General features: G+C 40.5%; 1 protein-coding gene across 6 annotated transcripts; it reads left to right on the top strand.

Moving 5' to 3' along the window:
- Positions 1–6,055: 6,055 nt before the first annotated feature.
- BCAS1 (brain enriched myelin associated protein 1) lies at positions 6,056–55,535 on the top strand. Of its 6 annotated transcripts, none has more exons than XM_066978279.1 (13): positions 6,070–6,161; positions 10,752–10,825; positions 10,940–11,021; positions 19,971–20,551; positions 26,081–26,239; positions 26,817–26,861; positions 30,972–31,112; positions 34,212–34,247; positions 34,569–34,772; positions 42,261–42,425; positions 45,283–45,348; positions 48,969–49,238; positions 54,587–55,535. In XM_066978279.1, the coding sequence occupies exons 2-13, from the start codon at positions 10,757–10,759 to the stop codon at positions 54,659–54,661; spliced, it is 1,893 nt and encodes a 630-aa protein (XP_066834380.1). In that variant the 5' UTR covers positions 6,070–6,161; positions 10,752–10,756; the 3' UTR covers positions 54,662–55,535. The 6 variants fall into 6 exon arrangements, with proteins under 6 accessions (XP_066834382.1, XP_066834384.1, XP_066834380.1 ...); XM_066978282.1 differs by having other exon boundaries at positions 6,074–6,161; positions 20,139–20,551; XM_066978281.1 differs by lacking the exon at positions 30,972–31,112 and having other exon boundaries at positions 6,056–6,161.
- Positions 55,536–72,089: the final 16,554 nt, after the last annotated feature.

The following is a 72,089-nucleotide window of genomic DNA, read 5'->3' on the forward strand; positions in this document are numbered from 1 at the left end:
TAGAACAAATTACAATGAATGCAGTTTCATTTCTGCCCCAGGAAATACTGCTACTCACTACAAAATTAATAACAGAGAGCTTTCACTGCAGCGGTGATCTCTTGGGGGAGGAATTGCAGTGGGAAGTTAGAGCTAAACTGCAATATCAGAGCTACAGATGAGAGAAATTTGCTTAGCTGCTATCTTTCTTATGCATAACTCTCACTTTGCTATTCAGAATTTACAGTTTTAAATATTAAATTAAGTTGTGAAGTTATTATCTGGTAATATTATCTCCTACAGAAAATGTAAAATATTACTGGATTTATAGAGTTGCAGTAATACTGTAGAGCTCTTGAACAGCAGTATGAATTCTGAAAATCTGATAACTCCTATTTTTTTTCTCACATCAACAACTTTTTTTTTTCAAGTTGAATTATTAAAAAATAAATAAAATAACCTACCAAATGTACCTAAATGCAGTCAAATACAAGTTTTCTTGAGAGAAGTCCAAAGCAAAGCAAAAAAAAAAAAACCTGGACAATTTCCTCAGCGGTATCCCAGCCGAAAATTCATGAGGGCTGGTAGTGAACTACAATTTAAATACAAGCCATGGCAGAAAGGCAGAACTGCTGGAAGCATGTCACCTGCATGGCTGCTGGCACCAGGAATTTGCCAAGCCTAAACCTAACTTGGGGACTTACACTTCCCCTAAAAGCCAAGGCAGATCCCCATCCCATCCCATCCCATCCCATCCCATCCCATCCCATCCCATCCCATCCCATCCCATCCCATCCCATCCCATCCCATCATCTGCTGGGGCAATCTTAACCCCACTCTTGGCTCTCCTCAGGACAGCAAAGCATCATAGGCATGATCCACATGGGTCAAGCACACTTTGAGATAACTGCTTATCTTATTACTAGAGCTGCTGCAGGTTCATGCTGTTTGTGGCATTGCTAGTCTCTGTCAAATAAGAAAAGAAATGCACGGTCTGCAATGAACCTCTTTTTTTTTTTTTCCTTTTTTTTTTTTTCCTTTTTTTTTTTTTTTTTAATTCTTCTTCTTTCTTATTTTCAGTAATCCAAGCTCCTCACATTTTATATTTCGGGCTTGGGAGGAGGAAGGGTGATAGACTGCTGGGGGAAAACACCGCCAACAGGCTCCAAAGCTGTGACAGCTGGCAAAAGCAGTGACCCAGCCTTTGCAGAAGCTGTATTAATGAAGTGAAATATTTAACATAGTATTGTTATCATCAGTGCATATTTGATGAAAACATAAAATGCTCATACAGGAGAGTAATTGTGGTTCAAATGCCTGTCCCACCCACTAAGGAACTATGTATACAATAACTCTCTGTTTCAATCCTGACACAGTAACTTTTTATCTGTTCTAGAAGCTCCCACATGAAGAAATAGCTGGTGTATATTTTGTAATTCTCCCTCAAAAAAAAAAAAAAATTGCAGCAGGAGCCTGATTTTGTGATGGGGGAAGCAGAGGCAATAACAGATCACCAGTTCTCTTCTTACATCAGCACTCTGAACCACGATCAAAGTCTGGAGCAACCAGAGGCTGTGATACATAGCTTGGAAAACCACATTCAGGCTCTTTCTGGTAAGCAGCCTGAGCAAATGTTTCTCATTCAGCTGAAGCGTCTGAGCCAAATTCTGCATTGGGATCGCACGGAACCCGCGGGATTCCGCCCAGCCCGGTGGCACTGGCGCAGCGTGAGGCCACAGCAACTGCGGCTGCAGCCGCACTCGCCATCCCCCTGAGATACCGGGAGTACTCGGCTCTAACTCTCTAACTGCTGCTCCTCCTGCTTCCGCGGGGCCCCCTGCACTGAAGCAATCACTCACTCCTTTTCATTACCCGTTCAGACCGCGTTGGCTTAAATACAAGACAGATTCAGCAATTAATATGGGCTCTGTCAGAGACAGTGGGGGAAACCTACTTGCTGAAAACATAATTCTTTGAGAATAGGAAGCACTAACTGTGAAGGAGCCAGATCCAATAAAGTTTAAAACTTAGGCATAATTTAAGCAGAAACAGCTTGCCCTGTAGCTCTGAGTCGGGCATGCAAGTTTTGGAGGGACAGGAGTTCAGATGTGCTCTTCTGGGCCTAGCTCGGGAGAGCACCTGCTCTCCAGGAGGGGATATTCACATCACTGGTGTGAAGTCTGACACAACCTGTGCCCATCTTTCCAGCCCATGTCTGCCCCAAGGATTACGGATTTCCTCCCAGGGATCAGGTGCAGGAATGCCAACATCCCAGTTTGCGAATGCCCAGGTCTGTAAAAACCTCAGCCACGCATTGCACTGCCTGCAAGCTTCTGAAGTCCTGCTCTGCCATTACTGAAGTCACTTCACTGATCTGACAGAGCTGAACCTCACAGCTCTCACTCAAAGTTTCCTAGAAATGCAGGGGTCCATCCGAAGGCTCAGACTCTTGCTGTGCCATTTGACATTTGCTCACTGAAGTGTTAGCAAGGATAGGGTCTCTCCCACCCTCCTGAGAGGACTATGCCAGGATGGCTTTCCCTGACACAGGGTATCAAATTATGCATTTGGCAAACAATTTCTTTGGGGAAAATTCCCACTGAAACAGTCAGATGATGTTAAATGTAGTTTGGATATTTAGATTAAGCTGAAACCACAGAAATGGAGGTGGTTATGTAGTTTCTGATGGATTTATAGAGAAACAGTTCCACATCACCAGCTTGATTTCAGTGCCCACTTCCCTCTGGTGCTGGCCTGGAGGCCCTATGTCACCTAATGCAGACCTGTAACCCTAGCTGAATCCTCCCCCCTTAGCCTATTTCTTTGGCTAAAGAAGACAAAAATGCACCCCATTTGCCCTTTCCACTCCACTGTCCTCTTGGACAGAAATGAAATTGAACTCAATGAACTTGGAATTTTTCACTGTAAGTGAAGTATCTTCTATTTCACAACCCATCGGTGTTTACAGCTGTTACTCAGCCACGAGCACTGGGCAGGCCCTGCAGACCCTGGGAGCTGTGTGAAACCCCTCAGGACATCCATCCAAACCTCTGCTCCTCCTCGCCGCCCTCCGGGACTGGCACGGGGCTTGAGGCAGCTGCCGTGCCTTGGAAATGGGGCAAATTGAGCAATGTAAGTGTTGGGCTGGTCCTCCCTCATGGGAAAGAAGAAGGAAGCCTGTGACTCACTTCATCCATCCTACTGGGACTGAAATGGGAAAGGCTGAGTCAAAGCGTCATTTGTGTTTTGTCTGAAGCTGTCAAAATTTGACTGGAGTCGTGCCGAATTGTTTCTTCCCTCTGCTGGTCTGCAGGTTCCCTCTTTCAGCTCTCCCTGGTGTTGCTGAGGTTGTATTGCTGCCCATCCCTCCTGCTCTGTGACATAAACCACAGCAGCCAGATGGACGTCACCTTAAATTGGCATCACCCACTTCTAGACCTCAAACAGCAAAAACAGGTGGAAATACAAACCGATATTAATCTGCTCTTCAGTTGTCAATATTTGAATGCTGTTGGCTATCATGCTGGACTGTAATAAAAGAAACTGGCTAATCAGATATAATTGTCAGGAGCTCTGTGCCATTAATTAACAGGAAATTTTATGCAGCTGTCAGATGCACACGCTGAGCATTCCCTGCAGGGGAGAAAGATTTATTTGGTGACAGTTTCATTATAGATTTTGGACATAAAAAAAAAAAAAAAATCACTGAAAAATCATGAAAAAGCACAGTTTCCTCTGCTTTGGAGGGGAAATTCTGTGCCCAAGTCTTCTTCCCTCTGCTGGCATCCTGCAAACACATTCCCAAGCACAACGCAGAAAACAACTCCCCTCCAGGACAGCAAAGTAGGCAGTGCTTTGCCATAGGCACCTCTGGTCTGCCTTTGATGAACACATGGGAAAGCAAAATATACTCCAAGAATTAATTAATCTTAATGACATTTTTTAGGGAATGAAGTATTCCTGGAATGAAATATTTATATCTTGCATCTCAAAATTATTTCATAACAATAATAATTAAACACAACAAGAAAGACAAAAAAAAAATAATAATAATAATTTTTAAAAACGAGTGGAAGCTAGTCCAGAGACACTGAACAGATGACTTGTTTTGCAATCAGGTTTGTGTTTTGTGCCTTAGCCTGCAGATGAATTTTCTGGCTACCACCACGTTTATCATCCAGAGACAGGATGGACAGGATTATAAGACTGAACATGGGCATCTTCTGAGCTTGTAGACAAAGATTTGAAACATCTAAGTGATAAAATAAGGAAAAAAAATGACAAAAAAAATGACAAAGATGCTTGACATAATGCTTGAAAACATAAGAGAATCAGAATATTCACCCAACTTCCCATGCACTGCTGAGCTGGTAGTAATCAGAAGCTCTGGTTTCGTGCGTATTGTTTCTTCATCATCTTCTGAAACAGCTGACACCATTCACAGCCATCACATCCCCCTTGTTACAGATCTGCTTCTGATTCTTTATCATGCTTAATAACAGAATTATATTCAAAAACAAAGCACCACAGAGAAATAAAAATGCCATCTAGATGATATGAGCAAGTCAACAGGGGAAAAGATTGAGGGGATTGCACTGGTGCTCTAATGTAGCTGAATCCTGAGACACACACAGTGCAGACAATGCACAACCTGAAACAAGCTGATTAATACGTTTGAACGCTTGAAGCTGACAGTCAAGTGATCTACGTACAGCAGGCTGCGATGAAAGGAAGCCTAAAGAGAAGTTCTGGGAACCCCTGGCCTCGGGATATTTCATTAATAATTAAGGAGAATTTGCCATTATGCTTTTAGTATCTTCACATCCTGCCAGCGTTACCAGCACGGCCACGGCCACCCGCTGCACTGGGGAGGTGCGAGCTCCCTCAAGCCCTGCTGCAGACTGTTTGCTGTTGCTTTCTCAAGCTATCAAATAAAGGATCTTTTTGTTGGTTGTGTTATGAGAGTCTCTGGGAACCCCGGTTCATGAAACCAAGTTTTATTTTGTGTGAGGTGGTATGAAAGCAGAGAACACAATCCTGTTCCTGCTGCAGACACCCCGGTCTGAGCGTGGGCTTCGTGACTCACATGAGGGAGCAGTAAATCCTGACAACAGGTTTCAGATACAAACACTTGGTCCGTTTGCATGTTATGGAGGGATATTAAGATCCACTTTGAGTAGAGCAAACAGCCATGTCAATAAATGCACTTTTTTTTTTCTGCCGCTGTGGGAAACACCCGTGTTTGGAAGGAGTTTTCAGGTGCTCAGCACAAAGCCACCACGTCCAACACAGTGACCGCACTGGGCTGCCCCCAGAGCCATAATCGTAAATACGCATTTGAACTGAGGTTTGGGTGGCCAGAAAGCTCAAGAGCAGAACATATTTTGTGAAGGGCCGGGAAGGTGGACAACTCCACCCTCCGTGTGTTTGCACCCAGTGTGTGAGCAGTGCCGGCGCAGAGGCAGAGCCGCCAGCAGCGCCGGGCCCTGAGCAGCTCCGGCTCCTGGGGGACTGGTTCCCGGCCACCCACCCCGAGGTAACTGCTGCTGCTGCTGCTGCTCTTCTCTGGGCCTTTCTTGGCTTTGCTTCTCTTCCTTCTTCACTTCTGTCCCATGCTTCAGCCCTGCATATGCTCTCACGCTAAATGGTTCTAGGTGCTCCTACAAGTGCTCGGCTCATTTTGTTTGGGCTTTAATGTATGTGGGGTAAGTTTTCCCTTTCTGTGTACTGGCATTTCCTACAAAAGGACAGAAGACGAAAAAGATCTGCTTTCTGACAGCATTTCTACCAGCCAGGTCAGGACTGTTCCCACCCTGAAAGCCTGGGGTGTGAATGTTTGAACAATTTTGCTTTTCCCATTTGACTACAATGCAGAGTGGCTGAAATAATTGTGTTAAAAACCGCCTGTAAAGCCTCAAGGACTGTAATTTTGCATGTCCTGAATGCACGGCCAGCTGCCTGTTTGCTGCTCAGATTGTTCTTGGGAGTTTCTTGTTTGCTTTGGGTGAGTCATCTCAGTCCTTCCTTCTCCTGTCACTTCTTTGTTGTCTATTGTCTGTCCATTTCTTTGCCTTAGCCACCGACAATCCTCAGATGCCTTTGTCCACTGGTGTCATCATACACAATACGTGTCCAAGTTTCTTAGCCTGCAACAAAGCAACTGAGAGCTGCACGGAAGGAAGGTAAGGAGACTTTCTAAAACCCTGTCCTGTTATTAGTCCTTCCTTGGCTCCTCATGAATCAGAGCAGGATCTGCTCCTCTAGCTGGCCACTGGCTGACACGTCCCCATGTGCACCTGTTCTCCAAGAGGCAGGATTTAGGAGAGGGATGTACTGGGGAGCTGAGGATCCAGTCCTTGCCCTGGGACACCTTTTTGCACGAACTGATGCCTCTAGGTCCTTCCACTGCCTCTAGAACATAAACAAATTTATTTAGGTCTTTCTCCAATGCTTACAGAGCGGGTGTATCTATAATGAAATTATATACACAGCAAACTAGGCACAGTTGATCTTTTTATTTTCTGACATTTAAGTATAACATATGGCAAGTTCTGGTGTGAAATTAATTGAATCTGTATGTACTTTTTATATTAATAAACACTGTGACACAGGCAATTGTAATATTGTAGGTTGGTCAATACATTAAAAAGGTCAGGCTTATCTGGCTTTAGACAGAGTACACAGTAGAATTTGTTGTAATTTTCTCTCTTAGTTTTCAAAAGTTTTACCACATTGCAAAGACCAAAATAATGCTTCCGAGAGTGAGAGAAAAAGACAAATTTTGCCGAGTCCTGAGCTCATGCTCGGGGCATACTACAGTTCATGTAACGCAAAAATAATGATAAAAACCCTATTTCTCTTTTGGATTCCCTTCTTCATTACAATCAAAGCAGTGAAGCATAATTTGGGACAGGAACTGTTTCTGAGCTGTGTCTGACCCGGAGGCTGGTAGCAAATGTTCCTTTTTAAACCAGTCAGGCTGCATTCCAGTGGGTCTGAGTGAGCCCCCCACGAGGATAAAATCCTTGAAACCTAAACAGAAAATCTGTATCTAGAAAGGAAGCCCAAGGATGAGAATGTGCTTACTCTGGTTCCTCTTCATTTCTGAGGGTTTCTTTTCATTTTGGAAAATATGTGTATATATATGTTCTTGCATCAGGGTCCTCTCTTTTCCCCTCTCAATCCCTGAGAATTGCCTTGTCCTGTGTGAATAAAATAGACATCTTGCCAGCAACACCTCTCAGGTCTGGTGAGAGTTTGCTCCATTCTCACGGCTTACTACAGAGACCAGCTTTGTGTTTATCACATGTAGGACAAAAAGCACAGACAGGGCTGCCTGGTGGTTGCACCACTCATAAATAACTATGATTAATATCTGAGACATACCAAGAACACCCAGCGGACAGACCGAGTCAGCACCCAAGCGACAGTGCAGGACTCTGTCCTGGGTTTGGCTGGGACCGAGCTAGTTTACCAGGACAGACTCACAGCAGGACACAGGTTTCCAGCAGTTGACAATGTCTAGTTCTGCCCACTAGAAACAGGTACGTGGCCAGATCTTGAGAGCTCCTGAAGACAGATGTTGTGTATATAACTTTTGTTGGCACTGGGAGCCCCTTATTTTTTCCTAAATCCTCGTGGCTCCGCATTTAATAATTTTAGCTTCAAGCAGACCTGAGAAGATGTTTCAAATGAGAGAAAAATGATTTATTTGTATAAACTAGAGGCATGAGCACTTTGGGAAAAATGTAACCATTTATTTTTTTTGAGCAGAACTCTTTTTTTTTTTTGCAAATCTGGAGCCACATATGCATGCAGTCAGAAGCAGTAGTCTCTGCAGCAGCAATTCCTAGATGCTATGGCAGAAATGAATAGCTGTGACATTGCTTGCTTGGCATCTTGAATCTCTGCCAGTTTGATACCATTTTGTATTTGTTATCATTTCTGCCAATACTCAGTTTTGTCTATAGGTGGCAGTGACCTTTCATTTTTTTCTTTAAAATAAGGCAGGAGCATGCATGCATATACATTTTACTAATTTTACTGGAGGATCTGGGCCAGGACGGTGAGTTCTGTATGCATAGAAATGGCCACAGACTTGTCACTTTTTTTTCTGTATCTTTTTGCCTCAGAGCATGATAAAAAGGCAACTACTTACACCATACAAAAACCAATGCAATGCAATAATCGACTACTGCTGCAAGAAGGTAAAAGTCTGAAGAATTATAATACACATGCTTGATGGAGCGCTGCATTCAGTGCTCTGGGGACATATTCTGAGATGGTTGTGTAGGAAGTTAGTCCTGGTCTTTTATCAAAAATAGCCTCCAAGACTTTTCCAGCTTCTGGTAAAGTGAAAATCTTTTAAAATTGCATGAGGCCTTTGTGCATGTTTTATTTCAGTCAGAATTATAAACTTGACTGTAGAAAATGGGTGATTTTTTCTAGGACAAAATATGCCAGAAATCAGAGCCTGTGATCTCTGCTCTGTATCAGTTAAAGATAACTTACTTGACGTGAGTAGAGCTGCATCAACAGGAAACTAGAGTAACTGAGAATCGAGCTACAAATCATTGTAGAAATAAATAAGAAAAAATAGGAATTTGCTTCTCCACTCCCCTCAGATATATGCTTATTTCACAGCACATGTGAAAAAGGAAGCACGTAACCTGCAAATATTCCACTCTCTGCTTAAGTTGTCTCCTGGCATAAACCAGGAGGCCTTGTGAATGGAAAACAAAAGTAAATCCTCCAGATTCAACTAGATACTAAATTTACCATTGAGACTAAGCAGCAGGATTTGAATCTTGTTTTCTTCCCTTCTGATAGGATAATACTTAATGTTGCTAGGAGACAGAACTACATAGCAAGGACAAGAGGCCATTGTACATCCACGGGGAGATGTTGGCTCTTTTCCACAATAAATCAGAAGTTCTGATTTATAGTGGAAATATCAGCTGAGAAGATAAAATCCCTGTAAAACAACTCGGCAGTCTGAAATCAAGGCTCAGAGCTACAGCCACTATTTCTGCAGCGCTTCTCAGCAGCATGTGGCTGCCATTCGTGTTTCAGCATCAGCGGGGCTGTTCAGTGTCCAGCTCAGCACTGGGCACTCAAAGAACAAAAACCATGCTTGGAAGAGAGGCCCAGCTTGGATTTCATGTCAGCTAGGATGCAGCATAAAACAGAAACCAGATCTGAACTGCCTCTGTCAAGCAAAAGTTTGTAGATTGAGGTTACCAAAAAAAGCATAACCAGCTGGAACTCTAGACAGTAACTGGAAGCCAAAATGAGAGGTTCCCCCTCCTTCCGAGATTCAAATTCTAATGAAGGTGATTTAGCAAAACTGGTCTTTTCCTCCTTTTCTCTTATAGTCAAAGGCTGTTTAGTCAAAGCGCTAAGGAAAATGCTCTTCCACACCTCTGCAGCTTCACTGGTCCATACAGGCACGCAGCACCGCAGCAAGGAGCAGAGGAGCACTTGGCACCCGTGGTGCCCGTGCAGGAAATCCAGCAGGATGAGCACTGAGGCTGGAGCGGGCTGCAGCCCTCAGCCTTCCTCTCTCTGGAGACCTTCCTCTTTCAAGGTGTGGCTCAGAAGCATCTCCCCTTATTGTTTGCTTGTGCAGCTTTAAATGCTCCATATGTATATATATCCTGAGCCAAAGTCAACAGGAGCCTTCCTCCACCCTCAGCCTTCAACCATGTTGCAGGGAGTGTGTTTGGTCCCAAAGAATTTACAGTCCACAGGGCACATAAATACACATAAGGGGAAAAAGACAACACAGTTGAATGCATACTTCTATGTAGGAAAGATTGAATTGAAAAAAATCTAAAATTGAATCAAATATACTGCTCCTTAAACACACTTTAAAGAAACAAGAACAGTTTAAATAAACATTGAATTATCTAATGACTTAATGTTAATTAACTAGATAGAATTATGCTTTTGTTGCAGTCAGAGATGTGACTCCAGTGGGTGTGAACATGAGAAAGCTGTTTTAAACTGCCCAGTTTGGGTAGCAGTGATGTTAATGTTGTGGCAACACAAGATGCAGCATGCTTGAAAAATGCATCCAGGACCACAGATGAAGTCAGCGGTGGCTGGTTTGTGTTGGCTCTGTCTCGCTGCAGCTCCAGCTAGCTGAGAAAACATCACTCGGTGCATCTGTGAGCTGCAACTGACCTGTGAAGCTGCCTAGAGCTGCCCCATACTTTCACAGCCATATTCAAAGGGATAGTTTCTCTGTAGGATTTGTTATACAGAATAGCCTGCCACACAGGGCCAGATTTTCAGAACTAACACGTGAACGTGTGTGATTTCTTTGCATGCTGCCTCTTTTCTGTTCGTCTTTTTCTCAAATTAAAAAAGAAAAAATAAAGTGAAACCCCACAAAGCTGCTGTAATTCATTCACATTATTTGGTCTTTGTCATTTTATTCTGCTACTAACTCCACACATCTTTCCTATCTACTGAGTCCTAACAAATGATGCTGGAGTGATGGTATCTAGTTTTCCTCAAGAAAGAAGAACTCATTAATCTGTGCTATTTGCAGTGAGCAGCTGTGACCCCTGTGTGTAATCTGGTTTGAATACTTCTGATGGGCGCAGACTGATGACAAGGGCAGGTGCTTTGGGGAAAGCAGGTGGGGCTTACAAGGAATTTAACAGGCTATCAAAGTCTGTCACCATTGGCTGTCTCTTAATTTTAGTTAGGTAGTAAATCTATTAATGAGAAAGAAGGTACATTTTCTTTTTTCTCCCATCTCACAGGAGCTATGGGCAACACAGTGAGTGTCCCAGAGGAAGTTAAAGACGACAATGCATACCCAGTAATAAGTGATCAGGTAATCAAGAGCTGCCCATTCTCATCTTCCTTGACTACAACTTATTGAGAAGCCAATACCTTTCAAATGCCCTGGTGTATCTAATCCTAAGAACCATTTTATCTGGTATTTCAGGCTCTATCTGAATCTCCTACCAGTGTCAAAAATGGATCTGCTGTATTTGTTCAGACTCATCCTCCTGCAATGAATGGTGGAGGTATGTACTGGGTAGCGTTTATGTCTCTTTTGCCACCAGACAGAGAGAGAGAAGTTTATGCTGGAGCAACAATAAATGATGATATACAGTCTCATATCAAAAGATGAGCTCATATTTTGATTCTTACCTATGAATCAACATATGCAGCTGCTCAGAAGCTTGAGAGTTAAAAATATTTTAAAAAATGAAATAGGAAATTAATTCTAAGTCCTCTGGAATCTGTTTAATTATTCGAGGAGCTTGGTTCTGCTGTTGGTCTCCCAGAGGGTTTATTAGACCATAGAATTCGGTTAGCATGAGGTATGATAGGACAGGCACGGTTTGACACTGGTCTCTTTCAGGGTGTCCTGTGATAAACTGCTGCTGCTGGAGTACCGGAGGAAACTATGCCTCTAAGAAGTCTCTGAGGAGTCTCAGAGCACAAACTGGGGCATAACGTGTCAATGACACTAATGCAAGGATGAGCTGGCTTGTTAGCGAGGCTCTGTGTTTGGGGGGGACGTGATGGGAAGCTGTTCTGCAGGATGGAAGGAGGCAGAAGTGCATGTTTCTGAGGGAGAACGAGTTGTCTTTAAACAATTTCGTGGCATCCCTGATGCTAGCAGGGAGTTACCAAGTGAGGTCATTGTGCTCAGATGCCAGACTGAAATATCTGCTAGTGTGGAAACTGATAGTCTGGAGGGGATGTAGGAGATTATCAAAAAACAAACAAAGAAGTTACTGAATGTGTCTAAGAATGTAGATCTATGCAGGCTAGAAAGTAAATCTGTTAAACTTTAAAACATTTCCCAGCTTCTGTGGAGGAGTAACTTCCAGGAGGCAAACGTCTGTGTTCTTGGTCAGGATGCTTTCCTTTGCCAAGCCCATTCTCAGTCAGAGCAGCATACACAGAAGTCTACTTTGCTCTCATTTTAGAGGTAGTACGCCTTGGAGAGAGAGGGGCATGTCTGTCTAATCTGCAGTGGTATCTTCATAAATAAAACATAACTGTGTCACCCTAAATTTTCTAGAATTGAGCTATGGCACAGTAGTTTAGAGAGCTAGGTAAGTGAAAGCTGAGAATGTAGTGCAACTGAAAATACTGCCAGAGGTTAGTCTTATTTACTAGAGGTTTATTCAAACTGTGTTATAAAAGACTAATGTTGTAACCATGACCACCTCTCTACTGTTATAGGATGTTTTGGATGTTTTTCAGCAAGTACCTGGGTAACTGGAGCATAAGGATGGAGTTTTCTCTTTATCCGTACATTAACAAAATCATGTTGATAGGCCCTTGTGCGTAAACTGGGGGTGTTAGTCTGGAAGAAGAACGGTATCTGGCATGGCTTGGCTCTTCCACAGTGCTTTTTTTATACATTGTAAAGAACAAGAGGACAGAGATATCAGGTACTTCTGCGGGGGTGTGGGTACGTCACTGCTGAGTTAGTGCATCCCACTTCAGACCTATTTCATGGTCCTATTTCATAACAGGACACCAACCAGACTTTCAAGTGATGGCAAAGCTGAACCTTGGGCTCCCCAGGGAGAGGTGCCTGTCAGCAGCTGAGACCTGCTTTAAATGTTCACATCCTTTTTGAAAATCTGGTGTGAAGTATATGGCCTGACCACTAAAAATTGGGCTGCAAACAATCTTAAGAAGTTGTCTCCACATATTCACGGGCAATTGCTCTCAGCCACAGATGTGTGTGTCTCTCTCCTTGTCTTTCAGCACCTCATTAATTTCTCCTACTACCTCTTGTTGGCTTTGGAGCCTTCTTGACCAGCGTTCAGCAGTGCTCATTTGTAGCAGCGTTGCTACATTTTACAACACTGAAGATCCAGCCAAGTTAATTTTGTCAGTGTTTTCCTTGTATTGGATTTATTTCTGTTCTCAGAATATAATGAAAGCCAACTATTCCCTCCAATCTCTGTAAGGAGAGAAAATACTCTATTATTTGTTGCTAAGAGAAACTTATCAGTCTGTTACATCTTAAAAAAAAAAAATAAAATAAGAGAAGTAATCAAGATAGGTATGGGAATATGTAGATAGTACTGATTACAGTTCAGAATCTCAACTCTGTGGCTAATTTCTTAATGTCATCTGGCTATAAGAAATCAGTTTAAATGGTTGTCCACTGAAAAATAAAAGCCTGTAGTTGTGTTTCTGATCATGCAAGCTAGCAGGGTTCTGGGCAGTAAATAAAAGCCAGATGATTTACATTGTCTGAAGTCTTAGGAAGTAAATGTGTGGTGGTTTGTTTTTTTAAATACATAAAATGAAGTTTTACTTAAATGGATTACCTAATTAATGTAATTATTAAACTGTTTTATGTAGCAAGTTGAAAAAATTGGCTGGTCTATGATACTATTACTCATATTTTAATTTTATTAATGTTTAAGCAGCAGTTAAGTCATTAACTATGTAGATAGCACCGAAATTGCACTAGTTCCTATAATTTAATCAAGGTGTTGGTGATAAAGAAGTGTGAGCGTTTCTTGGAAATAGAAGTTATTCTTATAAAAATGTAGTTGATAATTCTATTTAAAAAAAAAAAAAGTAGTGATCTATTTTATAGCCATAAAGTGAGCATTTCTAGAGAAGACAACAGAGCTGCAAAAGGCAAGTGAAGCAAGGATTTCATTAATAGAAGTGTTTCTGGCCTTTGTCTTGTTAGCTTGCATTTTTGTGATTGCTAGTGATCTGACCATGTGCTCTGTGTTAAATAGTATAGTTGATAAATGAGTCTATGAAATCTATATCTGCTAATATAATGGGAAAAAAAAAATAATGCAGAGAACTAACTTAATACGACTAGGGGAAGTAAGGTTATTTGGAAGGGCCCTGTAACCATCTGCTTCACATCTGGGTGAGCAGATTGGTGACTGGTTCTCTGCTGCTTCTGCTCAAACAGGCTGACAGACGTGTGGGCTCAGGGATTCTTTCCATTGCTTGCCTTTCCTGCTTCTGATTACCAGGGCTGCAGACGTTGCACAGTGCTATCATCCACCTTCTCTTCCTGTAAAGCCATTGAAGCAGGAGTGGTGCCCTTACTGCTACTTCTTGACATCTTCCTTTGTGAGCAAACGGTTAGCAAATTTGATCCTGACTTCTTAATGTGTTGTGCTGGCCTTTTTGAATACTAATAAAAGTGCTTGGTGGACAGGCGAAGGGAAGAAGGACAAAACTAGCAGCAGTTTATCTCTGGGACTTGCACTGCACGGAGTAGAAATGTAACAGGAGGACAAAATGGGGCAAAAAGCCTGCATTTGGGTGGTAGTTACATATAGGTCCTTAAATGACCCACTTATGGAGCAGATTATCTTGAGGGTCATCACGCGGCACTTGCAGGGCAAGCAGGCGATCAGGCCCAGTCAGCATGGGTTTATGAAAGGCAGGTCCTGCTTGACGAACCTGATCTCCTTCTATGACCAAGTGACGCGCTTGGTGGATGAGGGAAAGGCTGTGGACGTGGTCTACCTTGACCTCAGTAAGGCTTTTGACACCGTTCCCCACAACATTCTCCTCAAGAAACTGGCTGCTCGGGGCTTGGACTGGCGTACGCTTCGCTGGGTTAGAAACTGGCTGGATGGCCGGGCCCAGAGAGTTGTGGTGAATGGAGTCAAATCTGGTTGGAGGCCGGTCACTAGTGGAGTCCCCCAGGGCTCGGTACTGGGGCCGGTCCTCTTTAATATCTTTATCGATGATCTGGATGAGGGCGTCCAGTGCACCCTCAGTAAGTTTGCAGATGACACCAAGCTAAGTGCGTGTGTCGATCTGCTCGAGGGCAGGAAGGCTCTGCAGGAAGATCTGGATAGGCTGGAGCGATGGGCTGAGGTCAACTGCATGAAGTTCAACAAGGCCAAGTGCCGGGTCCTGCACCTGGGCTGCAACAACCCCAAGCAGAGCTACAGGCTGGGAGATGAGTGGCTGGAAAGCTGCCTGGCCGAGAAGGACCTGGGAGTATTGGTGGATAGTCGGCTGAATATGAGCCAGCAGTGTGCTCAGGTGGCCAAGAAGGCCAACGGCATCCTGGCCTGTATAAGAAGCAGTGTGGCCAGCAGGTCGAGGGAAGTGATTGTGCCCCTGTACTCGGCTCTGGTGAGGCCGCACCTCGAGTACTGTGTTCAGTTTTGGGCCCCTCGCTACAGGAAGGACATGGACGTGCTCGAGCGAGTCCAGAGAAGGGCGACCAAGCTGGTGAGGGGTCTGGAGAACAAGTCTTACGAGGAGCGGCTGAGGGAGCTGGGCTTGTTCAGCCTGGAGAAGAGGAGGCTCAGGGGCGACCTCATCGCTCTCTACAGTTACCTGAAAGGAGGCTGTAGAGAGGTGGGGGTTGGTCTATTCTCCCACGTGCCTAGTGACAGGACGAGGGGGAATGGGCTAAAGTTGCGACAGGGGAGTTTTAGGTTGGATGTTAGGAAGTACTTCTTTACCGAAAGGGTTATTAAGCATTGGAACGGGCTGCCCAGGGAGGTGGTGGAGTCACCATCCCTGGAGGTCTTTAAAAGACGTTTAGATGTAGAGCTTAGGGATATGGTTTAGTGGAGTACTTAGTGTTAGGTCGGAGGTTGGACTCGATGATCTTGAGGTCTCTTCCAACCTAGAGAAATCTGTGAATCTGTGAATAATGCTCGTGAACAGAAAGGTTACACAGGGAAGAAAAGTTCAGTTAGATGCAACTTATGTCCAGAGGATAAATTGGTTTCAGCAATTATTTTTTTTACCAGACTGTATCTAACTCAAGTGAGCTTATTGCAATATCTGTCCACCTATACAGTGTGAAATGCGATACATTTTATTTATTTATTTATTAAAGAATGATCATTGCAATTCTCATTGCTAGTTTCTTTTCCTCCATATCTGTTAACGTCACTAAATCTGTTAGGTAAATGTCAATGTTATTTAACTTTGTGAAATTATTTTTCTTAGGGCATATATGTTGTCAACATTATTTACATGGGACAAGAAAGATTGCAAAAGAATATTAATGTATTTTTCATTTTAAGAAAGGGGAGAAAGTCTTATATTTGGAACTCTAATGCTTCTGAAAATTCATGTAGTCTCATCACAACAGTGTGTGTTTTTTTTTTTTGGGGGGGGGGGGGGGGGGGATGTCTCCCATGCAAACACTAGATGGATTTTTTTCTGTTGTCCAAAGCAACAATAGCAGAAAACATCTTCTCATAGCATTTAGTTTATGGCATGTTCTACACAGCAATAGTAATTCCATAGCAGGAGACATCTATGTGAGGACCGTGGCAATTAAAGCTCTACCTCATTCAGCAGCTAAAAATGAGTTGCTGCACAGCTTTTTAATCAAAAAATTATATGTCAAATCTAGCAAGTTTCAGAAAAATATCCTTACCTCCAGGGTGTTCTTACTCAAGTTGGACTTTGCAGCTCAAGTGCTGCTTTTTTTTTTTTTACACATCCTGCTGAAGTAAAGGGAAAGAAGGATAAACCTGTAGTGTGGTTATCTGTTGATAAACACTTGACAGTGAAATGCCTGTGTAGTAGTGGTATGAAATGTAATCTCACAGCAGTGCTGCAAATTGTGTGTTGATTTTAGTTTCAGAGCTGTTATTAATCTTATTCAGAGTGAACAGCTTTGATCCACTTGCAGAACTGACCTAGAATATTGGAGGCTTTGCTTTTATTCCTAACTCTGCCTCTTGCAGAGTAATTTGGAAAAGAATGGTACTTCTGTGTCTGTTAAAAAAAAAAAAAAACTTTCAAGTCTGGCTTACGGCTGTCTATATATGAATGAATGCAACAAATGGTGTGCTTTTATTATCAAGGCTCTGACAGATAAATGGGATAGTGGGAGCCTCCTGGGGGGGGTACAGAGGTTTAAAGTGCTCTAGAATAGAAACAACTGAGAGGAACAAGCAGTTGGGATTTGAGTTCAAGTGCCAGTGACCTTGCTAAGAGGTGGGTTAAGCTTCAATCAGCTAATTGGGAGAAATCAGTTGGAAAGAGGCATCTGTGAAGATGTTCCCAAATCTTGTGGACATTGTGCATTTACAACCAATAGTAAGAACTTGGTTAAAAATGAAACCCCTTGTGGAAATGAAAAGAGGATGAAATGGAAGTGCTGAGGGGTTGAAAAACGTTGTCAAAACTGCAACATTTTCGTCCAAACAACGTGATTTCAAAAACTTTCTCCTCCACAGTTTGCTGAGAATATGGCATGAGTCAAATCCTTCTGTTCAGCCCACCACATGAATGTCTCCTCTCTGGTGGTAGGATCTGCCTTGCCTGGTGTCTGAGCAGACTTTCCCTGAAACTGTTTGAACTGTTTTGACACAAAAGACATGCTGCAGAGCTCATGCCAGTGATATTTTCCAGGTCTTTCATTCCTTCCATGATAATTAGAGATAAAAGGAGTTTGATAGGTTCATGAGCTACTTTTTGTTTAGTTGGTTTTCTTAATGATGAGCTTATATGTCTATTTTTATACTAAAGACAGTTTTTCTGTACTTCATTTTTAATCTATTACATAAAACAGAAGTTCAGCATTTATTACAATTATTTTCCAGTGGATGTTTTTTTCTACTTTAGCTGGGGAAGGGCTTTCTTCTTTACTTCCTTCCCAAGTTTCCAACTATAATTAGAAGTCAGTGCTTCAGTTATTTTTTCATAGTACTACATGAGGCTTAGGAAACTATAACTGACACCTAGTGGCACTGACCGATACGGTGGTGGTAAAATAGCTAATTATTTGTACCTTTTCTTTGCATGTCATTATGTTGAAATAGGTGTTCACGGAATATTGTAGAAGAATATTAGTGGCAAAGGAGTCTTGCCAGCATGAGTCATTTTCTTACATGAATAGTAACAAAGAATCCAGGGAAAGAAATTTTCTCTATTAGAGTGCACAAAGAAATGAAAATGTATTTACCTGGACAGAACATGATGTACTGAGGTGCTCTGGCCCCTCTGCATGCTTGCATATGCACAAAAAACAATAAGAAAGCAAATGTCAGACTTAAAATGTTGGAAGCAGAGAAGCTGAGAGGCAGCCCTCCTGGTGGCTGGTGAAGTGCTGGCCTCAGTTATGAATCTTGCAGCAGCAGGCCTTGCTTTGTCAGCTGTTGCTCCTGCTGCTGGAGAGTATTTCAGTAAATTCACTTGATGTAAATGCTGGCATGCCAGCACACAGTACATCTTCTTTCTTCTTTTTTTTTTTTTTGGAAGCCCCCCACCTCCTGATAGGTGGGACGAACCCTGGGCTGTGACCAAGGAATCCAGCAGGGACTTCCAGTCCCTGGATGCTTGCTGATGGGAACTGGGCAGTGTTTGTGGATGTGGGCTCTGCTCTTGTTCTGCATAAAGATGTGGCCAGGAGCCCTGAGCACAGCCACAGGAGGAGAGCATGAAATGGATAAGGACATATGTTGTACCGTGCCTGCTGCTGTCTGTTATGCAAAATCCTTGGTGGGGAGGATCAGAATGTTAGTGTAATTCTGCTGTGAAAAGCTAACTAGTAGTTTTAGAAGCTGTAATTAATCTGTTCAGTTTTCCCTATCTTGAAAAGGAATTTTAGAAATGAAACAATGCTGAAAGTGTGTACTGTGGAAGACAAGCATTTTAGTCAAGTTTTATTGGCAACTAGCATTTCATTTCCGTTACACTAAACTGCAAACGGCATAATATTGACTAAAGACAATTACAATTATTTGAAATGATTTTCCATTTTACACTGAAACCAACAATTTTTAAATTGAAATTTAGCAACTCAGTTTGACAGTTTAGCACAGCTATAATTAAGTAGACCTAAATTTATGCGTGAAATGTGTGGTGGTTAATGACAGGGAAAACAGATACATATTCCAGCCAAAGCAGAGAATAGAAGCTCAAAATGTAAGATTTACCTCTGTACAAGATTCTTGTTTTCAGGGGTTTCACACCACATAAGCTGTCTGACTTGGCCTCCCATACACAAAGCCAGATATAAGGGATTTTTTTCTCATTTTTGCCCCCTTTTGTCTTCTATAAAGCGATAGCCTACTGTTCCCATCTGCACATACAATATTAGGAATTTTCACCTTTAACTGTCTTACCAAAGTGCCATTGTAATATAAATCATAAAATATACTTCTAAGATGAAAGACTTTTTAAATCTAAAGTGTAATGGCTATGTGAGGCCACAAGCAGGAATTACTTGTGAGATTTTTTTTGTTTGTTTGGGAGAGAAATGTAATAGAGCCATATTGCTTGTGGGTGAAAAAATTCAAAAACAGAAGGACAAAAGGCCTTGCTCAGATGTGATTTGTAACTATTCAAATCAGGCTTAAACTAACCTACAGAAAATAGAGGAAAAAAGTAGAAATTGCACTATAGAGAGTAGGCAGCAAGGCAACAGCATTGGAAAAATGAATGAAATATGTTGTGACTGCACAGGCCTTGGGGAATTTGGCAATCCAGGAAACAAAATCAGTCCTCTCTGTCTCTAGTCTTTATTTATGTCTAGCTTTGACAAAGGAAAGTGTAATATTAATGTAAAACTGTCTTAAGTTTTATTGATGCTTTCACGTATAATGTCTTTAATTGGAAAGTAACATATTCTCAGATGAAATGAAATCACCCAGTCCACTTGGTTAAAATGCTGAAGGCATCAGGGCTGATTTTTTTTCTTCTAGCACGCCCGCCAGGCTGAGCGCTCCAAAACCCCAGCCACGACCTGACACAGCTGAGCAGGGGCTGCATGGAACACAATTTGTGCCAACATCAATGAGGAATGACAGAGGAAGGAAAATCGGATGGGCAGGTCCAATTGATGAGCTGCAGCTCGTGTTTAGTGCAGGAAAACAACGGGGTCCTGAAACAAGCCACGCTGTGTGTGGTCCTCCCTGGGGCTCCACGTTCTGAACTATTTAGTTTATTAAGGAGCGAAGTGACCGCAATTAATTGTACAACCCGTATAACTTTGCTGTGTGGGATAATTGCTGTTTTATGCTTGTTTGCAGTTGATGCGAAGGCAAGTGTTGCGCGGGATAATGCGGCCGCTTCTTCCCTGAAGACAAAGGAGCAGAGCGCCGGCGCTGCGGGCGGCGAGGCTGCTGGGAGCACTGCCAGCAGGGCCCTGCCACCTGCTAAATCCCGCTCTGTCTTCGCGTTTTCATGGTCTGTACCAGGGCGTACTGAAGACCCAGAGTCAGACTCATCAGTTGGATCGGCGAAGCTTGATCTCAGCTCGGAGGCGCCCGACGTGAACAAAGCACTGAGTGACAGCGTGGCCTTGCCCGCGGCAGCTGCGCCAGGGCCTGGCGCCCATAAAATCCTGGCCCAGGCCCAGTCGGCACCAGTGCCTCACCACAGCGACCTAGCGGCACCTGGGACACCTGAGGGAGAGGCTGCAGCCGCACCAAAGCCAAAACAAGTAAACTTTTTTGACAAGATCTTCAAACTGGAGAAGAGGAAGGAAAGGAGCCAAGAGCAGACTCCCACCCAGAAGGAAACGAGGGCTTCAGACGCTCCTGACGGGTGCAGTGCCGTGCAGGAAGCCGCCGGATCACAGAGAACTTCAAATGGCATCCCACCGGGGAAGGCAAGTGCTGGGATAGGAATTTCCATGTCACGCTTAATGACACCTCCTAGGAATAATAACTGTAGCCCAGGACAAGCTGATGCTGTGGTGGCTCAGTGAGTGAATTGGTGTTGCTCTTAAAATTATTGTAGGTAACCCCTGGAGGGGTGGCTGGGAGAAGAACCCACGGCAGAGCAATAGCAGCTCTGATGCCTGCCCCATGGCTCAGTGCTGGCACCTGGCTGAGGGTTTCAGTTCTTTTGCATTGCTGTGAAAGGTGTAGGCAAGGTAGCTGTGTTCGTGCTCCAATAGTCTTAAGAGTGAACAGCCGCCAGCTACAAATGAAGGCAAAATTACCTGAAAGCAAAATTGTTTCTTGTGCTTGATGAGCTTGGAGTTTGATACTGGATGGTTTAAATAAATTAGTATAAGATGGTCACTTTTCTTGAACAATAGCTGCTTGTTGCATCCCGCACATACCAGCAAAAGGAATAATATACAGTAACAATTTTTGTGCTCGTTGTGACTTTTAGTCAAACAAATGCAGTCTTTAGAACTGATTTTTACAGGAGGAGAATGCAATATAGAATAACCTATCTGAGACAGCTTGCTAGTCAAAGAAAGGAGCTGAAAATAGGCATGAATTCAGTGTGGCTTGTTAAGCATCATGGAAATTTGTTGCTGCTTTTAGTAGTAACCACTTTGTAGCCCTAATGCTAGCATTTTGTCTAAAGCAGAATGGCAGATAGTAATAGAGGAGAGATTTTATTCAACTTCTTCCTTATTTATTCTATCGTCATCAAAACCAACTGGTCAGAACTAATCCAAGTCCGCAGTAGTCCTATGTTACTAGAATAGAGGAGTGTAACATCTCAATTGTCAGATCTGTCACTGGTATAGTTCATTGACTATAGTAAAGTTTCGCTTCAGCCCAGATGCATACCTGAAACAAAAATCTATTTTTTAAGGACAGTAGGATAAGATTTTTATACCTCCTGCAGAGTCTAATATCAGTAAATGCACTGGAGGATTCATTTTCAGCAACCACTGAAAACGTTCATCCCCTGGAGTGTGAATAAGTGGCATAACTCTTACTAGTCTCACCGGAATAGTGTCAGCCAAACTACCTGGTGATCTAGCTCAAGCCCTGTCCGATATCAGGAATAGGAGGAAAGCAATAGTTTCATGGCCTCCCTATCAGAATGTGTGTGTAAGTGCCATTCTAATGAGAATTGTTTTTATTAGCTTAGTTCAGGCTTTTAAACAACTTTTGCTGCATAATCACTAATGCTTTTAATAGTGTTGAACATTTGAGGTGAGCTCACTGCTTGTACTGACAATGCTGCAGGTTATCCCCAAAGGTCTCTTCAATTTCTATTCTTTGTTGTTTCTATTTTGTCTCCTCAAAATTGAAGTTTTCGCTAGTTGTATAAACTTATTGCAGTATTTTTGCAAATTAGTTTGTAAGACTTAAACGTTACGCTTTTGACCCCTGCATTTCAAAGGAGGCACCCATCACCAGTGTCTCTGCTATATACGTGCCTTTAAAGAATCTGTAATCTCAACCTAGCAGAATACCAAGTGTTTCACTACAGAAACGGAACTGGATCAATAATTCAGAATGAGTAACCTATTCAGTGCGTTACTGCCACATCTATTTGCAGCTATAAACTAAAGTTTTTCAGCTTTATAAACTCCCCACAGATATTACTGACTAATAAAAAATAAAAATAAAAAAAAGAATAAATTCTGCCTGTGGCTCACAAGAATAGTTACTTTTATAACCAAATGTAAAATTCATAATTTCCAATTTTGCTGTGATTGTGAACTACAGACTGTGAAATGTCGTGGTTCATGCTCTGGAAGTACTACAGCATGAAACTTTCTCTAATGAAATAACAATCTAAACTAACTTTAATCAGAAGTCTGAGCTAAACATCTGCTGGTAGCAAATAGTGATGTTAGAAAAGTTCAAGCAAGTGTTTGTAATAAGTGTCTATCAAGGGATGGGGCAGAACAAGTAAATCAAAACTCTTTTTGCTAGTCCAGACAAATATTAGAAGCACTGTTCATTCAGACCCAAATTTTTATATCTATAACATCTAAATTTGATTCATTTTGAATTCTGTTCTGTTCTTCATCTTATTCATATGCTGAACTTGTAATGGGGATAATAGGAAATCCCAAGCACTAATCAGCTGTGGGGTGTTTGATATGTGTAAGTATTTGCACGATCTTAGCACATACAGCAGCTTTTTTTATGCCTGGTGCCTGCTTGAGCACAGGTGTCACACTTAACAAAAGTGCCTGTACATCTTTCACATGTATGCTTAAAGCTGGAGCATTGGAAATGTTTGAGAGCTCACAAAATCAGGGTTTAAGTTAGTGTAAATGAGTCACAAAACTATATAACAACATAGGGTTAAATTTTAACCTTATCCTTAAGTTTTCTGTCTGTAAGTTTTGTCTTTCATTCCTCAAATATACAAAGGAATATGTGTTGGGGATGGGGGAGAGTTGATAAGGACCTTTTCTGGGAAAGATAGAGCAGCAAAACACTTCTGACATGTTGCCAGATCTTAACTCTGTTCCTAAAACAAAGGCTGTAGCTCTGCCTTGCAGCACAGTTGCCTTCTGTTTCCTCTAAAGTTGTTCATTCTCATGTAGGATGGAGGAATGACCAAATCTAATTTAATTGCTGTTACTGTAGTAACTTCAAACAGTTACCAAATAATCATACTAAAAATCCAGATATTGCTGCCAACTGTCTTTTTTTTTTTTTTGGTGGATTATGGCTTATAGTATCTGTAAAAGCTAAAGAAAAGTTTCCCTGAATTGAGTGCCAGCACATAACAAATAACATTGCTGGTAAGTAAGAGAGAGACTCCACAGTTGTAGCTCGAGCTGCACAAACATTCTGTGTTTGGTGAACCACTCTTTATTTTTGTGGTCTACAAAACTACATTCAGAAGACAGCATAATTAAAACAAGGACAGAATTCATGAATTCATGAAGCATTTACTATGTAAGCCAAAGAAAAGATAAATTATATGCCTGAAATGTTTCACTGAGCCATGATTCATACAAACAAAAGTGCTGGCAGGAATATATTCTTTTGATATGTTTTTCTAATGACCGAACTAAAGCTACAGTATAAGTATTTAAGGTGTTTATTACCCCCAAATTTGGCTCCCCAAAGCAATGAATTGAGCATTTACACAGGAACTGTTAACTTCTAATGCTGACTTTCTTCTTCTGTTATTTCTGAGTTTTCTTTCATTATTATTTGCCTTTGGGACTTTGCACAGCATATTACACAGTGCAGAGGTTTTTGTGGTTATTTGGCTGTGGCTTAGAAAACATGGTATTGTAGGACTTTGCACTATCTCTGCTTGATTTTTATGCTGAAGGCCTGAGCCTGTATTCCTTCCTACAGCAGTATCCCTATGAAAGCACAGGATGGATCACAGTATCTATCAAAGTCCAGCTCTGTCTGTGTAGCAGCAGTCTTGGCTTGGGAATTCTGGAGTAGGGGCTCCTTGTGCCATGGGTCACTCCATGGCCCGTTTGTGTTCTGCAAGCCTGCAGGGATTTTTGGATGGCGTTGGGCTTGAAGCTCTGCATGGTTTGCAATAGCTGCCCCATCTGGGCAGTGCGGCGGTAGCAGGAGATGCATTTCTAGTGCTGCTAGTCATGGTGACCGTCACCTCTGCAACTGTTCCCAGTGGTATCTGCTGCTAATAATAGCTGTTTGCTATAGTGTCTAGCAAAAACAGCCCTTCCTCCTAAACAGCATGCACCTCAGCAGGGTTTGTACGTGTGTGAAAATAATTTATTTTTCTTTGATAGCATCAAGTACCTTGTTATTGAAATTTTGTTTAGCAATGTATATTCTGCTTTTTGCTTCTTCGATCCCTTGCCTCATGCTTCTGTTGCCCATTTAATATCTGAAATAGAGCCAGCATTTTTCACAGAACCAAAGCTCTTTAGATGGCATCCCCGGAGGAAGGGCTGCTGGAGCTGGTGTGGCCGCGTGTGTTCTGCATGGGACATATTGTTCTTGGAACGGCTCGGGCCTGTAGCTGGCAGCTGGACAAAGTGGTGTGTTAGAACCTTGCGAGCAACTCCTAAATAGCCTGTTGAAACCTTCTGAACTACTGTGCTGTGTTTCTTCATGGGTAAATTTGGAAAATGGTGGGTGGAGAATTAAACAGAATTCTGTTCTTGCAAGTCAAACGTATGTTTAACTCCTTAAATGCTGCATTGAGACTGGTCACTCCACACTCATCTTTCCTGATGCCAAATTAACCCTCTGAAGTTTTAACTCGTTTATATGTGTTTATTCTCCTTCCTTCAGTGACCTATAGAAATGTAGGTTCTTTACAAATCCTCTATGAATACTGCTTTTAAATTCCTTGGTACAGGGAAAGCAGTCATTGGGGCATCTAGTGTCCTAAAATCTGCTCCTCTAGTCACTGCTTCCTAACTGAGCAGATGTGTGCTTCAGTCTAGCTGAAGATAAGTTCTGGAGAAATACAGCACTACTATGATGGTCCATTCAGTAAAGTCTCAATTTTCCTACCAATGTCACCACAGTTCACTGCTATAATAAATGCAGGGCTGGATCTGTCAGTTATAATACAAACAGATAAACAAAAGGGAAGAGTGTTGTTGATAAGACTTGGATATTAATAATTATGTGTAGTGCTCTTTAAAAGGAAATACTGAATTGGACATGAGAATTTGTCTCAAGCTGTTTTCTCCTGCAAAAAGTTTGTGTTGGCTTTACCTGCACAGGCTGAAAGCAAAAGTGTCCAGAATGGCAGAAAAAAATAGTGCAAAGAGGTGCCAAGCTCTCCAAAACTGGTCTAAATGTTGTTTGTTTAAAAAATAAATAAATAAAAATAAAACAGACTCTTGTCTAGGTTTCTAAATAGAAATTAAGTAATCTTTAAGAATATCGCATACATGTGAGTGCTTGAGCACTGGGAAACTATTTTGGGGCTCTGGTGAATGTAATTCCAGGAGCAGAGGAGACAACTCTGTCTCAGAAGAATTACTTTGTGTTGTTGTTGTGTGTTTTTTTTTCTTTTTAACCTATACCATGTTGGTATTTACTAGATAAATTATTTCTGGAGTTGCAGAATAATAGGGTGTCGGAAGCAATCTTTGTATGGTACAATCAGACACTGAGCGAGCCATCAAAGGCTAAAAATCTCAGTGTTTGTTCCTATTCACAAGTTCAGCTTTGAAAAGAGAAAAGCAGTGTTGTTTAGGATGCTGTGTGCAACTTTACTTGTGTTTGTTATACTTGGTAGCTCAGAACAATGTTCCTCCAATCAACAGCAAATGCTGAATATATTAGAAAAGAGGGGAAAGAGATGTATAAATGCTCAATTGTTCTGAATACGTAGGCTGGAGAAATATGGTTGGAATTAGGGTTGTGACTGAGCAACATAATGCAAGTCACAAATGTTACTTTTGCATTCCACTGGAAATCAAGCAAGCTGGGACTGAGGAAACTGCCCCATTTTTTTTTTTTCCTTCTAGGAGATAGATGACTGCAACCGAAGAGACCTACGGCAGGACTTGGCAAGTGTCAACAGTCTCACTGCTGAGCAACCTGCAAAGGCAGAGGTAAACCAAGACAGCCCCCAGGCAGTTGCTGCAGTGGACAACCACTCCGTCATGAGTTTCTTTAAAACGCTGGTAAGCCATTGCTTTCCTCTACGTCTTAAGGCTATGGCTCAAAATGAGTGCTTGTAAAAACCCCTTGTGGATGTGCTTAGCTAAATGTAATGTGCTCTCTGTCATGAACACTGAGGAATAATGAAGCCAAATAGATGTTTTAGAGAATGACAGGAGATGATAGAGAGACGTAGGTACGTTGCAGTTTTGATAAAATGGTGACTGACTCTGAGAACTTCCTCTGCTGCACAAGTACTTGTAAACCTGTAGGTGTTTAGCTGTCTTAAATATTTTTTGCATGTTTAAATATTGATTTGTAAAATCTTGAAGTTCATTTGTATTGATTTTTGGTTGTAGAATCTTCAGTAACACTTTTGCTCCAGGTATTTTTCATCTTTGCCACTGCCTTTAAGTTACTCTTAAGAAATGTTTGTCTTAGAAATTTTCTCATATGTGAGAGGAAAAAAAAGTACTTTCACCTCTGTGCTGGGGGGGAAAAAACCTGCTAGTTTCAAACAGATGAACTTTCAGATCTTTTGAAAGATTGAGTTGGGTATGACTGTTTCTTGTGGTGTTTTTTTCCTCAAATATATTTAAGGTCTCACCAAGCAAAGCTGAAAGCAAAAGTGAACCTGAAGACAAGGTAGGCAAATTCCTTGTTCTGTTACCGGTCACTGTTTTTTAACACAGGTATTTATTCTTCATTGTATTGCCTCTTCCCCTACTGATAATATCATTTGCAGTCACAATTTAAAATATTTTCCCTCTGAATAAATTTGAAAGGAAGATGAGTATGAACAGTGTGATTCCTCAGATCATATGGTGCAGTTAAGATCAGATTTGTAGCATTTCTGTGAAGTTAATGACCTGGTAAGATTTTGGCTGTTACTCTGACTTGCCCTTGATCTGAAGAGTCCAAGTCCTTGCAGTGAAACCCTCCTGAGTCCACAAAAGCTCCATTTTCTCATAGAGCCGAGCAAAGTGTACCGTTCTTTGCATCCTGTAATGCATGTGGTCATCTCCGTTACCTCTTTGTACGTCTGCAGCACTGCAGGAAGGACACGTGAGGCCTCCTGCCTACAGCAGCTCCTGGGTTATATGGGCAGGGGCAGCACAGCTATCCTGTCCCCCATCTCCGGGTGTGGGAAGATGGGGAGGATCATTTTTGTGCTGAAATCAATAAGGAGCAGGGGGAAGCAGAAGGGAGGTCCCAGTGCTTCCTCTCTGGGACTCTTCTGGCTGAAGCACTCTTGTTTGTACCATGCTACAGTTGGAGCTAGTGGGCTGGGGGGAAGGGGTGGGCAGAGGTTGTTTTTTTTCTTTTTTTTTTTAAATGAAGGTGAAAACATAATCTTTTAAAATGGAAAAATGTAGGTGTTTAAAGTATTTTCCTTCTCCCTTCTTTCCCATTGTTAAGCTAGTGCCAAAGCTTGTAATTGCTTCAACAGAAGCAGGAGTTTGCCAGATGATCTGTATTAAGCTGCCTTCTCCTCCTTCAGTGTTTCATTAGCCTACAGGCATGTCACTGACTGTCTCAATGACTGGGAACTCCCAAATTAGATGTTGCTATAACTAGAACTAGAATGGTTTGGTTTTTTTCTCTTGCAACGTTTGTGATAAAATTTTAAATAACACAAAGAATAAATCCCTAAAAACAACAAGTTATTTCCATGCATCTGTTAGGGAACAAAACTCACTGCTTGCATCAACACTTGTTTTCTATCCCATTTTTATCCTTTGTCCTATTCAATCTTCACATAGTGCAGTACTAAAACGGTGAATATTTTTTACAGGACTTTGTAAGTACATTCAATGCTTTTAGCTCAATTCTGGAAGCTGTTAATCAGGGCTGATCTTTAAGATGTCCAGAAATAGTAGTTATCAAATTGCACTGTTTTAGTGAGTTTTGTATCTCTTTCTACACATTCTGAAAAATCCAGCTGTTCAGTACAGTTCGCATAATTTATCGTGTGCTTCTATAACAGGTAACTGGTGCAGGCGTATCGTAATTTGGAAACAAATATGCTGTTTGGGTTTGGTTTGCTATCACACCTGTGAGGGTAAACAAATCCAGATGACTAGCAGGATATGCAAACTTTTTTCATACAAGTTAATGGGAGTAGTTTTTTACAAAGAAATTCTTTACCTTCACTAGTGCTTTCCTGACACAAAGAATTGAGTTTTCACTATATTCAATAAAAATACACTAAAGTAGTTAACATGTCAACAGCCATAGAAAATTTGCAAAATTTATAGCTGATATGTATAATGAAATAATGGTCAATTCTCCCCTGAAAAAATAACTTCTGTCTTTAACAGTTGTGTTCTCAAGTGTGGCTTTCTGCCTCATTCAGGCTGAGCCTTTTCCCAAGAGCCAGCTTTTGGATAGGTTGGTTGGCACTGGGACCACTAGATATTTAAGTCCGGGTCACGCTTTCATTTTGGCTGCCTATGCACCTACTTGTTTTGTGTTCTCCCATGGCTAAGAGGACTGACAAGTGTTCTTGTAATTCTGAGAAACAGCTCAGCAAAGCACGGCAGCACCCTCCCTCCTGGTGAAATGCAGAGGTGTGCAGTATCGCCGAGTTCAGCCTGATGCAGAAAACCTGCTGTCTGTGCAGCAATATGCTGTCATCAATGGTGCCCCTGGCTTTAATCTGCTGGTTAGAGACATGTATGTTTTCAGCAGCATGGGCGCACCCTTAATGACTGTCACTTCATCCGTGTAAACACAGGAGTTTAGCCTACATAATAAATAATACTGAGCTGAGTCAGACATCCTGGGATTAATCGATCTTTTGCAAGTTTATACTAACCAACATGGCATTCGTTTGGATCAGATCTGCTCCAGACCACCTATCTGAGCCTTCTGTAACTGCTTCTGACAGTTATGACACTGTACATGTGGGAACGCTGCACTACAGCAGGGAAGTACAGCCAATTCTGATGCGACTGGCTGCAGCCTCTCCATAGCACATGGCATTCTGCTTCATTCAGTGACATTAGATGCTTCTTACAATCTTGAAACCAAGATCTCAGCTTAACATGCTCAGAAGCGTTATGTTCTGTGTTTTGGACCTTTTCTCATATCCTGTTCATTGTAGTCAGCCACAATGCTTGATGCTTTATATTATAGATACTATAGGCCAATTTGTTTCTTTGGAGTTTGGGTCACTTTTCCCGTAATTCCTGGAATTTTTGTCAACTTCTTTGAAAGCTCTCCTGAGTGTGAACACTTCATCTTTCATTTAAAAATAATTAAAATGATTTAAATACCTGTATATAGATAGGTAGATAGATAGATTGGCCTATAGATGATTCTTAATTAAATCAGGAACTAGATAGCCTAAGGAAAATGTTATGGGAATCAGAATGAAGTCCTGGATACTAGCAAGTAACAATAGAATATTACATCCAAGAATTACATAACAAGAATATTACATCCTACTTTGTCCTAAGTAATCACAAATACATCATCTTTAAAACCTGACACTGAAACACTGCAGAGGGAAGAATGCTACCCTGTATTTGTGATTAGTCATATTGTGGGCATATGTACAAGGCTGTTACCATAGTGCAGACTCCTGTGTTAACTTGTTTGGATGTTGAAGCTCAGTTAAGCAACTTTCGATATGTTCGATTTTTGTCCTCCATTTTTTTGTTATTGAAAATTATGAAAGTGATGGGGAAGGAGGGAGGAAGAAAAAAAGCCATTATTCATAACAGTAAAACTTAATCTTTTTTTCTGCACTAATACACAACCTTGCAGAGGGTTGTGTTGAAGATTTTGGGGAGGGGGGGAAAAGACAACACTGAACAATGACGTTTTGAGGAGGTTCTTGGCTTTTTAAAGATTATTTTCTAATGTTATGAAAAGTTAAATAGAACATTTTTTAAAAAAGTTACTCAATTTCTTTCCCAAGACTTGTAGAAAAGTCATGTAATTGAAAAGACCCACTTCTGCTTGATGCAGGGTAATTTAATCTGCTTTGAGCTGCAGGTTGTCTGCTACCACTATTTTAAAATAACCTGATATTACTTTTTCCATATAGACATCAATGTCAATGTTTTTCTTTGATACTTAGCCCTTTGTAATGTATTTTTCAATGAGGTGCTTAGAGGTCCTGTCTCTAATTTCAATGGGTATTGACTCCCAAAATCAGCGGGGTTTTTTTGTAGGTGCTTGGAATGGAGTAAAAGAGAAATGGTGCTTTCCAATTCAACAGTCTTAATATCAGTAGATCATTAATATTTATGATACACAAAATTAGCTAGAAATAAAAGTATTAATGCAGATTTGTAATATTGTTACGTAGCATATCATGAATATTCATACTGTGTTCTTCATAAATACTTCATTATGCAAAACACTTTAAAGCCCCTATAAAACTGGGGGGAAAAAGTTTAAAAGGAGTTTTCAAAGTGATATTATCTGCCCAGTTTACAAATAACCCCAAATTCAGTTGATTACTTATAAAAATAAAATAATACCGAAGCTTAAATTTAATGAATATTTGGGCAAATTGATTTAACTTTGAGTCAAGTGGATTACCATAGCTTTTATTTTTCATTCACTACTTCACTACTTGTTGCACTGAGTAATTTGGGGGGGGGGGGGGGGAGAAGGGGGATGTGCAGAGCAAAAAGGAAATGTTTATTTTGAAAACAAAGTATGAGTGTTTGAATCTTTTTCATGAACAAACTATACAAGTTCTGTAACAAGTACTGAACTTCAAATGATGTTGTACAAAAGGGATCGAAAGCAGAAAAAGGCCATGGTGGGCAACCTGCTCCGAAGACGGTGCCAGAATCCCAGACTAAAGGAGCCAAGAAAAAGAAGGCAGAGAGTCCCAAGCTAGGACACAGTACTTTTAGCAAACTCTTTAGGCATAAGGTCTGTATGAAACCCTAGAAAGAGCAGAACCCTGAGCAGTAACAGATGGTTCCTGTCACAGAGTGGAATTTAATTGGTAACTGAACTCAGTCTGGCCAGCTGTGCTGTGCAGGGCTCTGAAAACCAACAATGTGAGCGTTTCTGAGCCGTGCGTTGTAGAAACAAGCTTAGTGTGCAATGTGTCACTTGTTGTTGTACCATCTGTGAATTCAGGATTCTGAAACAATTCCTCTAACCTGCCGAGCTTCATGCTGCACAGGTTATGCTTACTAACACCTGCTAAGCTTCGTTGGTCTCTTAAAATAAAAATAAAAGGTACTGACAAACAATGAACTGTGCAGATATGTACACCTCCCTTACATCTCCTGTAGGGAAGGTTTAAGAGCTCAGCCCAACTATAATTGAGGCTTTAAGTTTCATGTTGACTTAATATGCACAGTCATGTGGTTGAAATTAGTAATTTGATGAACGGGGACATAACTGATATGACACAGGGAAGGAATAAGAACTTTCCTTCACAAATAGTTACTTTTCACTTGAAACGTAAAATTTAATATCTAATTTTAGTTTGAATGCAAAAAGCTTTGGTTTCAAGGATAATTTAAAAATGTTGAAAGAGCACACTTTTCACGCAAGTGGTTTTAGTTTTTATTTGTAATAAATTGCTGAAAACATTTCACCAGCTTTTGTCTCAAGGCCCATATATGGGCATTTCTATTTTTTTTCTGAAGAGGATAATATGCCATGGTGTTCTGTGGCAGGGAAGCAGAGAATTGAGGCTGCTTAGCCCAAAGAATGCAGAAGCAGAGCCCCTTTCACCGGGGGAGGAAAGTAATTAATATTTAATGCTTGTTCAAAACACCCACAGGGAGGTTTTGGTGAGTAGGGGGCTTTATAATTGACAGTTATATTTGAGCACAAGGCCAAGGGAATTCTTTAACACTTCCAAAACAACAATGTTCTTTCCACTGTCCTCTCATTTTGGAAATTAAAACTATCATCTGTTTTTCACTGAAGGAATAAACTTCCCAATGCATTAATACTACAATTCTTGCCAACTACTTAAAAAGTTAAAGTATCTACTACATTGATTGTATTTTAAATGTATTAAATGAAAACAAATTTATTTGTTCGTTGTTCATTAGGGCTTGCTTCTAGGTAAAAACATAACCAGTTATCATTTTTTTAAGGTGCTAGCTTCTCTTTAAAACATTTCAATCTTGAGAAATTCTAGGGAGAGATGACTTTTTCCTTTAGAATTCGATAGGTTTTTTTATATATATCTGGGTCTGGAATGAAAGCTGTTACCTTTAAGAAAAGCAACAACGCTAATATTTTGTAGTAATAAAACTTGTCTTATAAAATCTCTCTATTTTATTTACACAACTTTCTTTCCACACACAAAATACAGAAACAACTGGGACATAATTTGTGACATATTAGGAATAAGCACGATGGATTAAAATGGTGTTAAGTTAGCTTGTAAGGCTGATTGAAAGTGAAAATTCAAATCAGAAATCAGAGCACAGATGGGACAGGCAAGCCCTGACATTGTCACCTCTAGTTTAAACACAAGTTCTGCTTATATCTTTGAAATGGCTTATGTGGTAACTAGATGAATAGGGGATTAATTGGTTTGTTTGAAACAATCATTTTATTTAAGTATATGTAGTCTTTCTCATTAATTTTAGGCACTTCACAGGTTCTTCTGGAAGTTCTGTCTCTCAAGTCTTCTGAACTGCACTTACCTTAGTTAAGAAGAGATGGACTCCTAGGTTACCAGAAGCATTGTTTCTCAGTGTCCTGTTTACATAAATGCTTACAGCTTGTAAATATCGTTTGCAAACAATGTATGCATCCTAATATAAATTCATAACAAAGCTGATTGCAATAGGATTTGGCAATTCGGCTTCAGAGTTTTGATGGGATTTCACAGCTGGGGCTGCGTCCATGCTTTTATTCCCATCCATGTATGTCTGCCTTGCATTGCATGCCAGTTTTGTAGTGTAACTATACTGACTTTTGACTGGGAAGAAGAGAGTTAATCACTTATTTTCAGCATTAGCACTGAAGCCAGCTTGTGGCATTTACATTGCTATTTACCAGTTGTTCTGGATCCTGCTCCTTAGAGCTAACCACAAAAAGAAGTTCTTGGCTCCTGCAAAATATTTCTCACCTATTCTTTTAAGAAGGCTGCAAAGAGTGTAGCAGGCTGCCAAAACCCAGTGGGCTGGGCTGACATTTACCTGTGTCTGGGGCTTGCTGCTGCCCTTTCATACAAAACTTATTTTTTACTGTACAGATACTTCAGTATAAGTGAAGATGGATGTCAGGGTTAATAGGTACTTGTATGTGTTACTGGCCAGAAATGACTTCAACAAACTGGGTTCCTCCTGGCTTCATGCATTTTGATGAAAGGGACCTGTGAGCATGAATTAATTTTTACAGAAAAATAAATTACACCTAATTGAGAAAAGTATAAATGGATGGACTAAACAACCCTACTGCACCTGCAGAGCTCTTCTTTGCAGTGCTGCAACTCCTGCTTCTAAGTTACAAAGCTGCTGCTGTTCTGTGCCCGTCGTTCCCAGGCAGTCGTCTGTCTGTGCAGCCAGGAGAGCAGAGCTGACTGCTCCAAAGGCTGACATTAGCACATCCGTGGCAGGCATGCAGCTCCCTTGGTGGAAAAGACCTGGCTCTGGCTTGTATGTGTGCACTGAAAGACACAGAGAGCTTAGAAAAATCTCTGCTAATGTCTTAAAACCCTGCGTCATGTCTTACCTGAAGAGAGTGGAAACGCATATGTAAACATAGCTTTCTTTTTAGAGAAGAAGCTGAGGACTGCAAGCACAGTAGAATGATAGAATGAGCATGAAACAATTCGGTGCAAGGCTGCAGCGTTGCTGCAGGTAGGACAGGGGCTGGCAGTCCCTACAGGCAGCCTTGCCTCTGTCAGGGATCAGTTTCCATGGCTGCAGGAGCCAAGACTTCCACTAACATTCACTAAAAATTAAAAAAAAAAAAAAAAAAAAAGACAATTCCTGAACTGTGTAACTGAGTGCTGACATTGTCAGACTTGTCTGTTTTGTTTCCCTCCAGGCTGCAAAGGAGACCCAACAGACAACTAACACCAAAGTGAGTAGGGTGATTCAAGTTACCTGAATGAATAATGCCATCAAAGGATGATTATTCTCATTGTCATTTTCAGTTTCAAAGACTGTTTTGATTTCTTTATCAATTAATCATCTCTATTATGGAGGATGGGTTGGTCTGTAATTTGTTTCCTTTGTTCAAGACAGGGCAAAGCCAGCTCATAAGCTGCACCTTACTGCTTTTTGTGTCCAGTGCACTGGCAGCCTGTTGTGCACTTACCACTTAAATCAGGTGATGCTTAAACATGCTGTGATTATCTTGTCATTCACATTTCCAACAGCCTGTGTGTTTGTTTATTTCTAGAGCACTGAACAGCAGCCTGTTAGCTCTGTGAAATCAGACAAAAATGTCCCTTCCTCTCAAGAGCTGCAGACAGCGAAGCAGAATACAAAAGCCCCCGAGCCTGCAGCCCAGCAGCAGGCAGCAGCCACTGAAGCCCCCAAAGAGGTGACAAAGGAGAAAGCATCATCCACTCCTATGCCACTCAGCAAACTCTTTTGGAAAAAGGTATGTCTGAATTTCAAAGCTGGTCCATCCCACAGCTCCCTCTTCACACAGCGTCTAGAGTTGCTGTGAAGTACACAGCAACAGTAAAGCAGTCACATCTGTGCAGCTGAGCACATCCTGCGTGCTGAGTGCATAGGGACATAAATACTCCATATAGCTGCAAGTCCTTGTATGAGCTTCGAGCAGTCACGTGTACACATGGCTAATAACGGCAATTACTCCTCTGGAAAAATCTTGTAAAATCATAGTCTTTAAAACCTGTCTGTAGTATTTTTGAAAAATATTGCTGACGAAATACTAGTTGGTTTGGTTTTGGTTTTGAGAAATGGTTTATTTCTGAATATCTGAAAACCTGGAATCTGGTGGGTCTATTCTTACTCAATACACCAAAAAAAAAGAAGTCATACAAGAGTGGATCAGTCTTTAAGTTTGGAGATTGAGTTCAATTGTTTAGAAAGATGTTCTCCCTCAGTTTAAAAACAACTTTAACTACAATAAAGACCAACTTCGAAAACACGGTTCCTGTTTCCATGATCCTTAGTGCTTTTTATGAGCTGAAGGATGCTTTCTTCATTTCATTTAAGAGAAGAGCTGTATTAAACTTTGCTGAATTGTTGTATGTTGAATAATTGTTTTTCTGGGCTTCTGTTTAAGTTCAAAACCCAGAAATGAAATGCTTCCAAATACACAGAGGCTGAAGGAGTGGCTAGCCCTCCACTGTTTCTTTAGCAATATTTTCCCTACTGGGCAGAGATGGTTTGAGTTCATTACTTGCATATTTAAAAAAAAAAAAAAAAAAGGTTTGGATATTTACAGAGTAAACAATCTTGAAAATGATCTAAGCTGTAAATGCTTGTTATTTGGGACTTCATTTCCTGTGGAATTGGGTAAATCAAGTATCTAGAATGACAGGAAACCTGTAAAGGAGGAGGAGGGAGAGATTTTTTTCTATGTAGTTACTATTGCTACGGAAACCTTCTCCTCCATCTGAATAGTCTGGCTTATTTGAAAATGAATGGGAAGTAGGATGTATGCTGAGCATCATAAGAAAGAGTCCCTCTGGCAAATGTTTGCATGAAGTTTCAATGTAAAACTGAGTAATCCGGTCTGAAGTTCATATTTAATATTATAGCTAATATTTCATATTACAGCTAAGTTAAACTAGGTCTAGGTCTTTACAACAACTTTCATGGAAGTTCTGGAATCTCAAGCACCTCAGGACTTTTTACTGAAATTCCATCTTTCACTTTTCTGTTCATAATTCTGCATTTAATTTTACCTACATCATCACTGAAATAAAACTTTTTACCTCAGTGAATGGAAAGCATTGTGGAGAAAAATGTACAACACAGTGCTGAGTTTGGTTGCTACCAAAAATACTAAGGGTTACTTATATCACTGTACCAAATACACAGAGGTATATTAGAATATGAATCTGACATTCTACTTTGTAGAACAAGCTTATTTATTCTTAGTACAAACTTTTTTTTTTCTGGAATCACCCTGAGACCCAGAGTTTTTGTAAGTTTTCTGAAGTAAATTTCTGCAATAGATTTTTTTTTAATTAAAAAAAAAAACAACCTTTAGCATTGAATCCTTACTTATAAAAGGCTGGTTTTACTTTACAGGATTTTCTTGACACAGAATAATACTATATTTCCTTTGAAAGACCTGGGTGACCCACTCAACTTGAGGGTTTAAAAAAAAAAAAAGAGTATAGATGTATAAAAGTCCTCAGAGTACAGGTTAACCTCAAATTTCAGTTTGGTTTGAGGATTGTCTTTTTTTCTCCTGCAGTGATTTTTTTAATGTAGTGCTCTTCTGTTAGGACGGAGGATTGAAGCTAACAACTGTCCCAAATAGGTACATAACTCAGTCATGTGTAGTTCTTTTTTTTGAACTAACAAATAGCAGCTACGGTACTCAATAGTCCAGAATTCAGAACCCACTTCTTTCCTTCCAGGCAGTCTCTCAGATATCTGTCTTCCGATGAGCTTTCACTTCAAAGTATAGCTAATGAAGTGCTTGTCAACATGTTGCAGTTAATGCTGAATTGAATAAGTATGTTGAATTAGGATTTTTTTTTAACTCTGCAGATGGAAACCACTTTAACTGTATTTGCCCCACTTCCTGATCAGTCCACAAGAGAATTCTCATAAGTGTTACTCAAATGTTTGTCATATAAGTGTTTTTTAGCAAATGCTAAGGGATATTAAGAGAAAATTACAGATAATAATTTCACATATCTGTGTTGGAAACTTGGTTTCAAGACCTGGCAGATATCTGATCAGGGCAGAGAAACATAACACTTCATTTATATCTGATCAAAGTATGCAAGTAAATGATGGCGGGAGGGGACTCAGTATTAAGACTGCTCAAAATTATCTTTAAAAGCAGTTATATTAAAAAAAAAAAAAAGAAAAAAAAAGCAGTTGCAATTCTGTTGTCACAAGACACAAAAAGTGTTCTTTTTACTGGAAGGTATTTATGTACTGATAATACAAATAGCAAAATAGTTAGCTGTCCAGTGAAGCAGAACAACACTTTTTATTGCTGAGCCTAAGACCATACTCTGTCATAGGAAAGAAAAGGTAAATATTTGGGTGGAGTGTGCAAGGCAAATGTTAAAACTACCCAGGACTTATCAAGTTCCTGACAGAGTTTACCTGCTCCCATCCTGCAATATACCACCTGGTAGATAGGAGGGAAGGAGATTATGGCCTTTTTTTTTCCCTTTTTTTTCTTTTTTTTTTTTTTTCTGGATGGATGGATGCAGAAAAATTTTAAAGAGAATTCCCTCTGGTTCAAAGAGCGAGTAAGGCAAACAATGGATTTTTGATGGCCAGTTCAAAACCTGTCTGGTTTTAACCATGATGACTGCTGGCATAGCTGGTGTTCTTATAGGTGGGAAAAGCCTTAACCTCTTCAAACCAGTGAGTAAAAACAATAGGACTTGAGTCAGCACCATGTTCCTGGCTTGTTTACAGAATAGTGTGATTTTCACCATCAGCTGGCAGTGAGGAATATTAATTAGTCTGAACTGTGATAGCTCCTGACTGCTGGGTGACACCGTCAGGCAGCAGCCTCAGGTGAGAAGAGGCTTAGGGTGGGGGTCCAAGGCTGCACTGATGGATGGTTAGGGCTGAGCTGCCTCCACTGCAGCAGCCTTTGCTGTCTTTGTGCTGGCAAAGAAGGGCAGGAAGGTGGTTAAAGTCTTGCTAACCCTCCCTGCTTCCTGCCTGCGAGTCTGCAAGAGGCAGGAACAGACCTCAAGCATGACTGCTCTTTTAAGGGGAAACTTATTGAGCAAAAGGTCATCTCTCATAGCTTTTCTTTTATCTTAAAAATATGTTTCAGATAGATGGTATGATTGAGGTAAGACAGAAGATACCTTGATTCTTATGCAGTGGACTCCAGCACAAGATCAAAGCAGGGTACAGTGTTTACCTCAATTTTGAGGAAAGATGCAGCAAGCAAAATGAAAACTCTTATCAAAGTTTTCCAGATCACAAAATAAGTTATATTATCATAAGGGAAAGATTTCTACGGTCAAGAAAGTGGTGTGGTAATAGTTACCCATAAAAACAGGAAGGTTTGTAAGAACCAGAAAGAGAACAAAAAGGGTGAACAAACACTTTCAACTGTAACTGTTTAAGCTTATTACTAGAAGAAAATTAGGGACACCATTATTTAATAACTTGTAGAATGTTTTACAAACATAATGAAAGAACGACCCTTGTAAACTACTCTTATAAAGCACATCTACAAAGATAGATTAAAATATTTTGGAAAACAGTGGTAGCTCTGCAATAGGAAGAGCAGAGAATGGCTCTCATGTAAATTCAGACAAATTTTTCATTAAATGTATTCTAAGCTTGTCAAAGAGTGCCTTTTAAAAAATAACAACCTACCATAACAATAGCTGCTGACTCAGGTTGAATTTATTACAGTTTATGTCTAAGGAAACTGGAGGCAGAACTTAGACCTATGAATCCAGCAACCTCAATTAATGTAATTATTTATAAGCAGATAACATGTTCATGAGGACACTTATGCATAAAAGATATATGAAGCTGATAGAACTTGGCTGTTTGCAAATTATTATTATATACAAAAAGTGGTGTCCTCTTAAAATTAGTCACAACTTTGATACTATTTGATTTTGTCCCAGGTGAAGCAAAGAGGAAATTTAGCCATTGCTCTAGAGAACAGTTTAGGTTAACACAACATCATTCAATGTTTATTGACTATTTATCTTTGTCAGTCTCTTCCTAACACTTTCAATTCCTGCCAGAATCACCTTTGTGATTCTCTTGAATGCACAAATGCAAATTTTTCTTCTAGCTTCTTAGGGGAAACGGGAACAAAAAATAAAAATTCTAATTGTAAAAGTGTCAGAAAACCTTCTTAGCAGGAAGAGGTTTTCTCCTCTGCTGAAAGACTATACACAGGCATTCTCTGCATCTCTGAAGTAATATGCCTTGGTCGTTTGTCATTATTCTCCATGAATCTCTGAAATAACAAAATCATAACAGTAAATATTCAGCATTCCATCTTGGAGAGAGAGAAGGGTAAACAAGCATGATTTCTGCGGATAATTACAAGAAAATTAGCATAAAATGATATTTTTAATTACAAGATAACCTGTAACTTCTACAACAACTTTGCCTAATAGGGCAAAAAATGAAAGTAACTCTACAGGTAAATGGTTTATCTGTTTAAAAAAAAATACCAATTAGTTATTTTAAAGCAGGATTTAAACCTTCCTTAAGCCTTCTGTGTAATATACAAGAAGTATAAAAAGACATTGAAGACACTTATTACTTTAAAAAAAAAACAAACATCTCTGAATAGTTGACTATCACTTAGCTCTCTATTTTATTTTATTTTATTTTTTAAATAGACAGTGCTTTTCAGAGTTTGACATTTCGTCTCAGGGTGCATTTGTTAGTAGTGACACTAATGTCGTTGCATAGAAGTAGCTTGAGAGACAAAACTCATTTGGGTTGCAGCTGTAACAGCATAGCAGTAATATGATGCCAAACTGTAATCTTTGAATGATGAGCTCCCAGAAGCCAGGTTGCTGCTTTATTGAGCCAGTGTTCTAACACGTGCAATGAATCTCCTCTTCAAGCAAATAGATGGTGAATTGATTATATGTATGTGAACGAGGCAGAAGTATAGGCTAAAATTATTATAGATTATCTCAGAAATGTTCATAAATATAAATTAAATATACAATTCTGTGGGGATGGGTGCTGTGATTCAGTCACCTCAGGTAGTAGGAGAAGAGGAATATTTATTCCTGCATTATTGCTCTCCCTCACTCCCCCAAAGTCATTTTATCCACAAAAGGGAAGGAGGAAAGTACAAAGCAGAATCTGTCATGTTGCTCTAGAAGTCTGTGGTGAAGCAGCCCTGGTCCCCCCAACTCAAAAAGAATATCATTAAACTAAAGGTATAATACTAAGAGTGAACAAGTGCATAATTATTTTGAAAGGCTTTGTTAGAAGAACTACATAAATTAAGATTTTTTTTTGGCTCAAAAAATTTGGCAGAAACAATGGTGACAGCAATGCAGAATGACTACTGTAACACTAAACGTGAACAAGAAAGATCAGTCGTTTTTGCTCAAAGTAAAATCAATAGAGTGTTAAATGGAATTATTTGGTCACAAAAAGTACTTCCCACATAACGCATACTTCAGCTGCAGATTTATTTATTTATTTAGTCACAGGGTGCTGCTGGATATCAGGAGATTAAGGCAACTCAAGGTGTTTAGCTAAATTTATGTAGGAAAAAACTATCAGGAGCTGTTAAACCAGAGATACTACATGGGAATCACTGAGTTGAAGATGATCAGAAAAGTATCTGAGGGCAGTAGTACTTTAAGCTGCTGCTACAGGAGGCACCCATTTTTTGACCACAGAGATAAGATCTGATGCTGTGGTGAATCTTTGGTCTTATCCTTTAAATTGCTCTCATGTTGTGCATGTGGCTAAAATTAGTTTCATCAAAATTCTTATGAGTATGCATGAAATGTGAGTTACTGTATGTACATGTAAAAATTGTGAAATATAATTTATTGAGATTTATTTACAGCACTTCTTTCTTATAGTAATCAGTATGCATTTCAGCTGTAGTTTCTATACTTTTAAACAGAAATCTGTGTTTAAAATGCCAATAATGAAGATGACTGCTTTTGTTTGATTTGATATTGAAGGCTGAGTGTAACTTACGCTGCCCTTACAATATTCTGCACCTTTCTGGGTAGGCTGCAAAATGGCAAAGTGCTAGCTTCAGGTCAAATTACCTGGTTATTAACATAATAGCTCCTTTATGGCAGAAAGGAAGACACTTCATACAGTTTCAGCGGGATGGGAATTAATTAGTGGTTCTTGTGGGCACAGGAGAATGCTATTTACCAGGGCGTTTATAAAAGGCAGAAGAATCAGCTAAGGGAAGGCATGCCCAGCCTCCTGCCCAGGTGTGCTTCCACCTCCTCCAGCAAGGAGCCTCCTGTTCATGCATGCTGCACTGCCCAGCTTTTGTCCTCCCCTTAAACTCATTGAGAGCTCCCAGGACAGCCTTGAGAAGGCTGCGGAATGAGCCAGGCAGGAGATTAATAAATCTTAGGGGGATCCATATTTCAAAGGAGTTTACAAACTGCATGCCTCCTGTTGAAGTCTTGTTATAATAGAAGCAACTTTCTTGTAATGCACAAAAGCTCAGTGGGATTCAAAATCCTTCTATAAAAGCAACATTGCTGAGTACCCAGCAGATATTCTTGAACTCAAATGGGGGTCAAGATTATTGAAGAGGATGACTGCGACCCAGGGGATTAGGTGAGATAATAAATGAGCTAAGTGAGTACCTTATACCTCAAGAAGTCATTTGTCTTTGCAACTGGGAAAGGAAGCTAGCAAGGCAAATGTGGCTGGCCTGAGAACACTGTGACTGTGATCCTGAGTTTCAATATTTCACTGTCAAAGAAGGGTGCTAAACAATTTTAACTATTAGTGTCTATGCTGTTGTGTGTGTTTCTTCTTGAATTACTTAATCTTATTACTGCTTCTGGGTGTGAACACCTGGGCATGAGCTTTCTCTCATTTTTTAAAGGTTTTACTTAAGTGTCACCTACCCACGGCGCATACTGCTATAAATAATTGCAGTTAAAATTTCATTAAAAATTGTGTTTAGGAACTGTTACCTCACTATTCAAGAAAAGCTGTTTCTTCAATGTAATGAGTGCTTAAAATCCCACTGGCTTATACACTTTTTTGAACTGGAATGAATAGACTTCCTAAAGAACCTGTACAAATGTAGTGAAGCTAAGAGAATGCTTTCACTCAATATTTGTTCCTCTTGTCCACCTTACTGTACTGCTGAAACACTTTGATTGTAATCTCTTAATGAGTGAATTTGATTTTTATTTTTTTTTGTCTATTTTTTTCTGCATTTTTAATGTTTGCTCAAACTAACCCCCAGAACACATCGGAAGAAGCAGAGATCATAAGCAACGAAAAAGCAGATGCATCTTCAGAAGCTGTGGCTCCTGACAAAGACGAGAAAAGCCCAGAAGCAGCAGAAGTGAAACCTAGAAAAGAAGAAAGCAAAACCCCCAAAGCAAACCTGAGGAAGTTTTTCAAACTGGTAAGCGGGACGCTGTGAATTGCAGCTTGAACTGCGAGTCTGGGGGTGGTGGTAAGGTTTGAAGTTATTTCCAGAGCTAAGAGGTGCAGAGCGCAGGCATGCCTGCTTGCTGCACCAGGGATGCTGCTTCCCCCAGAGCATCCAGAGCATTCGACATCCTGCAGCTCCCTCTGGCGGCTTGGCCGAGGGCTGCCCGGGGCTGCCGCAGCTCGCCCGGCTCCGAGCTGGCCCCAGCTCCCCTGCCCAGGTGGGGCAGGGCCCTTTAGGGGCGACCCAGCAGCCTGAAGTGCCTCCGTGCCTTCAGCTGCACGGATTGCTTCTGCTGGATGGGAGGCTCGGGGTGCTGCTCCTGGAGGCAGGTGAAATGGCTCTGCACCGCTGTGAGCGCTGGGCTTGCTGCGGGGAGTCGTGCTTCTACCACTGGAACCCGTTATTGCAGCTTGTGCTCAGTTAGCTAGGCTGGCACGTACTAAGATGCAGTTGCTGCTTCAGTGATGTTATAAATTAGATGAAAGAAAGGCACAAAGTAGAGTCTAATCCTCTGCCCCAGAGGAAAACTGGAAAGCAGAAGGAAGGCACTGAGGTGATAACGTGGCTGGTGTTGTCCTGGAGTTGTAGGTATGAAGAGCTACCCCAATGAATCCGTGCGCAAAGCACAGCCAGACAGTGTTCCTCAAAAGAGGAACACTGCTAAACAACTAGCTTCTGTAATGCTTGTGGGCTAATGATGAATGCTGAAAGTGAATGAAATGGATGAAATGATAACCTCATATTATGATCCACTCAACCTCTTTCACTTGGAAATCTGGACAAACCTGAACCCAATGCCTACACGTATCTTGTGTTCCATCTCTCACCAGGGGTACTGGGGCAGGAGGCTCCTCCAGGAGGGGTGGGAAATACCTCAAAGTGCTATCAGTCTGCACAAACCGTACCATCCTTATGATGCAGGTCACTGACTCATCTGGTGTATCATCTTTGAGCTCTCTTCTTGCCTTGCTGTAGATGAAGCAAGCCATGAAACCTTGCAAGATAAGATCTTAACAAGTACAAGTTATGGCCTCTGAAACAAATGGTGCTGGGTATGGGAAGAAAGGTGGCAGGACTTCTGCAGTAAAACCCAGTGCTGCTGCTGTAGATGTACTTTATTGTTCAGTCTCCTTTTTGGCAAGTTATAGTTATACCAGTTACCTATCTGGCTGGTCAAACTTGATTTTATTATTATTATTATTTTCTCTTACATTATTATGATTGTCTACTGGATTTCTCTTCTGCATGAAGATGGTGATCCCAAGGTTTCTTTATAAATTTCTGCAAAGACAGAAGACATTTGTGTCTTGCTGCTTTTGATATCGGGCAAGAAAATTTTAAAAAGTTAAAAAGAGGTGGTTGTTTTAGCATAAATTTTCTTAATGTTAGTAAATTTTTCTGAAGGCATTCAGACTAGACTTGCTGAAATAGAAATGCAAGCTAGATGTTATCACAACACATCTTCATGCACTCTGGACTGAGTTTCTATCCTGCAGTGTTAAGACAGACCACACTGTGCTTCCTCTCCTCCATTTCTACAACCTCTTACACAGATAAAAAGAGTCACGAGCATAAACATGCAAGAGACCGAGCAGAGGCATGTTCCAGAAATAATATCTTCCCCACAATTTGTGACAAGTAATTAATTGTCATAGTGATTCAGTTTTCTACCATGCTGCTGCTACATATTGATTTTTCTGTGGCTTTATGAGAAAATCAGAGACTGAAAAAACTCCTTGCAATAACACCATACTTAGGATCAAGCAGATAATGTTGTGCTTCAAATAACAAATCTACAAGCAGCAGAAAACCACAAATCCTCCTGATCTATCTTTAGAACAAAAGTCACATCCTTTCATTGTTTTCATTGAACTTACGCAATGAAAAATGACATTTAAATTTGGGCACTTTGAAATTCTGGTGTTTATTTTATTCTTTACTGCTAAGCTCTTTGGCTTATATGGTACTCAAGAGACTACTATGTTGAAGCCTATAACACTTTTTAATTAAACACGTACAGGCCATTCCTTTTCTTTCATATTACTAATTGTAACTAAACCTTAATCTAGTTGTCACAAACCTTGTAATATTCACTCATTGAGCTAGTTTGTCAAACAGGTTTTTCTCATTTTTAAGTCTAGATAGAAAGAAGGGATCATACCTTGACAATGTATTTCAGAGTCAAGGTTTGCTCTGCCTGTGCTATAGCCTCAGGGTCTGCTTTGATTCTCCTGGCTGGGAAGAGCGGGCACCAAGAAGGGCTGCGACATAGACACATGTAGAGAGAATCCAAAAACTGAAAAGCAAAAATTGGAGAGAATGGATGCTGATAAAATGTAAAAATATATATATATATATATATATGTAGCGTTAAGTGTGTTTTAATTATTCATGGAATATACACTTAGTGTGATGGTAAACTAGAAAGGTAGTTATGCTAGACCTTATAAGGCAGGTTTGTCTCTGAAAAGCAAGCAAAAGCTCTTTCCTACAACATTACAGTGTCAGGGTTGATAGCACTGTCTTGTTTACTGCCTATGATCTCTGGTCCACTGAGACTTCATTGAAATTTCTAACTCCTTAATGGGAAAATTACCATGCAAAAGGCAGTCATGTCATATACCAAAAAACAAAAACAAAACAACAAAAAATACTTTGAATTGTAGGTATTTCAAAAATGTTGGTAGAGGTCCTGAAATGTCTGTTTTTGGTTTAGTACTGTAAAAAGTATCCTTAATCAAACCTTGCATTGTTTGTGTGTTTTCATATTAATTAATGTTTCAGACAAGAACCTAGATAGAATTCCTATAATCCTTTGTTATTTTAGTCAGGCAAGGGTGATGGAGGGACAACCCGTTCAGAAGAGGTAAATGGCCCAAGCCCCAGTCACCAAGTAAGTGCCTAGATTTTTTTCATCTTCTGGTGATGGATTGCTATCACCTCATTCCATGCAGCTTTAGCTTTTGAAATGTAAAAAAAATCACTGAAAAAAAGTATTGTATTCCCACTTTCATATATTTCCTCATTTCTTTACTTCTCTCTATTTTATATGTTTATACCATTAAACAAGATTTTAAAGAATCACTGTCAGATTAAAAATCACGCTTTTTGTCTTTTGTTAAAATAATTAATGTTTTTTTTTTTACTTTTCTCTTTTTCTTGTTGTTTATTTTCTGCTGGTATAGGCAGTGAAACTAAATAGAATGATTTTTACTTTAATGTACATGTGTCTGCAGAGGAAAGGATCATTTAGGTGGAAACTCATGTAGAAGAAAAGTGAAAGTGAGAATGAAAACTCTTCACTGCCATTTAACAAAAGCCATGAAAATATTTTCTTTTTGCTTTATTCTATGTTCATAAAATTTGAATCAAAAATTCAATATGAGCTTTGCATTTAATTACTTATGGCTTTAAAAATGCCCTAGAAAAAATCAAATTTTTATTAGAAATGGAAATATTATTACTTTTTCTGAAAGTCAAATCCTCAGGTTGAGATATCCAGTGACAAGAGATAAGACTCAGGGTCTGTGAAGGTTGTACTGAAAAGTAACACTTCGGAATTTTATTTTTATATTTCTTAATTATTAGCAAAAATGATTTTCTCCCTTTTATTTTTATTTTTTTCATGTTGTTCTGGGATACCGAGGTTAAATTTTATGAATTCTTTCTTTAAAACATCGCAGAATACAGGAAGTCTGGTCTTGTGACATTTATTCTTTATTTCATACAACAGTTTTCTGAAATGATCTGGTTAGGTGGCTAAAAGTTACCATCCCAGATCTATTATTTTTAGTATTTTATTATTTTAATTAGCAGTCAGTTTACTTCCTTTTTTTAACCAACTTATTAGTCCTGCTGCTTATTTGTACTGGTATAATTTAGCACAGCTTTGTGCTCAAGGAAGGCTTCATTTGCTGTAGACTTCCTTTTTTAGATTTTCTGTGTAACAATCCCCTTAAAGTCTGCCATACCGTTTCTAGAATTCTGTGATTCTTCACTTTTCATCACTGCCACTCTGCAGAAATGCATTACAGCAGTTATCCAAAGTCTGTCAAAATTTATGGAGTTGGTCTTTTGCATTTAAAAAGCAGCCTTGGATTAAGGCTTCCTATAACATGATGGGAAAAACACTATCCTGTTGATTTTTTTTTTCTTTCATTGGCACTGTTAAAGCTGAGAGAGTAAAAGCAATCTGTCAGGTGCAGATCAGCCTTTAGTATAAGAAACATTAGCATGTTTCATTATTCATAGGTTTCACTTTGTATTTCCTGAGCTGCTCCCATCAATATAAAACATGCCAATTTCCTGCCTTTCAAGGTTAATATGAAACACCTCAAAGAGATTATCTGATTGATTTTTTTTTTATTATTATTATTTTGCCTGGAAAATGTATTACAAATATTTCTTTAAGTGTTTTGTTTGACTAACATCAAAGGCCCAAACCTGCTCCCAGAAATAGTCCTGTTGTATCCAGTTTGCATTCGGCTGCAATACTGCAACTATCAGACACCTACACAATCAAATATGTGTGGTGAGCAAGACTTGACTCTAATTTAACACCCACAGAATAAACCCACAGATTTCACAGTGTGTTAATAAGGGCTAGAAGTTATGGCACCTTTGAACTCTGACATATCCAGTCTCATCGCTGTATTTTGGGTGCTGTGGTTATTTTTGAATCGAATGTGCACATTTGCAATTGCACCAAAGGGAAACGTTTCAAAAGCAAGCTAAGGCAAATAAGAGTAAGAAGGATCTGAGTGCTTCCTGTTTTATAGTTAAAATGAATCAAAATGAAAGACACAATTAAATTGGGGCTTATGAAGCTCTGTTTGTCCCTGTGCTGGGAGAGCTCCTACATCGCTTGGGTACTTGGAGGTGTGTCCAAGCAGGATGCTTTCCTCAAGCGAGGTGGACAAGGTGCAGGCAGTGTGCGATGTCTGTGCCGCTCCCTGGACTGTTCTCCTGAGCTCTGGGCTTCCTGAATTTGTATTGATAAACTATTGGCACTCAGATGGTGTCTGCCCATGGTGTACAGGGCTGCATCTACACGTTTCATGTGCTGTCTTCATGAGTTGCCTGCAGAACTAGTGTAAAGACTAGCTTCGTGATTGTCCTTTAAACAGGCAAATCCAGATGTAAGCAAACACACCCACGTCTGCTCTCTGCAAAAGGAAATAGTTAAATACAAGCCCATATTTTGTTGAGGACTTAAGATAGCTGGTCAAGACTGAATGTATTAAATGTTTGCAATACAAACAAGTTTGCAACTTCTATAACTTTCATGTGTTTGGCGGTTTTCTTTTTAAGATTAGGTGGGGAAGAAAGATGAATCAAGTGGAAAAAAAAAGCTAGTAGCAGTATTGCTAACCATTCTCATTCTTGTTTCCCAGAAAATTAGTGTGTCTTGAGGGTTGTGTTGTTGTTGTTTCTGTTTGTTTTTAAATAGATCACAGAGGTGTATTTGCATTCTATTTGTCTAGAGTTTCTGCTTTCGGGTTTTTGTCTGAAATTGTGTCTGAATACGTATTTGTTTTGAATGAAACCTAACCTTCACATAAGTGTATAAGTCCAGGCTTTTAGAAGAACACTAAACATTTCAAGAGTAACAGCAAAATCCACAAAGTTGGAAAAATTACATATCGTTAAGCTCTTAGCTGTGCCATAAGTGCAGATGTAAGATTTCCAGCTTTTGAACATGGTAAATTTGTATGCTCACTTATCACAGTGTTTTAAATATTATTTTAGAAAATAAATAAAGTAATGTGATTTTTGGCATAAGGAAAAAACATATCTAGTCGTTTGCTTCTATGGAAATAGTGACAGTTTCATTGACTTATCAGTTGTTTGCCAGGTCTATGTTTTTTCCTTTGAACTTCAAACATATCCCATACTTCTCTAAGTTTCAGAATCTCTGCCTTTACTATAAATAGGTACACTGTCATTGTGTTTGTCTTTGGAATATTTACTCTCTCTTCTTTTGCACTTATACATGGGATTTTCTATGTGCTATTCCATAGCTAAGCCCTATGTTTTTAATTTGTGGTGAAGCGTTGCCATTTTGTAGAGACATTTATAATCTTTTGCTTAATATGTCTTTTACTTCCTTCCTCCCCCAGACCTTTGCCTAGCACTTTTTGGGTGTTTGCACAGCCTGGAATGCAAAAGCTGGGGGAGTAACAGTGGGAGTGCATGCCTGTGACTCTGTGCATCTCTGCATGCATGTTCCCTGGCTCCTAAAGCAGCTTGAGCATAAATGTGTGTAAATAAGTCTGTGCAGCAATGGCTGGATCTTGCAGTCCTTGCTCATGTAAGTAACTCTGTCAGCTCCCTGGGAGTACTTCCCTGAGTCAAGGCTGCAGGAGTCAGTCCTGAAATCTGGAGACGAAAACCTGTTGGACAGCAGGATTTCTCCCTGCCAGGTGGCCTTTCATTTCTAAATATATTTATGGATCGCCTTCCAAAATGTTTACATTTCCCTCTAAAAATAACCATTGTTTGAAACTGCTTTAGACATCAAACTCCACAGAGAGGCCAGTTGCCACAGCTGAAAGTGAACCTGTGGGCCAAAAGAGCAAAGAGAGTTCAAAAGACAAGAAGTCGACAGTGGAGCTGAGCAAGCAGAAAGGCAGCAAACAGGAAGCCAGAGAGCAGCCAGACTCCAGGGAGCAGCAAACAGCCGAGACCGACTCCATCCAGAACGGAGGAGACGCATCAAAGGAACCCTCCTCCTACAAGAGGACAGAGAAGAGGCAGTCACTTGGAGGGTTTTTTAAGGGCCTTGTACGTTAACTTAATCCTATCTGTTAAGTTATTTCTCAGCTGATTTAAGCACCCGACCTGCAAGCTGCTAACCCTGCGAGTTTTGTGCTTCGGTGCACGGTGCTCTAGTGTCAGGACTGGAATTTCATAAGCAGCTTGCAGGTCTAAGGGTAAACAGAAAATTTTGGCAAAGGTGAGAAAACTTGGACCTCAGGGCACTGATTCACAGGCAGGTACAATTTACTATGGGACAGCCATAATTGCTCCCACACCCTTTTTATAGGTTCATACTTTGGCTATGGGGATGATTCAGCTGCTCTGGTAGCAGGTGCTGAACCACTTACAAATTATGGTGCCTATATAAAGGAAAAGTGAGGGTGATGTCAGTTTGCTGGAGTAACCTGCCTCCCGTGATGGTGGCTCAAATGCTGCTCCAGAGCACCTGGGACATGCCTGCAAGGAGCAGTAGACCAAATTCCAGGATAAAATCCAGATAGAGTTCTTGATGGATGGGAGCCAGCACAGATGTCACAAGATAAGCTCCTAGCATTAGTAATTAATTATGGACTAGTTAAAGAAACAAAAACACATGGTACTTTTTTTTGTGTTATTTTGTCAAATTGTACCCTAAACTTGATGTGCCCCCACACACACACACTTCACTGCAACCTGAAGTGGAGATATGAAAGAATTCAGGACACTAAAAATCTGAGTTTCTGTAAGACTTTTTATTACTGATGCAACAAGTGCTTCCTCAGAGCACTAAATAGATCAATTTTTCTAGGACTACCTCTGGAGCCTCTCTGCAAGAGGACAGATTTCCGTTACTTTTTATAAATCAATTGGAAAGAAACATTTTGCTTCTCTTTCCTCCCATTGCCACAACAGCAATGAACACAGAGTTAAGGTCTCATTTTTTTTTTTAGCATCTTTTGGGAACCATGTCTGTAACCTGAGCTTCATCACAAAATTCAAGTGGTGGAAAAAAAACCTCAACTGATTTGACTACGTTACCTTCAATGATTCCTAGTGAATCTATTTCCTCTTGCAAGATATATAGTGGTTGGTTTTTTTTCCTCCTTCCCTACTCTGTTTCTAAGGCTGTCACGAAATGAAAAAGACAGCCAGTCATCCCTCCTGGGTCTGAAAGAAGAAATGTCAAGCAATACAGAGTGAAAGGGTAACACACATTTGAAAATTAGCCCTATTAGGACATGGGGTTATAAAATCAGGCTGCCATGCAGACCAATATGACTCATTCTGAGGCAGATGTTTTTCCACATCATAAGAAGTATTTAATTTACACGCATTTCACAGAATTACTATATATCCTACAGAGGGTTATTTGCATTACCAAAATAATTATGCATTATCAGGGGAATTAAGAACAAAAGAAAAATAACTTTTTGAAACATTGATTAGCAACAGTTCAGCCATTTCTGCTTTCTGCATTTCACCCTGCTGTGCTGGGGTAAAATCCTGGTCCATCATGAACCCCTGGAATGTTTCTGTGCGTTTCAGTGGAGCAAGAAAGTCTTGGAGCTCATCTGTAATAACCACCAGCTTCCATTGGCTTCTTTCGTCTTGGGTCCCAGTGAAGTCAAAAAGAGTTTTTTTTTTTTATTATTATTATTTTTGCTTAGCACAGCATGAGAAAGAGAGGACAGTTTTATACGTATCTGTGTATTATACTATTTAATTGAAGTTACCAAACCCGTGCACGTTCACATGCATGAACACTTTCCTTTCCTCACCTCCTTCTGTCTCCAAATTTCTGTATGAAATTTCCATGGCGCACAACGTAAGTGCATGTGTGTAACACCTGATCCACGCTCTCAAGCATGGTGTGTAGGTGTAGTATTCAGACGTGGAGACCTGCAACATCCCCCATCCCAGCAGTAAAATCAGGAGTCCTGGCTTAAACCATGTACATGATGGTAACATTTTTTTTTTTTCCTGTTATAGGTTATCTAGAAACGGGCCAAAGGTTAACTACCTCTATGATTTCTGGAGACAATTGAGATTTTTTTTTTCTTTTCCTAGTCTGGTAATTTATTGTAATTAAGCACTGACAGCTCTCCTTTATCATGATTCTCATTGAATGTATGAGGAAGGGTTTTTCTGTCGACAACTGCACTTTGTATAATGTCATTCATATGAACTGTGCCCAAAATTTTCTTGTAGAGTTTAAAAGTAGATACTAATTTAGAATTATTCCAAAAAGGATCCAGAGATAGTAGGAACTATGAACTAGTGAGGAAAAATGCTTTTAAGTGCAAGTTCGTGAAAGAGTCAGAGATGCAGGAAAGGTATCTGTGATTCAGAGGGGGGGGGGGAAGCTTTTTGATCAAGAGAGAAGGTTATGCAGGGGTTAAAAGACCGTTCTGGGAAAAAAATGCAGAATAAAGGTAGAGGAAGTAAAGGTATTCTGTGAGATATTTTTGTTGCTCAAGTAGTATACCGGACAGTTCGGCTGTATAGCCCCTTGTCTTCTGTTGCAATTGTAGATGGAGGGAGGGGAAAAAAAAAGAGGTATGTTTATGGAAAATATATCCCGGGAAATGACTACCTCTTTTTCAGTATCTCAAAGATTACCCGCACCTAAGAAACCTAGTTCTGTAATGCTTTGAAAAAAATAATCTACACATCTCCTAAGTAATCAAACTAAGACCCAGGAAGGTGTAATCATTAATCTAAAAGTGTTAGATCAGACACAAACCAATGCCAGAAATTTCCTTTCAAGATAACAGCTCAGGTATCTGGTAACAACTCAGGAAAAAAAAACATATATATATTAAGCTTTATACTGATGAAATAGAAGCAGAAGATGTTTAACGAGATCTTACGAGGTCTTACTTGCTCACATAACCCATGCCCACTGAGCTCCTGCTAAATTCTGAAGAGCTGTTTCAATAGCAGCTATTTTAACAACACTTTCTCCTCAATCTGTTGATTCGTCTGGGAAAGGGCACAGAGTAAGAGGATGTCATAGTGCAGGAATGCAGCTGATGAGAACGTTTCAGTTCAAGCATCTGCTCCCAGTTGGGCTAAAAAATACGGAAACTTTTGATACAAACGGAGCCACTTATGCAAGCAAACAGTATTATGGCCTGGTTGTGTGGTTTTGGCACGGATGGTAAGGTCCAGTGGCTGTTCCTGTGTGAAAAGAGATGAATTTCTAAGCTATATAAAATGCAAAGGTATTTAGTAAAATTAGAAAGATTAGATTAGAAATTTAATGGGGGGGGACGACAGAAGATTAATGGTATTGTTTTCTGAGCTGGAATAACTCATACTGAAGTTGTCAGAAGCTGGAAGTGCTTAGCATGTGGAAACTATTCTGACCTATTCTGATCTGTGTATCTGGTACACTGACATAAATTTCTGAGCACAAGCTGAGGGGAAAAAAAAAGAAAAAGGATACTCCAATACCAGGACATTCCTGCATGTGTACTTTAAAGTGTTCTGCCCAAAATATGTTCCAGCCTAACTGTCACAAATGCAAGCAACTTTCACTGCACTGAAAGAGATTATGCAGAGTAATCGAGAGCAAGATGTAAGCCAGTGGTACCCGTGCTTCTGAATCTGAGGGCAGAGCTGGAATTTGTCCGTTAAAAGGGCAGGAACAAAGTTCTTTATTTCACATCAGGCTTGGAAATTCCAGTTTAACAAGAATCATCAGCTGGTCTCTCTTAAAGCTTCCTGCTTTAATCAGCAACCACCGTGAAAATGGGTGCAGCAGGGAGATTGTAGTATAGGCAAATAACAACGAGACACTTCTGCATATGTACTAAATGAGTCAAAATGGGGATTATGTGAAATGAGCTTCCCCTTCCCCTAGTCTCCACCCAGTCTGCATCATTTATAGGAAGGCTGGCAAATAGTATCATCTTATTTCCTAGGTCAACCTAGAAATGGCTTAATGTCTTCACTTATAGCTGTGGTTGAGAGACTCCAATCTAATCTTGTAATGGAGGAAATCTAAGTGTTGAGCAAGTTTTTAGGGTTGCTGGACAAATTTGGAATGACTAGCTCATTTGGCTTTTTTTTTTTTGATAGACATTAGAACTGTTGTTTTGTTTTGTTTGTTTTTTAATGCCTTATTTACTGCCACATGTAAGCATCAAAAAAAAAAAAATTGTTCCAGAGTGTCTTCAAAACTCAACATTAGTGTAAGTAGAAGAAAACCCACTGCAGTCAATGGAGTGTTGTTTTTTTTTTTGGCCCACCCCAGCACAGTATTACTATGAGGTTAAGGCAGGGGCTGTTTTCAGTCCATTGTGATTGTTGTCTGCTCTTTTTAAACTTAGATTTTCAAAGGTGAAAAGTTGAAAGCATGTCACTGAGGTGAAGTCTAATCGATATACAAAAACACTGATCTTACCTCCCTGAAAGGGATGAGGAAGTTGAGATCTTTCCCCTTCCCAATCTGACAAAAAATAGTCCCGTGGTGACCTGAAGTTGTGAGTCAGGTTCCCAGTGTGAAGTGTACTGTGTGAAAGGACAATTCATATATGATTCTGCAAAGTTCATGTTGTAGGAAAAGCACATAGCCACTTTTAGCATTGTCACTGTATTTTTCTGTTCAGTATGTAATGATTTAGGCATCTGGCTGCAAACAGGATTGGCATCCATACACGCTGTTAACAGTGACCTCTTAGTGTTTGTGGATCCATTCTGCTGCAACGTTCAACGCCAGTAAAATTGGGCCAAGGCATTGTAAACTAAAACCAAGTTTCTATTAGTTACTGGTCCAAAATTTTGTTAGTAGAGCTAGATCTATGCATTTCCTTCATCTAAACCAGATTAGTGTCTTGAACTTTTTCCAAAACCAGAATTATATTTGTAGTGTAGAAAAGCTTTATCACTCTAACATTGTCAAATACCTGTCATGCATAAAAGTATTTAATGTTCCTGTAACTTAGAGCAGACCAAGGCTGGCTATAATACACTATTAATCATGCTTGATGGACTCTTAGTGTGGTTTCAGTGAAGCATTTAGACCAGAGATATTTTGGTGAGAATTATGCCAAAACTACAATACTGCAAGCAGGAACATGTCTCTGTTATGTTAGCTAGTCTACTTTCTTAAGCACAATCACTTTTCATGACGATTGGGGAAATTATATAAAAATTGTATTGAATGAACCAATGCATTTAGGCAAAATTGCAGGCTGTAGCATTCTGTGATTGTTGTGATATAGATGGTGTTCATGTACTTACATACTAAGTAAAGAGCAAATTAAGAAGACCAGGGAACTGAAATGAGTGGAAAACATCTACTAGCAAAGCTCTAACACATAATTCCCCACTTAACTGTTTAGAAATATTCAAATTTTATTTATAAATTTCTATATCTTATTCCACAGGGTTCCAAAAGGATGTCTGATGCCGAAGTGCAAACAGATCCAGTGTCTATCCTACCTGCTGGGAAATCCAAGTAATGAATACAATTGGCTGCTGAAGGATCAGCAGCTCTCTCTACACTCACTTGCGATCGAGATGACTCATTATTTTCCTTTACATGGCTGTCATCAGATGCCTGAGGCTAAAATAAACATTGGTGTATAATTTAAGGTATATCATTTACAGGGTTTGTTCATTAGATGTTAGAAAGCAACTGTAAAGATCATCAAGAAGCAATGTGTAGTATTATATTTAAAGAAAGGTCATGTGGATGATTTTCAGTCTATAGAGGGTAGTAAGGTAAGAAAGGGGCAGTGAATTAAATAAATAGCAGAAAAAATGTATGTGACAAAGGAATGCAGTTTGTGCAGCAAGGCATGAGCAACAAATCCTCAGTTTTAGAGAGTTTCAAAGCAGCCAGGAAAAAAATCTTTTTTTGATAAATGTTATACTTAAATGTAAAAACAAGTCACCTTCTGTGGTATTAAATAGTGCTAAAATTAGCAAAAAGTCTGCGGTATGATAGAATCAGTGGTTATAAAGTTATGCTTCGTATTGGTTATTAATGTAAGTTAAAATGCTAAAATGCAAAAGCTTTACATGATTGAGACAACTTCTCTCCTGTCTTGATGAGGTGGGATAACAAATTAAAAATTATTTAAGGTTCTAATAGGAACACAAGGGGGCACCCGCGTCCCCACCATAGTCCTAACTCCAAGGTTGTACCTACAATCCTGTCATTAATGTTTTTCAGATGATAAGGAAAAAAAAGTTAGTTGGTTCATCAGATATTTGTTTATATCTATACTTGTAATTAATCCTAATAAAATCAAAATCAAGGCTGTCCAGGCACCTCCCTGCTTCACAAGGCTCCTGTAATAACTGTAGTTAATAAATTTTACAGAAAAATAAGATTTCTGTGGTTTATTCAGCCCTTTACTCAGACAAAGAACTGTACGCCTGACATTTTAAGTCACACTAGCATCTGAAATATATATATTGTATATTTTGATCTCGTTATGATTAAATAAACATACTAATCCTTTCACAAAATCATTTGCTGCTTTAATCTTAAAACGAAGTTTATTATTTGCATCCCTGTTTTCTGATGATTGATGTGGCATTAAGGTATAAATCAACATATGAAAGCCCTGCCTGTGGAGTGAATATCTGTCTTTCTTTATTTGAGGAAAGATTACAACTGGCAATTGAGTGAGAATTCTGTAAAATCTGCAGAACTACATTTCTAAATAGTCATAGACAGAGGTAAAAGAGCTATTTTTCTCGATACTATTCACTGTAGAAAGATGGCATTTTTGCACTTGCCTTGCAAACGTGGACTTGAGGCATAACACTAAAACTTGCCACTGTTTCTACGTGTAGAGAGCAGAGACAAAAGGTCTTTTAGTTATAATAGCACTTTCTGTTCTCCTCCCTGGCACAATGGGTCTTTGATGCCACACAAAGTAATATCAATCAAGACTGACTGCTTACAGATTTCAAACCTGATTTGTAACAACCTACTTCTACAGCTGTGTAGGACCTGTGACTTCTGTAGATCCCCATTTATAATAGCGTGAGGAAAGAACTGGGATCGTCATATCCAGTATTGCAACACAAAAAAAGTCTTAGGCTTTGTCTACTCTACAAGAGTATACAGTTTTAATTAGATCAGTGCATGTAAAGCTACATACAGTGAGACAACCGCCATGGTCACATGCTTGTATAAAAGTGACAGACATCAGCATAGTGAGTGCCATCAGAAAAGAGGAATAAAATATCGTGCTATATCGTGACTTCATACTAGTGTAATTGCCTCTGTATTAGAATTGTATTTAATCTCTTTTCAAAAAAAAATGTTCTAGCTAATTGTATTATAGATCCTATAGATGTTATTATTAGTGTATTATAGATAGTATAGATGTTATTATTATATTGTGGATAGCTCAGGCCTTCTGTAGAAGATAACTCTTTGTTGGCCCTTGCTTTAGGAGCAGATCTGTATTGACTGCCGTTCTGTATTCCTGAGGCAATTAGGACTGGTGACCATGTGATTTGACCATATCACTTGGCAATAGGGCTAATTTCAGGAATCAGGAAATCCTCTTGGCAGAAAAACAAGAAAAACAGTAAGTTTGGCCGTGGATGCCCCTGTGCCACGGAGCTATTATTGCAGATGAAATAACGGTTAGGGTTGGCACTGCCTCCCACAGAGAAACTCCCCGTTTTGTTTGATTCCTCTCTGATAACAGGAACAACACAAGCTTTGAAGAAGCGAGTCAGCCTTCTCATAAAGCAGCAACACATGGAGCCCCAGGAGGAAGAAAGGTCTTAGGAGATGCATCCACAGTTAAGTTGAGCTTCCGCATTCCACATGCTGTATAAGAAACATGAAAGTACAGCTTTTATGTTCAGGCCCGGTAAAGCTTAACAAGTCATTTGGAAATCAAAGCTTTGGAAAAGGCTGCAATCCAAGACAAAGGAAAAGAGCAGGCAAACCAAGACATTGCATTTAGGCTTTGTTGTCAGCAAACAAGGTCTGTTTTTATACATTGGATCTTTTGAGGGGAACTGAAGCAGATCAGATTTCTTGCGGGATCTTAAGGTGTGTTTCATGCACTTGTATTTGAAAAAGTTTAAGAATCAAATGCCATCTCAGGAATACATAAATAACCCAGGAATGGGTTTAAACTGCTGCTTTTTGTGTAACAAGCACTTCTCTACAATAGACAGGTGTTTGCCCCTGGCCTCCACTGCTGATTGCGGTTCAGGGATGAGCTCAGGGTGGGCCATGCTCAGTCCAAGCACAGAGTGACAAGCACCTTCTCACCAGCCTGGGTGCCATGCGTTTCTGTAACCTGAAAGCAAATTATCTCCTTTGAAAGTATATCTGAGCTCAGTTGTTCTTCCCTGGAATCTGTCCAGATGTTTAACTTCATTACACTTCAAGAAGGTTTTTATAGATAATTCTTGGCAAAACTGCCCTGCACCAACTCGTACAATACACAGCCTGCGTAGAACAATGTAATTTCCGTTATTAAAGAGTCCACCCATTAATCGTGCGTGTAACCAGCAGCTAATTACCAGCACACACAAAATAGGTAATTGCACTTCAGCAGCTATTACTTATTTGGTATAAGCATTGCCTACAGCCCATTTTTTCAGCCTGCCCTGTGCGCTGGTTGTCTTGTGCGCATCTGTATGGCTGCTGCTCTGAGGAGGCCCTGAGTAGGCCCCGAGGAGGCCCCATGGGTCTGAGGAGGCCCTGTTGGGTCTGAGGAGGCCCTGTGGGCGAGAAGCAGCCAGGCAGGCAGCCCCAGGGTGCCTCCTCGGGCCCCTCAGACACTCTCTGCACCCCAAAACCCCGTTCCTCTCACACCATGATGCTCTCGGCCCGCTCGCCACCTGAGGAGTTCGTCGGAGCACAAGACTGTCAGGCAGGACAGTTTTCTGGGGCACTGAGTTTCGAGGTACATTACTTCTTGTGGTCTCCGGATTGTCTTAGCTGTTCTTATATGCCTGAAAATATCATAATTATGGTCTTGTTCCTGCATAATATGGTGTTCTGAAGTTCCTGTGGGATTGCTTGCCTACTGAAACCTCTTGTTGAATTCTGTGCACCAATCAGTCACATAAAGCAAAAGAGAGAAATACCCCAGAGATTCCCTCACACCTGTACTTTCTACATGTTCATAGAATCATAGAATCATTAAGGTTGGAAAAGGCCTTCAAGATCATCTGGTCCAGCCATCACCCCACTACCAATATCACCCACTAAACCATGTCCCTAAGCACCACGTCCAACCTTTCCCTAAACACCCCCAGGGACGGTGACTCCACCACCTCCCTGGGCAACCCATTTCAATGCCTGACTGCTCTTTCTGAGAAGTCTGTGGAGTATTTCTGGCACTCCTTGTTATCATATTTGTAATAAGGCAGTTTGCTAAATGCAGTTCTGGAAGATAAAGCCAAATCCTGACCATGCCAGGCCTATATCTCACCCCAGCCTGGTGTAAAGCTGGAGCAGGTTTCCAGCTGGGAACGTGAGCAGTATCCTGCCCCTTGTAAGCACAAGGCTGTGCTTTAGGAGATGACTGGGGAAGGTCTGCTCATGCTGAGAGCAGGGTCCAACCATGGGAAGGACAAAGCTGTTTCCAAAGGGGTGTGAGTGTGTGTCACGCTGCTAGCTCTGCACCCCACGTTTAGAACATGATTTATGACTACATCCATATCTTTTTGTATGTTTACAGCTGGTTTTGGGATGACTTACACAACAAAATCAATGGTTTCATATGCAGAAAGGATAGTGTGGCAGGAGATAAACACAAAGGGTTAGTGCATGGATGAGTTGTGATTGTGGGAACTGACCCTACTTGTGAGGTTACAGATGGAATAGTTCTAATTTTTTTTATACTCATCTGAGAATATCAGTGAAGAATCTGGATTTGCTACAGGCTCCACCTCTTCTGGATAACACACCCAGGTCTTTACTGGCAACTTCAGCAGTTTAGCAGTTCTGAGAACACAAAAACAGGAAATTCTGCACCAGCCTTGACAGAGGCTGAAGAACTGTACAAATTCCTTAAAGACTGCATTATTTTTTCAAAAACAAATTATCAAAAGCATTGAAGAAGAAGAATAAATCTGTTATTGACATTCTTTGTTTTTACTTAATCATTTCCTATTAAATTTGTCATCTACTAAACTCTATGGGAAAACAGCCTACTGCACAGGAAGCATTAACAATTTGCTTTTTGTACCGGAAAGGTACAAAGTCCAAATTCCTTCTTTATCATATCCCAATGTAATCAGGTGATGCAGCATTTGACACTACCCCTTCACCTACCTTTACACAGAGTAGGAGTAGGGTCCTACTATGACTATTGCAGTGCACAGAGAACAATAAAGACCCTGGACACAATCTTTAGGACATTTAAAATATTATTAGAGTTTTGCAGGCTCATCTTTGTTGCAGCACTTCAGGAATGTTAAGGATGTTTGTGAGTTCTTCATTAGGGTTGTTTGGAGAACAAGGGAAGTAAGGATTAAGTTTCAAATTTTTTACTTTTTTTTTTTTTTCTGTCAGCAATTTCTAGTTAATTGGAGGAATAGATTCTTGGTATAAACTGAAATTACATTACTTGAGTAAATGAGATTGAAGCATCCCAATACGTTGAGGCACTGTCATCACTAGAAACTTTCTCTTGGCAGCTTTTGGAGCTGGCGGTGGCTGTCACAAGTGGAGGAAAATAATTGCGTGTGCAAAAGTTTGCTTGTAAAATTCAGCTTGCCTCTGAAGCATATTTTTTTTTTAACATCAATTCACAGTATTGGAAAAGCATGCAATTATCAAATTACATGCTCCTCCACAGATAGATCGTATAATCCCTGATAAGTGAGAGAATAGAAATGAGAACACATGTCTGGTAGAAATGAAAGTCTTCCCTTCTTTCATTTGACTCAAACCAAAGCACTGCTGTCCCAATTCCTCAGCAGGCAGGTTGTCACAGAGGACTGTGTTCAGGGGGCTCTGCAATGCCTCCCTTCCAGGGCACAAGGAGAGGATTTGGAAGAATGCATGGGATTTTGCCAGCAGCTGGCTTCAGAGTCCACTTCTGTGGGCTGAGAGGGAGCGTGGGCTGAAAGGGAGTGTGGGCTAACAGGGCAGCGGGCAGCACTGCAATCACTGCTACAATGCGAGGTCTGTAGGAAGAGTAGGAGTTTAGGTTGCAGATGTCCCGCTGCCTGCCGTTGATCCTGCATCTATCTGTTCCTTCTCAAAGCCTTCTCACTCAGCCTCTCACACTCAAAGCCCTCTCACAGCCTTCTCACTCAGCCTTTGTACAGGAGACAATAAATTCCTCTCTCTGCATAGTTTAGTAAATTAATTTAAATAGTTAACATTTAGTAAATCATTTAGTATTTCTAGTAAATATATGAACATATGTGGTTGATGCCACCACTCTGGAGGAGATGCCGTGTTACATATGAATGTATATCATGCTTGGTGGCTGAGGAGATCAGGTTCATATAAATACCTTGGTAAATAGGTACCTGGAGAGTTCCTAAAGCCTGGTGATTCTTACTGGAAGTACTATAGGAGACTTGCAAAAGTCAATCTGTGCTGGATCTTCAGAAGTATTTCACAGCTTTGCATGCTTATCTCAGAGTAAATTGAAATGCCTGGCTATGACCAGAGATGACTGAAAGGATTTGTCAGCTGCCATAAGAATAGGAGAGCAATTAAGTGGAGACAGTAAATGCCTGTGGCACAAACTCAGAAGCACATTTGATCAAATTCCACAATCAAGGCTAGGCGATTTTATTAGCACCTACTTATCGACATAAAATACCTGTATTTATATTCAATTCCCCAATCATGGATTGGAACCTGGTCGTAGATGTTGTAGAAATATTTCCCTGTACCCAAAGAACCCACTAGTGGTGCATACGGGTTTTTGGTGATTGTAAGTGTTTACAACTGTGCTAGCAAAAGACTCCACCAGAGACATGAGCTACATAAATTTAATTCCAGTGTGACTTAATCCATGCTAATGTTTTTGTCAACATCACGACTGTACTTGAAAATCATTTTTGGCTTCCTTCTCCCGCTCTCTGATCTCCATGTAGTCCTGCTAGTAAAACTTCCATCAACCTGCTGTCATGTTGGGGTCCACAGGTCCCACAGAGACCTAGCAAAGGTTAATTGCTGCAGTGGGGTGGGTCAGCCCAGCTGGTTTTCATAGGAGTTGCTGAGAAGATTTAACCTCCTTTAAGAGGGATGGGGAAGGAAGATAAAGCTAGTGTGTTGGCTGCCAGAAGGAGAGTTGGATTCAAAGAGAACCTGGTAGGGGCTGCATGCTCACAGACAGACTGGTGTAGGATTGTTTTGTTGTTGTCTGATCTGGAGTATGTGTTCGGTCTTTCAGGGTGTGTGTGGGGGGGTCTATTTGTGGTCTCCCAAGGAGACACCGGTCCTTGATAAACCTTTCTGGTTTTAGCCTCCTCTGGAGTTTGTGGTGTGGTTGGTTTGGAAATGCTGTGGCAATGTCTTAGCTCATGCACTCATCAAAAACACTTCAGGAGTGCTGTGCACCTGTAAGCCAGGGAGGTGATACACTCCTTTTGTTAGAAGTCTAAATGTGGACTTAGCCACCTCACTTCAACCCTGAAAACATAAACAGCTTTGACCTCAATCAATATTTATTTAAAGATGAATGGCTGTGCTAAAATGTAAATTTACTGAAGCCCAGAAGTACATAGGCACATTCATCACAGAAATAACAAGCTTTTTTTTTTTTTTGCCTTTTTTTTTTTTCAGTGACTTTGCCCATAAAATGCACTGGCGTTTTGTAAGTAGGAGCTGTGTAACTTTAGGACCTCACCAACAGACTCTAGCAAGGCTTGCACTGAACATCTCGATTTTGGAGAATGATGCTGGATTTTAACGTCTGCATTACAAACACTATTTCTCTGTGTGTGCTCTATAATAAATACTTCTTTAGTATATTTTTAAGTGGTTACCATGTTAATCTTGGTGTCTTTTTTTTTTTTCTGGCCCTTTCTCAACAAGGGAAGGTCTTGTCTTAAGTTTCTAGTCTGCCTTGATTGTTGCAAAGCAGTTTAGAAAAAGTATGAAAGGAAGCTGAAACCTGTGCTTTGCCCAGAGCATGTGGGAGATGCAGAGGGGTGAGGGTTAAGGCAAAGCTGCCTTCTGTTATTGTCCCATGTCACTGTGTCAGTCACCAGAGCCGACCTGAAGTTATGCAATATAATATGGACACTGAGACTTTTAACAAATGTCACTTTGAAACAAAGCATGTGCTTTTAGAGAAAGTTGTTTGTTTTAACAGAACCCAAAATTAAGCATTCATCATCTTGTCTTCTGTAAAGCGTATTGTTCTAGCTTGGAGGAAACCGAAACTAAACCATATGCCGAAAGTGGAAGAATTTAAAAAAAAATTACTCTTTCTGTCAAATCTGTGCCTTGTTTTTCTAGCTTGGGGGGGAGGAGGGAAGCAAGCACTAATTTCTATAGGGAGGGTAAAGTTGGCAGTTACTATTCCTAGTCCATGACACAAGAGTAGGTGCTTTCAAGTACTTGGAAACAAACATTGTACTAAAATTACTACTGGTTACTGGCAAAATTACTTGTAAATGTCTGTATTCTAGGATAGAAACAGTATTTAGGGTTTTGCAAAAAGTGTTCCTTAAGCGTTTTGTTCACAGATGTATCTTTGTTCTTAGGTACGTGTTTGCCAAGAATTTCCTAAGCAACTAATGACTATGCGTGCTTCAATTTGGGGGTACTCGGCTTGTAATTTCTCAAAGAACTTTTTATGAATGGTGATGCTTTGACAGTGAGGTGCTGTAAAGATCACCCTAGACTGACATTATTAGCATACTTCCAACCTTCTCGTTTATTTTGAATTTCTTCTCCCAATTTCTCTCTTCATGAGAGTGTAGTATTACGTCCTATAAATGTTGAAAAAATATGGTGAGTTAGTTCAGAATTGGACTTCCATCGGGGATGACTTAATATTATCTGTTTCTGAGGAATATTTTTATTTACTTGTTTTCAGGATCAAAAATGCATATTGTGAGAGTCAGTGCATTGATCTAAATACTTTTTTTTTTTTTGGTCTGACTTCCTCTTAATACTTCCTGAGTATTAAGAGGAAGGTTCCTGAGAGGTTGGTTACTTGACCTCTGCCCTACCAACAAGTGAATATGAAATACTGAGTATTTCTGAAAGATCTTAGTTTGCTATCTGAGATGAGAATTAAGACCAATGAGAGTAATCCACTCATTATCAACAGCAAACATCTCAGGTATTTGAAATGAGATCTTTATTCCAGTCGCTAGTCTGAATTTGTATCTTGTTGCTAGCTGTCTATAGAGCAAAAAGCAATTCTCTGTCAGGAAATATCAGTTTTTGAAAGCTGATGCAGTGGCTACCTTTAAAATAGATACCCCAGTAACGTAATGTGTTATTGTTCTTGTACTTATCTGTACTTCATAGATGTAATCGGGTTTCCTCACACAAAAGCCAGAGATGCACACAGTGTTGAAATAGCCTCCTATGGGAGGGGGATCTGTGCGTGGGCCTGGCACAAATCTGTGGGGGCACGAGGGAGCTCAGCACCACAGGTCGTCCTTTTGGCCTTCTTGGTGGGCCCTGGGGAGGAGGCCTGGGACTGTGAGAGGTGTCCCCTGCCGTGCACCAGGCCCTCCTAGCTCTCTGCCATCCCACGGGAAGCGCTGGGAAATGAAGTGCATTGCGGCTGCTTTCCTCTGGGTGAAGTGTGAGGCAGGCGGGAGGTCTTGTGCTCCACCACATGTAAAGGGACAAAGCTTTGTGTGGGGCTTCCTCGTCTTTCACTAGTCGTGCAAGCTCTTGGCACCAGGAACTTCCATGCCTAGCGGAAGCTCTGAACCATGCAGGGACAAGCTGGCTCTTCACAGAACAGCAGAGCAGGTAACAAGATAGATTAAACACATTTTATACACGAAGCGGACTGTTCTCATTGTGTACGACCTGAGACATGTCTCACAAGGCAGATTTGGTAACTGTCTCTAGGGTACAAAGTTTCCAGCCTCACTGGAGCTCTGATACACATGCAGTCATTGTTCAAGTGAGGCACATCCAAGTTTAGGCAAGATAGACTTTTTTTTGTCCCATTTGATGGGATATTCAACTTTCATTACCAGAACCAGTCCTGAGCTGTTTATGATTTAATATCCGGCCCATGAGGAGGTTTAGGTTTGGGCCAGATGATGAACACTATATAAAAACTAATGTGGCTGCACTGTATAAAGAATCAGCTCAGGTGGAAAGGGAAGGTGCAAAAAGGGAGGTGTGCACGATGAAATGACTGCAAACAGGCTGCCACAAAACCATATGCACAACCTGTTATCAGCGGTGAAATATTAAAGATGAAGCAGATAAAACAATCCTTGGTATTGAAAATAAGATTACTGCTTTCATGCATGTGTATTAGCACTGCAGCCCTTTCCACAGATGGACACTATTAGGGGGAGTAATCAAATATCAACATGTGTTTCATACAGAAAGAAATTGTAAGCTAACTGGCTAGCAGGAAATATTTTTTGTATCAGAAAGGTGACCAAGGTTTTAAGTTTTTTAGGTCAATCTGGTGGTGGTGGTTACTGGGGACTCAATCCTTGCATCAACTTCTAGTCTAAAAAAAGCATAATACATAGCTTTTTTTAAAAAAAAAAAAAGGTTTATTGCATGAGTCCAATTTCACATGAGGTCTTGTCACCATTTCTATCAGCTTCAATGTGTTAAGATAATTTACGTGTCAGAAATTGACTTGCTTTTACTGTAATTGAATGGGTTTAAGTCAGGATGACCTAAACTGAATTTAGTGGGAACACAGTGCAGAACAGATCCAATACTGCAGATCTTGAATGGTGCTCATCCTCTCCCAGTATAACTATCGTAGCTACTTAGCGAGTTACTTAGCACGTGATGTTTCTGAAACTGATTTTGGATGTAGCAAGGAAAAGTGATACCGTATACAGATCTGCAGTCATTACATCAGTCTTCCAGTCAGTAATTGTGATCCCATCCAGCTCCATTCAGACTGCGCAGAGCAGTCTCCTCCTCTGCCTTCCTGGCAGAAAAAACAGACAAATTTGTCACTTCCCCAAGTTGCTTCCTCATAGAGCGGCTGAATCCCATCTCCATCCAGCTCTCCTGCTCCTGGCTTCACTTCCCCACTGCCTTGGTGTCTTCTGCATGCTGAGTGACTCTTCTATTCTTGACATGACATCTCTTCATTAAATCTGAAAAAATCACTTCTGTTATTGCAGGAACTGAAAAGTACTTTCCCCGAATTATACATTTTTAACTATTAGTATGTCAAAATTTGCCTCTTGAATTTCTTCTATTTTCTGTTAGGTTTGTTTTAACTTTTAGTGAGGCAGTGGATCAGTAATCTGTAGGATTTTTATCTCAATAAAATCCCTGTGCCCTATACGTGTATATTGCAAGTATATCACAGTGCAGGGATACCAAAAAAACTGTACGAACTGCTTTTCTTACAGGGCAAGAATGAATTACTCTATCCAAAACTTGTCTGAAACAGATTTTCCATGAGCTGCTTTGTCAGTGTGTGTGCGTGCATGTACACACATACAATCCCGGCATTCCTGGGACCTCATGGATTAAGCTCCCATAAGCACACATGATATAATTTCTTCCAGGACCAGATTCATGTGGTAATGTCATTGTTGCACAACTGCTGGTCTCAGCTTTAAAGTAAAGACATTAAGTACTGAACACTCCAAACTTCTCTTCCGTACGCTTCTTTAATACAAAATTTAAAAGCTAAAAATCATCAAAAAAAAAAAAGTTTGTCAAATTACAGGCAATAGTTTACATGTTAAAAAGGGTTTCATGATGTCCCCTTACAGCACCCCAAAGCAGCAGGTTTGGCATTGTGGCACGAACTGCCTTCAGAGCAGCACTGTGCCTTTTGGCGTGGACTGCTCACTACACGAGCAACCCGGCCTGCCAGCAATTCAATGGTTCTGTTCCGTGATTATAGTTTTCAGGCCGTACCCAGTTTATTGACACAGTTTCCTTTTGCTGTTGCTTAATCTCACTTCCCTCCTCTTTCTGCCACCCCTGCTCTCCCCTCCCACGCTTTCCATCCCCGCTTTTCTCGCCAGCACCAGTAGAGGGCACTTGGATTTAGGTTCTTGGCCGTTTCAGTCACTAAAACTACTCAAACAGTTGCACTTGCAGTATTTTTTTTTTTTCCTCTCGTCCCATTCATAGAATACTGGAGACCAAAACCAAGAACAAACAAAAAACCCTATACGATCAAAACTTGTGTGGAGAGGGGTGGAGGAAGGGCGGTGCCCGGGGTGCAGCCGCACCGGGTGTCACTGCGGGGGGAGAGCTGGGGGCCACCATTTTGGTGAGCTCCAAGTCCTGGTTTCTTTGGGAGGATCCTTCTGATCCTCCCAAAATGAAAGGGCCCTCCAAAATGTTTTCGGGGTAATTCCTTCACAGCGGTGCCCTGGGTAAATAATGCTTCTGCAGCCTCAGCGAAATGGTGCCATCCCCTGACTGCAGCCCAGGACACCAGCGCGCATCTACAAACCTCGCTGCTTCTTCCTCTCTTGACTCGTTGATATGTCCTCCCCCCTGGGACTTACTGCTCTATTTAGATGTTGTGCCCAGAAATCTCTGCTCAGGGATGCTGTGAACCTTACCTTCCTTCATAAAGAATAGAGAAATGTTACTCGATGGGTTAATTATTGATGTTTGGCTCAAAAGAGAGCTCCTGGCCAGCCCTGCTCACGATCCACCGAAGGCTGGGCTCTGGTTGGTATCTGTTTGGGGATCCCACTGATTTATAAGGCAGTGTGATGTGTGTGCACGGAGGCAGCCCTGACCAGCTTCTGTAAATGGGGGCGTGGGGCAGACAAAAGCGAAGGAGGGTCACCGAAGGGGAGAGGGGTGATGATGAGCTAAAGGGGAAATGAGAGAGCTCTGCCGCCTTAATCTGCTGCCTTTCAAAAACTAATGTGGTCAAGACAGGAAAAAAAAATAATAGCGTGCCTAAAAATCTATGCATAGTGTGGCAGGCACGTTAAGGGAGCACCGCAGAGATGCTTTTAAAAATAAAGGAATTAAAGAGAATGTGTCCTGTGTATATGAAAAGACACATTCCCCACTCCTTTCTCTCTTTCTCTTTCAAATGCAGAAGAAACAAAAAGGTCAAGAGAGATTTGGTCGACACCATAACACGGAAGTCACTTTTTGTGCTATTGTGGAAGTGTTATTGTTCTTCTCTTACTGCCTTGCTCATATTAGGAATGAAATAAAAACAATGCTAATGACGAGAGAAGGACAAAGCCTGTGCTGGGATGGATGGCTGTTTGAGAGAAAATATGTTTACCTGTGTACTTTGCCACATTGCTTTGAAAACAAAACCAAACCTACGCTGTTTACTCTCACCATATCTTTCTCAGAAAGCAACTTGCAACCTGCTTGAGACCTACAAAATGTTAGTTCAAATCTTTCCCACCTAACGCTGCCATCCAACCAAGAAAGCTGCTACATAACAGAAGTAACCGAAGCCTGGTACCAAATATAAACAGGGCTGGTGGCTGACAATCGTACACGGTTGAGCAAAGACAACTGATTTGTGACTTAAGGCTGTCATAAATGTATACACAGATGAACAGTTAGTTCTGTGTTTTCAGTTCACATATAAGTCAGATAACTGTATAACTACCTACTGAGATACATAATTGCCTACTTAGGTACATAATTAATTAAATACTGTATGCAATCATAACTGGCATGAGTGAAATAGGAGTGCAGTCATACCTGCCACAATAGCCTGAGCTTACACAGACAGCTGAGTTATTAATGAGAAAGCCTTGCCCATACTGGGACAACTGGGATACTTAACTTGTCATCTGTGTAACCTCAGCAGAATAGCTGCAGCAGAATCAGTGGCTTTTAAAAGGAAGTATTCTCATCCTGCAGTCTGCACCAGTCCAAAGTATTCGTGGTCCCTGCCCTAAACTAAAGCTCAGAAGGAATTTGCCAGCATTTCCTGTATTATTTCTAGTGCAAATTCATCTGGGTTTATAAAGTACACTCAGCAGGACAAGTATAGAGTGTGCATTATCAGTTAAGTCCTTTTGGCATAAAGGAAAATTTTTAATTTCCTACTTCAATTATAAATCAGAGAAGGCATTGTCTCTGTAAAGTATCTTGGTCTACAATAGTTTACACAATGGGGTTCTAATTTGTAGCCGCAGCTCTTAGGAGCTATGCTATTTCCTGAGACCAAAAATGGTGAAACTCTTCTAAAACTGACTAACACATATTTCAGTTTAATAACGGAAAAATGTATTCTGAACTCTCTTTTTACAGATAAAGGTTGGTTCCTACTCAAGTTGTGTCTGAAGTTCCTGGTATTCAGTGTCAGCATTCTGGTTCAGGCAGATATGAGTCATGGATCCAGATCAAATTTTTGTGTAAATGAGGCAAATGTTCAGGTGCGTTAGTTGGTTCTGACAGACATGTGAGATTTCTTTGGTGATAAGAACAAGTATTTAAACCTGTTGGCTGAAGCAATTAGCAGTTTACTATTTAATCACAACTCACAGGTTAAAGCAGAAGTTATTGGAAAGGGGCAGATACTTAGATAACAGGAAAAAAATAAATTTAATTTGAGGCCCTTGTACTTATACCTCCTGTGTTTTCATCCTTGAAAAGTTTGGTGTATACTGGTGTATATTTCTGACTCCCCATACATTTGATCTATGTGATAAAGAAAGACCTAATTAGCAGAGCCAGTGTGAATGTGTGCTGACATGCTTTTTTTTTTTTTAACACAATCACCGCTTCTTTGTCTTGGGTAATTTGATGTTCAAGGGAAACCCACAAAAAAAAAAATCTAAAAAGAAATTTGGATTGTTGGAGTCATGATTCAGCTGGATGTTGAAAATTATGGACTTGAAGCACAATAGCAGCATGTACAAGTATGCTGTCTTTTCTCCCCTCTCCAGACCTAGCTAGTTCCTAAATGTTTCACGTGTGGTAATTAATAGTGCGTTTTGCAGGGAGGCTGTGTGCTCCGTGTTCTGTCCCTACCAGCAACCCACTCTATTCCACCAGAAGCATCTCTATGTTCTCTCAAACACAGTCATCAATATAATGAAGTTCGATGTAGAGGAGTTTTCAGTCTCTCAGCATGAATGCTGCTGCTTTGGGGTTATGAAAAAGGGCTTTCTGCTTAGGAGGTTATCTGGAAATAGGAGGAGACAGAATTTGTCAGTTGGCCTAGTAAAGATTATTGCATTTCCCTATAGTGCTGCCAGGCATAAGTGAGGGTGGGATAACCTGTTCTGGTATTCCAACTGCTTTTCTGCCCAGTCCATGCTTTCAGTAGTGCCATCCCTGTAATGTGGTCATCCTCTTGGAAGGAAAGGTGGCACAGAGCTCGGACCAAAGGGGAGAGCACTCGCCTGTGGGATGCTTGGGGCATATGGAGCTGTGGACAAGGGCTTCAGCTTCCACTGCAGGATAGTGGGTGCCCATGGGTGAGGCTCAGGATCGATGCCTTCACTCTGCTGGGGCTCAAGAGTCGCTGCCTCCTGCCCAGCCTGCAGTGGGCACAATGAGCTAGGCTGGCAGAAGTCACCTTGCTTTTGCTTAAGTTTATTAAACCCAGCCATAAAAAGCAGCTTGCCAGCAAATTCTGAGATGGCAGCAATGAGCAGCTGAGTGGGGACAGCGGCTTGCCTCTGGATTACCATTCAGTGACAAACTTCCAGGTTTTCCTCCGCAGGGGAGTATCAAGGCATGGTGTAAAACAGGGAGCATCATCAGGGTGAATGTGGGCAACCAGCACAGATCTCATTTATGTGCTCTCCCCTCTGTGTAACATATCTGTGAGGTACAAGCAGACGGAGTAACAGTTGTGGTTAACAAGACAGTAAGGAGCCCTGTGAAGAAGGCTGGACATATTCACAGACAGTTCTTGTCTGTCTATAACCCCACCACAGTGAATGAAAGCTTGAAATAAAAAGCCTAAACAAATGCATGTTGCACACCAATATGCAGCATAGGGTCAAATGTTCGCAGGGCTGTCAGAACTTGCTTGGAGCAAAAAAAAAACAAAACAAAAGAAACCACACCCTCCTTCACATCTGCCACTGCCTGACACACTGCGCCGGGTTTCCTTGCTTCTAATAAAGATCACACAGCAGCTAATACTCTATCAAAGCTTAAAGAACAACTAAATGCAGCACTTACTTCTGAGGCCCGTGCCCTGGTTTTATTGGCACGTGTAACGGAGGCAGTGTCGTGAGATGCTTGTGAAATGCAACTTCCCACATGCACCCATGCTGTTTGAACATCTTGGTGCAGATTTTGTTAAGAGATATCTGTGTTCTTAGAAAGAGCATGTCTCTGCTCTGAGAAATCACTTATTTTAGCCTTGTTGATAAAACTCCTGAGGGAGAGAGAGCACTGAAAGAACGATCTCCCAAGTACAGCTAAGGATTTAGTTTGCAGGGTGTGGGGTGTTTTATTGGAACCTAGTGATCAATATCTTGCAGGATGATTTATTCCATTGTGAAGCAGGAACTGCAGTTCCTTCTTCAAGGTCCTACTGAGTGGGAATGGAATCGAGGCAGATACCCTAATTCTGGCCTCTGATACGTGTAGGAAGCTTTGGGGATTTATACCCAGCCCATGTGGGGTTGCTGATAGCCTATCCCAAAGCTCCTGGCTGTTGGTGCCAGAAGCTGTTGGTGCTATCTGTCACAGACAGGTATAGAAAGAGAAACTGCTAATTTTGTTTCCCCACAGATGTTTGAATATTAGTGTGCTTAAGAAATAGGGACTGGCAGTACCTGGAGTAGGACAAGCAATATTTATAACATCAGCGAGAGTCAAGTTTGGGTTTCGAATGAGGCTAGGCTGAATAAAACAAGTGACCCAAATCTGAACTGCAGGAGGCTCGAAATATTCTCATCCTTCACTCAAAATATACTCAGCGTGGCTCACTTTGAGATACTTAAATGCCTTAAACCTAGGCATTGTGTAACCTGTTTAGGTGGGAAGAAATATTTTGTGAAACGAGATAAAATGAGCTGCTTATAAATTTAATCACAGTCTTCACCAATAATCTAATTTAACCTTTTTGTTTCTAAACCACCTGATTCAAATCTGTTCGTTCACAATGATTCGTCAAATAGCTTGTGCAAATGAACCGTGTCCTGTGATTTTTCCATGAACAGTCTAGGAAGAGATTCAGCATTGTTCAGTTTTGTCGTCACATGATCGATCACAAGTCACACTGTTATTTCTGTTTCCCGGTTGATGACTGAACTAAGAGATGGCAGGTCTTGCAAATTATCTGATCTATTATGCAAATTAAATTAAAAAAAAAAAGTTTTTCAGAATTGTCCCAAGAGCACGTTTCCTTCTGACTGATGTACTCAATATTTATTTTGCATCAGTACTTGTGGTGTAGCTGCTTTTCTTCAGCATTTTTGAGCACAAAGATGTACAAATCTTCGTTCTCTGCATTTTTACTTTTTTTTTTTTTTTTGTAATACTTACATCTTCGGTTTAAAACTTATATCAGAACCTTACAGCTGGTCAGTTATTCATCTGATGCACCAACACGTCAGTTCATCTCCTTGCAGAGAGAGAGTTCTAGGATTTCACATAAAGCCTGTGCAACTACATGCACAAGTGATGCACACACTGGCGTGTTTAAATTAGAGATGAAACTATGTGGCAAATGCCACAGAAACACTGCAGACCTGCACCACACAAGATAGTGTCTTTCAGTTGCAGTGGGTATGCTGATATTGTTCCAGCATTATTGTCTATAAGTAATCGAGCAAAAATATAATAAATAAAAAAGTATTCTTCAATCATCACTCATTTGTACT

The sequence above is a fragment of the Anser cygnoides genome, chromosome 16 (genome assembly GCF_040182565.1).
Source record: "Anser cygnoides isolate HZ-2024a breed goose chromosome 16, Taihu_goose_T2T_genome, whole genome shotgun sequence".
Taxonomy (NCBI): Eukaryota; Metazoa; Chordata; class Aves; order Anseriformes; family Anatidae; genus Anser; species Anser cygnoides.

What these genes read in the sequence shown, in the direction of transcription:
- BCAS1 (XM_066978279.1), top strand. Translation starts at nt 10,757, where the DNA reads ATGGGCAACACAGTGAGTGTCCCAGAGGAAGTTAAAGACGACAATGCA. An exon ending in ACCCAGTAATAAGTGATCAG is followed by an intron (nt 10,826 to 10,939) that starts GTAATCAAGAGC and finishes CTGGTATTTCAG; the next exon opens with GCTCTATCTGAATCTCCTAC. An exon ending in TGAGTTTCTTTAAAACGCTG is followed by an intron (nt 26,240 to 26,816) that starts GTAAGCCATTGC and finishes AATATATTTAAG; the next exon opens with GTCTCACCAAGCAAAGCTGA.